We start from the raw sequence: 72,089 nt of genomic DNA, 5'->3' as shown, positions 1-72,089 counted from the left end.
TGATAGAACCAACTGGTATATTATACTAAAAATGGGGAAGAATTCTTTGATTACAACAATGGCAGCACTTCAAGGGGCTGCCTAGAGCTGTTCAAAAAAATCATAAACCGAACTGAGCCGCCCGAACCGAACTGAAATTAAAATAACCGAACAGTTATGTTTGGTTAGTGAACCGAACCATATTGCACAAACAGTTTTAGAACCGAACCATATGACAAGTAAACCGAACCGAAACTGAAAATGAAAAATACTAAAAACAAGTTTTAACTTTTTTTAAAAGAATTAGAAAAATAGTTTAACGATTCGGTTTGGAATAATATTGTCTTCTAATGGTTTGGTATGGTTCGGAATTTTGAATCGGTATACCAAACCAATAATTTTGGTTCGGTTCGGTACTGATTGAAATGGTTCGGTTCAGTTCGAGTGAATTTTTACTAAAGTTTGGTTCGGTTCGGTTTTGTCATTAAACTGTATCATGAAAAGCGCTAGGTCTGCCTACCTCCCAGTGCCATAACATAAGACCCTATTCCTCTCAAATTAATAGATGCTCCTTTCTCTAATCCTCCTATTTGTTTATAGGCAGCATGCCTTATTTATTTGGCCTAACTACCGCTCAACAAAACTACTACCTACATCCATTAACTGATTAATTACTAATCAACTACTTAACTAACAAGTAACAACTTCTTAACTAACAATAGGAGTCCTAACAATTAATTTGAAGGTACAATACTCTACCACTGTTTGACTGTGTTTCAGTGGGTGCTAGCAAGTTAGATTTGAGTAGTTGTTCTGCCAGATGAACATTTTTTTCTACAGTCACTAATTCGTCAAAAGTCTAGTACATTTTCCCATGTTAAATTTCTAGTCTTCTTATTTTATTATGACTATTTTTTCTCCATTTTCATAAGTCCTCGATAATTACGTATTACTTACTCAAATAGTGTTACATTTCTTGTAGATGGAAAAAGCTGTACGAATATTGGATGAAATGAATTTAGCTGGTATTAGCCCAAATGAGCACACGTACACAACTCTTATGCAAGGTTATGCTTCGCTGGGCGATACTGAAAAGGCTTTTCGGTATTTTACGACATTGAAGAATGATGGCCTGGAGATTGATGTATATACTTATGAGGCATTGTTGAAGGCATGCTGCAAGTCAGGCAGAATGCAGAGTGCCCTAGCTGTCACAAAACAAATGAGTGCAAAGAAGATTCCAAGAAACACCTTTGTCTACAACATTCTAATTGATGGGTATGATATGAATAATTTTATCTAACATTTGGATTTGGTTGCGTATTCTTCAAAAATGGCACTTTGTATTCAGTTTTACTTTTTTATCCATGTTTACGTACATGCATATTTTTAGTATTTTTTGCTTAGTGGCTTCTGAACCTAGTAATAACCTAGTTATAATTTTTAGTTGGGCTCGGAGAGGTGATGTTTGGGAAGCTGCGGACCTGATGCTACAGATGAGAAAGGAAGGCGTTCAACCGGATATTCATACCTACACTTCTTTTATAAATGCTTGTTGTAAAGCTGGGGATATGCGGGTAAGTTTGTTGATGGATATAATTTATTATTAAGGGTATAAGTGAATCATTTCATGCTTCTTCATCAGTCATTTGAGATATTATTAAGCTGAAAACATTTCTTGTTATGTATCTCCTTTCAATTCGTTCTGCATGTTCTCACAGAAGGTAATTTTGCTTAATGCTTATACAAACATTTTTGATAATACACATTCTGCTTTCTCAGTGTTGATCCTCCTTAGACCATGATGTTGATTTTCACTAGCAGGTTTTAAAATATTTGTCTAATTGTTCCAATTTTATTAATATCATTTATCAATCACTTTTTTGTGGTTGCCAGAATGCCACACAGATTATTGAAGAAATGGAAGCACGTGGTATAAAACCAAACCTCAAAACCTACACTACTCTTATACATGGTTGGGCACGTGCTGCTTTTCCAGAGAAAGCCTTGAAGTGTTTTGAAGAGATGAAAGTGGCTGGATTGAAACCAGACAGAGCAGTTTATCACTGTCTTATGACATCTTTGCTATCCAGAGCTACCGTTTCTCAATCGTATGTTTATAGTGGACTCTTGTCTATATGTAAAGAGATGATAGAATCTGAAATTACTGTTGACATGGGAACTGCAGTCCAATGGTCGAGATATTTGCGCAAAATTGAAAGAACTGGAGGAGAACTGACTGAAGCCCTACAAAAGACATTTCCTCCTGATTGGATCTCGCATAACATTCTTGCTGTCAACTATGAAATAGAAACTGATGATCCTGTAATTGATGATCACAGTGATGGTGATATTGTATTTTATTCCAGTGAAAGTGATAATGATGAGTGCACAGATGACGAAGATCATGGTAATGATTTTTAATTGTTATTGTAAATGGAAGTGACATAAAGCCGTGATTTTTGGGTATATTGAACTCTTACAAAAAGTGGGCATAAATGGTGATATCCTTTGGTCTTCACTACTAGTTTAAGAATCCATGAGTTCTCAAATGTTCTGAACGGCCATCAAATTCCTTATGTTGTAAAGTCCTTTGTAAATATTTTATTTGTAATTTTGAAAGTTTGTTGAAGAACTAGTAGCATTCGGAAATATGAATGAGCTATTTTGGAAAGAGGAGGAAAATGTAATCATGAGATTGTTTATTATCTTAATATATGAATGAGCTATTTTGGAAAGAGGAGGAAAATGTAATCATGAGATTGTTTATTATCTTAAGTATTATGGTATTCAGTATATTGTCATTATAGGGTAATGAATAGTTTAAGTATTCAGTTTATTGTCATTATAGGGCAATGAATAGTTTAAGTATTTTGATTAAGATCAAAAAAACTCATTCCAAAGTAAACAAATGAGATTTTGTCTTGCCACCCCCCAAATTATCCCTGACACCACCCAAAATAGTTGAAAAGACCAAAAGGTCCAACAAAAATCATTTATCACATTTTCCGAAATCTGCATGGGTAATCGGAAATTTCAAATCTTTGGGCGATACCGTAAATTTGAGCAGTGTACCAAAAATTTTGCGAAAACAAGTTTCTGGTATTTTTACAAAATTTCTGTTTTTTTTAACGGAAATTGTGAAATTTTCGGTGTTTTGTACTTGAGATTTTAAAATTTACGGTATTTTGTACCGGAAATTTCAAAATTTTCGATATCTTTATAAAATTTTAAAATAATTTTGAAATTTCTGATATTTTCTCTAGTACCGGAAATTTTGAAATTTTCGGTATTTCAATTTTTTTATTTTTAAAATGCTATATTTATTATATTTTTAATTTTTTTCAGTGAGGACTAGAGGCAGAGATGGTACTGTTGCGGGTCGGGCCTCGATAGAGCCGATGCTCGTACTCAGACTAATACTGACGAGGTTGGTACGTCATTCTTACGTGCTGGACGCGTTCCTCCGACCGGTTCTAACCAAAAACAGAGGGCTGAGCAGGCGGGTAGGGGGTTCCGTGCACCTGAGCGCCAAGGTGGTAGAGCTTCCACTACTGTGGACGGGCAAGTGCATCAGGATGAGGTTGCAGAGGTTGTGTTAGAGATTGTTGTTCAGGAGTCATTGGCTATTGCTGGGGAGGGGGTTGCTGATGAGGGTGTACCTAGAGTTGAGGAACAGGTATCTGTTGTTGTTGATGAGGAGGTGGCTAGAGTTGAGGAGCGAGTGACTGTGGTTGATGAGGGGGTTGCTGAGGAGTGGGTGGTGCATAGTACAAACACCACCACATGTGCATCTACAGAGCCATCAGTACACACTGATGAGGCTTTTTTAGGAGGACCTTCTGACGGGTCCGTTTTGACAGGATATGCTGACCATGTCGCTTTTAGGATATGGCAGGGCGAGGTATGTAACATTGCTTGATTTTTATTATGCAATTTGATTTATACTATTGTGTTATCATTGTATTTTTTTTTGTTACAGGAGCGCCCAGTGCTGAAGGTCACTTCTCACAGGCAGGGACGGAGCTATTCCAATTAAAGTGTGGGCTCATGCCCCCACTAACTTTTAACTCACCTGCAACCAAGATATAATAATGTATATATTATACATCATATAATACTATTACATAAATAATTTATTTAAAAATGGTTTCATATATCATGGAGGTGGGGGGCTCCGGCCATAGAGTTATAACAATTGTTATACGGTTATAGCTATCAAACATATAACAATGACCTTACCTTTAATATATACTTACTTAATTCATTATTTTAAAATTATTTTAAATGTTCAATTAAATTAACCAACATGCACTGTCATAACAATCCAATTGAATCACATGTAATTTAAAAATTTGAAGAAAATTCAATTGAATCAAATTGACATATATGTTATAGTGATAAATTTGAAGAAAATTCAATTGAATCAAATTGACATATCATGTTATAGTAATAGATATGCATGAAACATAAAAAAATTATCAATTATTTATAAATATGAAAAATTAAAAAAAAATTTAAATATAAATTTCTTTTAATTATTTTTAAATATGAAAACTTTAAAGAATAATTGTGATGTATACTTATATTTTTAAAAAATAAATTATCATATTATTTAAGAGTTTAATTAAGATACGTAAGCGTATAAAAAAGTTTTAAAAATTGCCATTCATTAAAAATATATCACCTTGTTATGTCATGCAAGTAATTTAGAAATTTTAGTCTAATTTAACGGAATACATGATCGTCATTAGTTGACAGTATAAAATTAATTTATATTGTCGATGCAATATTTCTTTTTTCATTATTTAAAGCTACAACTATATATATATATATATATATATATATATATATATATATATATATATATATATATATTGCCCCCACTATTCAATATTCCTGGCACCGTCCCTGCTCACGGGGGGAAGTTAAAGAACTTCCCCGAGAGACCGATGCATGAGGAGGTGGCGAGGATAGTTCGGGAGTTCCATTTGTTGGACTTTGTTGGATGCTCCCTGATGATACTGGACACTAGGGGTGGCAAACGGACATGCCCGCCCCGTTTAGGCCCGCCCCGCAAAATCCCGCGAAAAAACGGGATGGGGCGGGGCGAGCGTATTTGATTGTGCGGGCCTAAAACCTTGCCCCGCCCCGCAAAAAAGTGAGGGCGGGGAGGGTAAAGCCCGCGGGCATTGAACCTTTTAGGCCTAAAAATAATAAAATTATATGGAAAAGCTAATGCCCGCAAAAAAATGGGGCGGAACGGGGCGGACACATTAAAGGGAGCGGGCCTAAAACCTTATCCCGCCCTGCATAAAAGTGCGGGTAAAACGGGCTTTCCCCGCGCACCGAGCCTGTTTTGCCACCCCTACTGGACGCCCCTCTATTATCAGCTTTTGTAGAGAGATGGCACCCGGAGACATCATCCTTCCATGTTCCATTTCGGGAGATGACAGTGACTCTGGATGATGTGCATTCCCTGTTTCACCTTCCGATAGTTGGTACGTTTTTTACACCAGTTAATAGGGACCAAGCGACGGCGGTGCACATGGTGATGAATGCGTTAGAGGTTGATGAGTTGGTTGTGCTCAAGAAGTTTGGTGACACTCGGAGCTTTCACCTCAGGATGTCTTGGTTGAGGAAGGTTTATCAGCAGCTTGTCAATGCAAAGAGGCACCAGGCTGCCGCTAGGGCGTACATGCTACATCTAGTAGCATGTACTCTCTTTGCGGACAAGTCTGCATACTATATAGATGTCTGCTATCTTACTCTCTTTCAGCGACCTTGAGACCCTGTGTTGGGCTTGGGGAGGGGCTACTTTGACGATGCTATACACGGCACTTGATGTCGCATCTCGTCCTAACACCAAACAACTTGCTGGTTACCCGAGCTTGATTATTTTTATTTATGGGTGAATCTAGAGATACATCTCCGTAAACATCGTTAATTAAAAATTTAGTGGGTGTTACAAAGATGCACCTTTGGATGTGTTTTATACATTAACCGGCTTCAAAACCTTCCATATTTCTCCTTCATTTTCTGAGTTGTCACTCTAAAAGCTCCATTTGAGCTCTTTTGTAACAAGCCATTTCCAAATCCCTATTTGAGCAAGTTTCATCAAGTTCACTCACTCCATTCTACTCTATTTGTTGCAAAGTTACTCACTCCATTAATTGTTCTCATCCATAACTCTAGTTCGGTAAGTTTTTCATTTCATTTTGTGTGTGTTTTAAATGTTGTTTTAGGTAACATAGGGTTTTTAAGCTGCATTAGATAGTAGTACAATCAAAATGGGTAGTTAATATACACATGCATTTCCATTTGGTTGGATGTTAGGGAAGCAATGAGGTTTCTGCCATTGCTGAAAATTATGAGTTCATTCGAAGATGCATCTCCGGATATGTCTGAATTATCTTTGAAGATGTGTCTCCTTATTTGGGATTGACTGCATTTTGGTTGAACTTTTTATGTGACTTTTTAGTTTTATTACAGGTGCAATGGCTGGAAGAAACCCAAGCAAAATTAGGCTTGATCGTGTGTCTCAACACACGTTTGTACGATGTGACAGAGCCATGGGTAGGGATTATGAGGCCAAGAGTTCCTGATACATTGTTTAATGATTCATAAGGGCGAGGTTAACCACCATTTGGTTCTACTTCCCGTAGTCGCCTATCTCGGGTATCTACTTCACGGGGCCACACCTCCCAACTGATGAAGCCCAAGAGGAACCCACAACTAAAGCCCCTATAAATAGTTATCCAGTAGGCCCATTTTACACCTCTTTACTTTATCCCTATGTAGACCAAGATGCTATGCATGTTTGGGAAGGGGAAGTATATTTATTTACCTTTGCATTACATTTGGTTTAAACTAATTTAATCGTGACTAATGGTGATTTTTTTACAGGAGCCTCAATGTTTAAAATTCGTAAACCATGTAAGGAAAATAGTGGATTTGGAATAATCCAACGCAGAGTGATTCAAGAATGTTATTCGCTACAATGGTGTTTCTGATTTATGTGTTGTTACGTACACTACCATAAACTATAAACCATGGCATGCATGCATTTGTAGAGAGATGACATTCAATGACTTCACATGTCCAACTTCCTATTGGCAAGATGATCATCAGCCTGGATGATATCTCATGTCTCATGTATATTCTGAAGGTGATGATATGTTGGTTGAGTATGATTGATAGTGTGCATTGAGGCGATTCATGTTTTTGGTTAACATGTTCATGTTTGTCGACAAAAGTGCAACCTACGTCGATGTGGTATACCTTAAATACTTCACTGACTTGACGGTGATTCACGAGTACAACTGAAAGGCGCTTGTTTCGTCTACTTGTACTCGAAGCTAAAAGAGGGTTGTCATTGGAAGACAAATCAGATGACAGGAAGTTGCACATTGCTTACTGTAATTTACTAATACTAATGTTTTCATAACTATTTTGTTACACTTGTTATTAATATTTTATCTAAACCATTTTTAGGGATGAATCATCTCGCACTTTCCTCGCATCATTGAGTGGGAACTTGTGCCCAACTTCACTTAGGATTGGCCACATGTTGTGGCCTTTGCCCTGCTCAGAGGGAATTAAACGATCAAGCCATTCAGGGTGTATCTTGATTGTCATGTAACAAATGGCATTGCCTTATGTCCATACAATGGTCACTGCCGGAAGCTTCAGTTGGACCTCAGTTCGTTATACTCGTGATGGTTGACATGTGGGTCAGGTTTGATGTATCCGTACATGCCCGAACGAGTGATACGCCATTTTGGATATTTGTAGATTATTCTGAGACACCCTTCAAAGTCTGTTCCTCAAACCGTCTGTCGCAAAGATCTTGATGTGATACTTGAGGATTTCAAAAGTTATTTGGTACTAGAGGACTATCGCATGATGTCAACTCCTCTACATTGGGCTTATGCAAATGACTATATGACATGGTTCTATAGGGTGTCACACTCTATCGTGACACCAAACGCTCCGGAAAGACCGCATAGGTAGGGGTGATAAACAAGCATGCACATCCTACAAAAAACCCGTAAAAATGGGGCGAAATGAGCTTTGTTGAGGGTGCGTGCCTAAAACCTTGCCCCGACCCACAAAAATATGAGTGTGGATCAGGGTAAGGCCACATGCATGACACTTTTTAAGTCAAACAATTACAAATTTTTATGTTATTGCTTGCGCCGCAAAAGCCTGAAAAAATGGGGTGATACAAACATATTAGAGGGTGCAGGACTAAAAACTTTGTCTACCCCACAAAAAAGGCGGGAAAAACGGGTATGCTTGACAGTCCGAGTCCGTTTTACCACCCATACACATAGGTCATCTAATTAAGAGGAACTTGAGGCTAGGGTTGACCACACCTAAAACGTAAGCAGCGACTGTTGGCGTATTATGGATATTAGAAGATCAAGCATATAAACAAGACTTTTTGAGGAAGACAGTCCCCAGATTCCCCTCGTAGAAAGCATTATTGCCGAGGCACAAATTGCCTTTCAGTACATGTAGAGAAGCCGGGGGGTTAGTCATACTTAGTAGGTTATGTTTGATTGTATTGTTTTTTTTTTTAAAATTTTCAGAACAAATTACGTATGATCGATACATTTTTTACTTTGATTTTACTTTAATATAACTGGGCTTTAAAAAATTACAATGTTAGGACAATGTTGCTGCCTTGAAAACATTTATAAGATTTTTTGAAGATGCATCTTCGAAATATTCATTGTGTATAATTGACCTTTTAAATTATTTCAAAAAAAATTCAAAAATTTATATCGGAATATACCTCAAAATTATTACAAAGATGCACCTCCGACTCAAATTTCGACAAAAATAAAATGTGTGACTGAATTAGGAAACTTTATGTAATTTAAGTTGCATCGAAGATTTTCTCCAAATAAAGAACAAATATTTATGTTGCTAAAATATGTGAGACACTTTTATAAATTTTTAAATTTATTTTATCATTAATTTTTAAATTAAATTCTTACACCTATTTTTTATTTTTCCCCGCAGTAATATGACGCATCCAAAGAAAACACAATTCCAAGCCAGCCGTATTTATAACCCTCTAAACCCTAATTATCCATGTTGCAGCAGTTGCGACCATAAACCTCGCCTCTCATTTTCTCTCGTCGTTCAATCCCAATCCCAAAATGGTGAAGAGAAGCAAGAGTGAGTAAATCGATTTCATCTCTCCCATTCCAATTCCCCACTAATCTCTATCATCGTTATCGTTATTATCATTGTTTAATTGATTTGCAGAGAGTAAGAGTAAGAGGGTTCCATTGAAGAAGAAGTACAAAATCCTGAAGAAAGTGAAAGAGCATAACAAGAAGAAAACCAAAGAGGCTAAGAAGCTTCTTCTAAGTGGGAAGAAGAAGGTCGAGAAGGATCCTGGTATTCCCAATGATTGGCCTTTTAAGGAACAAGAGCTTAAAGCACTTGAAGCTCGTAGAGAAAAGGCTATTCAGGAATTGGAACAAAAGAAAGCCGATCGTAAAGAAAGGGTATTGTTTTTTCTTTTCAATTTGTATTGTTAGATTTTGAAAGGAAGAAAAAATAATTGGATGTTTTTGATATGTTTTGGGTTTTGAAAAGTAAGTAATAGTATTGGAAAGCGATGGGAAATCTTTAATTCCTTAATTGAAGTATAGCATGAGGATATAAATGTATGCTTTATTATGATTTATTCTGATTTACTATGGTTTGTGAAATATTTAAAATGAAAAATAATGGGAAATTTTATTTGATAATGAATTTGTGAGATAGGTATTTTTTCGGTTTTCTAGTTGAAGTATACTTTACGAGGACACATAGTTTATGAACTTTAGATTTCACTGTTTCGTTTGTTTTTCTTTCTAATGAAACCCTCTAATCTTGAGAACGGTGTCACACAATTCCCTCAGATACTAGTATGCTTCAAAGACGTTGGATGTTTATATTATGTGTTAAGCTTGATATAAGTGGCTTTACAAAATTTGAAATCCTTTCTAGTTTTGTAAGCATTGTATAATTTCTATTTTTCTAATGATATGAAACTTTACTTTGTTTAACCGTTGTTTCAGGCTCGTAAAAGGAAGTTGGGTTTGCCAGTGGATGATGATAACTCTAAATCAGTTGAAACAGCTTCTCTAGAAAATGTTCCAAAGGCTAAAGGTATTGTTATTTTAAAATTTGCTGCAAAATTTTTCAGGTCAAATATTTTTGCCTTAAATAGCTCTTATATTCATTGTGTTTTTATTTCTTTTATTTCAGTGGATAGTTCAGACAGGGCCTTTTACAAGGATTTGGTAAAGGTTATTGAGGCATCTGATGTCATACTTGAGGTTCTTGATGCCCGAGATCCCTTGGGTACTCGTTGTGTTGACATTGAAAAAATGGTGATGAAAGCAGGACCTGAGAAACGTCTCGTGTTGCTTTTGAATAAAATTGGTAACTTTCCTGATCACCCTTTACCCTCTTTCTCCTTTTAGGATATTTTTCCCATTGAGTACTCATTTGTGATTTTAAATCAGATCTTGTTCCTCGAGAATCTGTTGAGAAGTGGCTCAAGTACCTTAGAGAAGAGTTACCTACTGTCGCTTTTAAGTGCAGTACACAACAGCAGCGATCAAACCTAGGGTGGAAATCTTCTAAAAAAGTCAAACCAAGTAATACTTTGCAATTGAGTGATTGTCTTGGAGCTGAGACACTGCTCAAACTATTGAAGAATTATTCAAGAAGTTACGAGGTAACAAAAGATCATCTTCTGTTGTAGTGTTGATGTTTTTCAATCTGTTTTAAGTCATATCTTTGATTTACAATACCTTCCATTTGCTTGTTTCTTTATGTATGCACGGATTTGACATTTTTATGTTTGGGTATAACATATTTCATGATACTTTTCATTCTATACTGGCCTTGATTATGTAGCTAAATAACGTTGAAAGCTTTTAAGTCAGAAGAGTATGCTATATATGATGACATCCTTTATGTTCAAAGAAGATGCTACATTTGATTGACTATTTTATTTCCTCCCAATTCTTTGTAGCTTCACTTATAGTCTTATAATTTATGGTTCTTATCTATTTTGGCTTTGTCTTTCACAGATCAAGAAGTCAATCACTGTTGGTTTGGTTGGACTGCCGAATGTTGGTAAGAGTAGTCTTATTAACAGTTTAAAGAGATGCCACGTTGTCAATGTCGGTGCTACTCCTGGGTTAACAAGGTCGATGCAAGAGGTTCATTTGGACAAAAATGTTAAGCTGCTGGATTGCCCTGGTGTTGTTATGCTGAAGTCTCAAGGAAATAATGCTACTATTGCATTAAAAAATTGCAAGAGAATTGAAAAGTTAGAGGATCCAATTGGCCCAGGTACTTGAAGTCACTTCCTTCCCCCATTATTAAATCTACACATTTAAGTCTTCTGTATATCCCTCCATTTTTTCATACTGAAATTCTTTGATGCTAATAAAGAATTGAAATGTTATCACTTATCAACTAAGGCCCTCTTCTAACTACTCCCTTCATTTGTACCAGAACATGCCTCAAAAATTTTAAACCTCACCAGCTAGTTCTTGGTGATGAAAATGCTCTTTCATTTGATTCTTGTCTCCTTCTCTTGTTCTAAAATATTGAGTTAGGTGATATAGTTAACAATGCTACTGGTGGGTGTTGATGGATACACAATGACCAAGATTTTTCCCACTCAGTATGGTGCTGGCTACACCAATCAAATGATACCACAATATCTTGTTAAGAATCAAGTTCACATATAAATTATTTATCTCTAAATTGTTCTTAATGATTTGATTTTTGATTTTTCTTGTTTTATCACCTTTAACTATTAGACTATTTTCTATCTGGTCCGCTCTCCCTCTCCTTGTGCTTCAAATGGATGCCTAAACCACTAAGACACGACTTTATCTTCTTTTTTTTACAATGAGAGATCCTAGGGTTCTCTTTATTAATAATAATATATTCCTAATTCAATCTTTTTTATGTTCTAGTTGTTAAATTAAATGTCACAATGCCAATATAAGTTCTTTTTGAAGTTAATTGCTTGGCTGCATGTTTCTTTTTTCTGGATGTAAATCAAAGTTTAATTATTGAAATCATTTGTTATATGTTTTGAAGTCTCCTTAGAATTTTAATTTTGAAATCTTAACTTTTAGGCTATTATGAAGTCTAATCCTTTTTTCACTTTTCTTCGACAACGCAGTGAAAGAAATTCTCAAGCTCTGTCCCGCCAGGGTGCTGGTAGCTCTTTACAAGATTCCAACTTTTGAATCAGTTGATGACTTCCTACAGATTGTGGCTACTGTTAGGGGCAAGCTCAAGAAGGGTGGAATAGTTGACATTGAATCTGCTGCAAGAATAGTTCTTCATGATTGGAATGAAGGTATGCATATACATATTGGAATAAGCTATAGATAAACTGAATTGAAGTTTAAAATTAGGAAGAATTTGGTTGCCTTGCTAAAAATTTATAATTGCACTGTTTCAGGTAAAATACCATATTATACTATGCCCCCAGTTAGTGAAGCAGAACCTTCAGAGGCCAAGATAGTTTCAGAGTTTTCTAAAGATTTTAACATTGATGAAGTCTACAATGGTGAAACTTCTTTTATTGGGACCCTTAAATCGACCATTGACTTAGATCCTGTTGAAGTTCCTTCAAGTTGCCCTCTCAACTTTGATGAGACAATGTTAGAGGTATGCTTTTGATGTTTCTCTAAGGAACGATTATTTAAAATTTTGTTATTCGGTTTAAATACGTTATTTGGGAATTTCAAGACCATTTTCATAATAACATAGTTTTAGTCCGTTGAATTTATTAATTAAAACATCTTACCCTCTTACAATTTGTTTTTCTAGGATAATGAACAAGTTACTTTGCCAAAACAAGACGAAGCTCCTAAGAGCATAGCTGACAATGATGAGGATGAATCCATGGAATCTGATAAAGATGATGATGTGAGCAAGGACAAGGCTAAAACTGCATCTAGTAAACAAAATGAGAAGTTATACACAGCGGATGGTATCCTTAATCCGAAGTTGAGGCGGGCAGAGAAGAAGAAAAAGAAGAGGGCTAACAAAGCCGGTTCATCTGATCCAATGGATGGTGATTATGACTTCAAAGTTGATTACTTCAAAAAAGACACAATGGATGTTGAAGGGGGCAGTGGTGATGACGATAATGACGGTGATGATGAACAAGTTGACTCTGAGGTTCCCATGTCTGGTGTTCAGGTTGATGAATGATTGGGATAGACATGGTTCAAGGTTGCGTTTTTAACTTCGCTTTTGTTTTTCAATATCTTAAATTGTTGCATTAGTTGATACAATTGTTGTATATACAATTTTGGCAAGACAGAAACTAAGTTATGGATAGGTCAAGAATTGAGGCATCACAAAAACGATTTGTTTCTAGATTTTTTCTGGCTCTATTAGTTCTACTACAGTCTTATAAACTATTTAGATTACGCTAAGTTTTTCTGAAGTATGCTTGTTTATTTCTTAGATGTTTGATAATTCAGGGGAATGCCAAATATGCTTAAGGCTCAGCGCTGTTTATCAAGTTACTCTATTTAAATTATATATTTATTGAAACATATTGTGTTCAATGGAATTTTATAGTTCTATGACTTGCTGTCCAATTCAGTTTCGATTTCTATTGTGTGAAAATTTCAAAGTTTTTAATTTCAAAGTGGCGATTATGAAAATCAAGTATAGTTATGAACTATTTTAAATTTACTGTAATATTTAGCACTTATTTTACAAAAAAATTAATACATGATCTCTTTTAAAAAACCAAAACCTTTTGCTTAGAAGTTCGTTTACACATAATGTGCAATGTAAGAAGAGAGAATTTATTCATGTATTATGTGTAAATGGACTTCTAAACCCACTACATACATCTTCCTAGTGTGCATTTTTGCATGTGCACAAGAAAGACAAATGGTGTGAAGCGAAGTTGGAATTTATGTTCAACTCATATAAGCATATATTTTTAGGTTAGATGCCATTGCCGTTAATCAAACTCTGATATTCATTGTATATCTTAATTACTGGTGGTAATTATCACTTTGTGTGTACATAAAAAAAAAGTTTCAAGAAAACCTTTAATTAAAAATAAAATCAAGAAAATCATGCAGTAGAAAATAAGGAAAAATAATTCTCTTATTACTAAAAATAAAATCGTAAATCATAACAAAGTAAACTAAAATTTAAATCTCAAATAAGGAAGCACTTATACTTGATTTCAAGAGTTAATTGAATAGGCAAGATATCTAAATTTACAACATCATATCACAAGTCACAAATGTGGACGTGCCGGAGTGGTTATCGGGCATGACTAGAAATCATGTGGGCTTTGCCCGCGCAGGTTCGAATCCTGCCGTCCACGATTTTTCATTTTTTTTTTGCCATTTTTACCAAATCAATGCTCACACAATCACCACATGTTTATTACCTCACCACAAATCCACAATCTTAAACAACATCATTTCCACTTTCACTTCCTTAATTCCCATAAACAAAGACAACAAAACATGTTCCAAAACAACTCTAACAACCTATGCACCTTCCCTCTTCAATTCAATCCCAAATCCAACAACTTTCACCTATAACACCCTCATCAGAATCCACACTCTCCTCTCTTCCCCTCTCTCCATCCTCCAAATATTTCTCTCTCTCCGCCGTCTCTTCACTCCCAAGTCTTCAAATTCAGGTTCCTCAATAACTCATTCGTTATAAACTCGCTTATTTGTGTTTACTCTGTTAACGACCATGTAAATGCTGCCAACAAGGTGTTCTATCAAAGTTCTTATAGAGATGTTGTTTCTTACAATGCTATGATTGATGGGTTTGTTAAAAGTTTAAACTTGATTATGCACATGAATTGTTCGACGAAATTCCCCAAAGGGATAATGTTTCTTAGAGTACCATGATAGCGGGTTATAGCCATGCTAAATTCCAGATGCAGTAGTGTTTGTGATGAATTACCAAAAACCTAAAGATGGGTTGCATTTCCAGATGCAGTAGTGTTTGTGATGAATTACCAAAAACACATGGTTCTTGAATTGAAGTACCAGATGCAATAGGTGCTTGTGTTGAAGTACTAAATGCATTTGGTGCTTATTTTTATTTAGTTTTCTCTGGAAAAAAACACTAAAAATTAATATCAATAAATATATAACATTAATAAATGATGAATATTACGACCATGTATACCCTTTTCATTATCTGAAGCATCAAGGTCACTTATACCAAGATTGTCATAAGCATATTTAATATCCATATCATTATCTACAAAACTAGATGAACCTATATTATCAACACCATTCACAAATTTCTTACGAGTGTGCATGTGTTTCTTTGCAACACATTTTACCTACGGTTTTAAAATTGCCATCACCTTTTTTACCAATTATGTCAAATCCATCATTCAATCCAAGAGCCATCTCATCCAGGGGTAAAGCTACAGCCCAACGATCCCGGACATGCGCCCGAGCTCAACCCCTCCTTTTGTTGTATATTTCCCACCTAATAGTCAATTTTTAGAGAACACCAGGGGCAAAATTAGTAATGTTTAGACAAAATTAAGGGCAAAATTAGTATAAACAGGGTGTGAAATTTTTAGACAAAATCAAAGACAAAAGTTTTAGACAAAATAAAGGGCAAAATTAATAGAAATAGGGTGTAAAATTAGTAAAAACAAAGGTGTAATTTTTTTGCCCAGACTCCCTAAAATTTCTGGCCCTGCCACTGACTCATCCTCAATATCATCAAATGTTATACGAGTAGCTTCATAGTCACTATCATCCTTATCACCACTTCCATCTCTTTGTTCATCTTGTTTCATATTATTTCCACCACCAGCTTGTTCACCGTCTTCCGCATTAATTCAATCATCACATTGTTCATCTTCTTAAACATTATTTCCACCACCATCTTGTTCACCTTCAACATTATTTCCATCATAAAATTGTTCATCTTCTTCAACATTAATTTCACAATCACCTTGTTCATCTTCTTCAACTTTATTTCCACTATCATCTTGTTCACCTTCTTCCACATTATTTGCACTACACCTTGTTCATCTTCTTCAACATTTATTCCAACTACACCTTTAACAGAATGGTCAACATATATGTGTACTACACATTTCATTTCAATGACATATTTATAAACCTCATTAGAATCCTTATCAGTGACCATTCTCTTGTATTTGTCTTCATCATTTTATACAACCATAACCTAAATTTTGAATGATCAATGTAACACTCCAAATTCTACCAGAAATTATAATGCAGAAATCAGAGTATTTTAAAAAAACTATCAACAAGCATTTGGGATATCACATTTACTTCATATAAACAACACATAATCAGATACGCAACACTTCAATCTTAGAGGATCACAAACGACTTATATTAGCTCTAAGAACAAACCAAATTTTATTTAATATGTAGCGGAATCATAACATTCGACTTTATAAACAAATCATCTTTCTTCAATCAGAAACAACTTTAAAACATCATAGTACTTCTCATTATTCAACTTAGAACTCAACAACTTATATATTAACTACATGAAACAACAAAATAAACCCCCCAAGTGCTACGTATCAGAGCGACACACCAACTGGACTCGATGAAGCTACAAACTTCCACAACTATACTTAAGTACCTGCCCATTTTCCATGGTAGGGCAAACATCAACAGAAGGGGTGAGATATCAAACAGTATAAAAGAATGCATGATAACTTATAGCAAAGATAAGATCATACACTATTCACCACTTCTCATCTCAAAGCAACTTGCATCACAACAACAATGTTAACAATCAATCATAATAACATATTCAAATTCACAACTAAGTCATCCACAACTACAACATTTCCCTCATAATCACAACGAGAATCAACGTGACTATTATCGCGATAAATGTCAACAAAACATAGCAATGAATTCACAACCACGAATCCAACTTAAACAACAACATAATCAACTTAATCCAACTTAAACAACAACATAATCAACTTAAAATAACAATCATTCATCAACACAACAACTCGATATGCGACTCATTATGCAACTCAAACTATGCAAATGCATGTGGTACCAACATATTCAACTTCATAATACATCATCATCATATAATCATCCTCGTCATAACAACAACTATTCGTCATAAAGAGCATACATCATGTTATTTCAAACATAATCATTTCCAACTATACAACAATATTCACTTATGCTTATCCACACAATACAACCTATCAACTTTGACCATAGGGTCTACAACAACAACTACAATAAATTTAACATACTAACAAACAAACATAATTACATGTTATCCACAATTCATCAATACATAATGCACACAAACATGATTACATGTTATCAACAATTCATCACATAGCTCGCACAAACATAATTACATGTTATCGACAATTCATCAATACATAACGTACACAAACATGGTTACATATTATTAACAATTCAACATATAATGCACATAAACATAGTTACATGTCATCAACAATTCATCACAAAACACATAAGATTAATCATAAGTTATTCACACAACAACATCATAATTAATTCATATTAATACATGATTAGAGTCAATTTCATGAGAATCTAACATAAACCCTAACATTTTCAATTCCACAACTAAACTCATTATTTCACTATCAATGGTTTACTCACAACAAGCACAACAATCTAATGTACATAGATTATCAATTGCACACAACTTATCACATTTATATCATCATACTAGTCAGAGACCCGTGCTGTCGCCCGGGTGCATTATTTGTGGTGTAGTATTTTTTGAACTATATGAAAAATGTGAAGTAAAGAAGTTTGACCAAATTCCATATATAAAATGGAAATTAACTTTTTTTACTAATAAGATATTGATAGTATGAAAATTAGGTTCTAAATTAAAATAATGATCCACAATAAAAGATTTAAGATAGATCAACACGATAAGTTCATTCATATCTTAGATCATTTGATAAGGTTTAGTTGTTGGTGATATATAATTGTTATTATAAAATCACTAATAAATAAAAATATTAAAAAATAAATATGTAACAAATCAACAACATGATAAATCAAATATGTTTAATAACATTAACTATTTACAAATATTTTGTTAATTAAATAAAAAAGATATTGCAGTGCTAATGACCCGTGATTGAATTGGTGATGAAATTATCTTTAGCCGTATATTTACTCGATACAATAAAATATATGTATTAGTTTATTAAAATAAAATAGATATTGTGTCGATAATAACCTGTAAAATAAAAGATTAGTTGTTTGCAATGCTATTGAGTATTATTTAATTTGATAAGTTTTTTTTTAATTTTATTAAAATTAAAAAATCATTTTTTTGTGATATTAAACAAATAGAATTGATAAAAATTAAATAAATAATAAATATATATATATTTTTGATTAATGCTAAATTAAACAAAAATACAGGAGCATTTATTTCAATTTATTGTTAGGTTGTTAGTTCATAATAGATAATAAAATATATAAAAAATAAAAATTTCAAAATAATTTTGACAAAAGACAAGATATATTTTATTAATTGTTTTTTTATGCTAAAATATTTAATTATGACATTGAATGAGGAGCTGTATGTTTTAACTTTGGTGGTTTATGAGACATTAAATTTGTACTAAACCAAGATGATAAAATCGTGTGATAAAAAACCGAGATGATAAAATCATGTGATAAAAAACCGAGATGTAAAGTTTCTATTAAAAAAGACAATTTACACATAGTAAAAACTTTTAAAAAAAATTATTTTATTAAGATATTATTTTTTATCCATTAGGGAATTTATAGCATGAAAACAAATTCTTTCAGAAGTGCACCATTTATTCTTCATACAGCTGATTTTGAAGTTAAAAGAGAAACAACCAACCTTTGAAAAATTCTTCCGAGTGACTTTAGCTCACCTAAAGTTGCAGAAATCGTGCCTCGTAAACATAAATATCACCCAAAGTAGATTAGCAGAGCCATTATAAACCTGTAAATATCATGTCTACTATAAAGATAAATAATAATAACATGATGAAGTGCCTTTTTTTCCCTTAATGCTCAACCACTAAGATGACATGGTCACTAAAATTGAATATGACTTTAATACATGTAAGGGAGCTAAATGCTAGAGATAAATTTGCTAGTATCTACCAAACCACCAACCAATGAAACAAAAAGTAATAGTAATACCTCGGTGGCCTAATAACAAAATTGATGAATTGCTCAATCATCTTGCTTCGACATGTATACTATTATTATTATTATTATTATTATTCCCAGTTCATTCAGAGGTTTTCAATAAAAGAAACAGAACTTTAGTTCATCCTCAATTTATTCCCAGTTCATTCAGAGGTTTTCAAAATGAAACCTAAAATGCAAAATTTTGCTGCGTCTCAGTTAATGGCATCTACAGTCTTCCTCTGTGCTGCATCTGCGATACTGACTTCTATGAAATTCCTTGCACCACATCTAAACGCAAATGATATCTGTATCAAAGACAGAAGCCTCATTTTTGTCCAATGAACTTGTGCTTTTATGGGTTTGAGTTTTTCAATGGGTTTTGAAGATAACCCAAGATATAAGCAAAAATTAAAGGGAAAGTGAATTTTTACTTTGCAGCTGCTAGGGTTTTTGGTATTCCTCACATGTGTTGTTTGGTAAATATAGTATAATGTGTGGGCTTCAGAAACAACCCAACAACCCTTAGTAAAAAATATTAAATAAATTAAATGAATCAATCAAGTTGGACCAATGGGAATGTAACACTTGGTAAAAAAGGTGAAAAGTTTGTGTTGTATTTAGTTCATTACGAAAATGCCATTTTTCCTTTGTAAATGTAATTTGTGCAAGGGACAAATCGGTCAGATTGGTCAATCTCTTATTATATGTTTGTATAGTAGATTCCATCAAATCATCAAATACCCAAAATTTCACATAGAAGAACATGGATATCAAGTATAAAATCTATCCACCATAACATACTATCATACAACCCTTTATCATGAAAGAACCCCACTCTTACCTTGGTAAATATGGACTCTTTCACCATAGCTCTAAGCTTTTCTCCAAAAGAAATCATTTCTAACATCATTTGGAGACACACCTAAAACGTAGTTCGGGAATCAACTTATCAGACGAACTTAAAACCCTCAAAATCAAAATCGCTCCGGTCATAACTTACCTCTATGGGTCAGGAACATTGTGTCCAAGTACCGCAACGATCCAACGGTTGGATTAAGAGATACGACCGTTTTTCCAAGGTGACTATATGCTGAAACATGTTGCGAAAATTGAGGCTTCTTCCATAATTTTTCTTCTTCCCTCAAGTGTTCCTCGCTTCTTTCTTTTCTCTCTTCTTTTTCCCTCAAAATGAGTTATGAGACTCCAACTCTAAAACCTTAACTTTCTACTCTTACTATCTCTCTTATGTCAATTGGGCTTAACCCACCAATCCATCCATTTAGTTATATCTCTCTAATAACTCAATTAAGTCAAACAACACAAATACTCACATAATTAAATACTTAAATAGTTATTATATCACAAAATAACAAAATAAATAAGTAATTATTAAAAACATCAAATAATATAATTATTAATATAATTAATAAAAATATTAATAAAAATCGGGATGTTACAATCAAGACCACTAATCTCTTTCAATATGCCAATAGCTTCAAAGAAGCTCCATTTATCAGGATCGATATCAGTGTTAGTTACCAATTTGTGTAAATATCTTAGGTAATTTTTGGTAACTTTCAAGTCTTTTTGTGGTTAATAGTAGTCTTTTATTATCATTTGGTACATATATATTCTTATATTTATATTATTGTTGAATAGTTCTTATCTTTGCAATTTCTGTTGGATTTTGTAGTTTTTATAGATAATTAGAAGCTTGGACCATGGAAAAAGGATTTTGATGATGTTCCAAGACCAAAGCCAAAGATTGCTGAAAAGAGGAAGCGCGCTAAGCGAGGTTGAGCCCGCTAAGCGCGATTTTGAAGAAAAGAAGGAAGTTCTGGCAGAGAGTTCCGCGCTAAGCGAGGTCTGGAGCCCGCTTAGCGCGGTTGGGCGGTTTAAGCAATTTTTGATGGCGCGCTTAGCGGGCTATACCGTGCTAAGCGCGGTCTGCGAAACTTTGTTTACTAGTTTATGGGGCAGATCACTTTTAGGGAGATGTAGAGATATTTTAGAGAGAAACAAGAGCATAATACACTGTAGCAAACATAGAGTTGAAGATTGGAAGCCTTGATCGTCGATTAATCGCCTTTGATGCTTGTTGATCTTCATCCTTTCCTTCTTGTGCAAGCTACCATTCTCATGGATAGCTAAACCCCTTTTGTATCAAGATAAGATGTAATCTTCCTAGCCTTTTGTATGTTTTTCTTGTGGATATATGTGTATGAACAAGTGATGATCAATATAGATGGTTTAGTTTGTTTATTAAAGCTTTTTCTTTGGTAAAAATGTTTGAGACATCAATGTTTGTATCTAGACCTAACTCATCATCTTTCAAACAATAAGTTGCAGACATGGATTTAGAGTTTGATGTTTACTAAGTATCGGTTTTAAAACGTTATTTGTATTGTTTAAACGGTGGAGAAATCGTCGGTTGAACAATACGGTAAATCTAGCTATATCGTTGCGGACACGGACGATATAGGTGTCGATACGTAATTATATTGATCGTTAGCAAGTTCATAAGCATATATTTATAAGGAAACATACAAACTTAGGTCGATGAAATCGAATCTTGATGCATTTTCTTTAACTTAGAACCTTCATTAATTTACTCTTTGCTACTAAAGTGATTGAATGACCTTTTGCAAACCTAAAACTAAAGTAACATTAACTCAAGACAAAATAGGCTATAGAACGGCGGTGATATCGCAATAATCCCTGTGGATACGATATAAACGAAAAGTACACCACAATACTCTTTGATGAATCATGTCTAAAAGCTTTCCTAGAACTTAAAGCAAATTTGACCACCACACCCATAATTGTCGCTCCTAATTGGTCGCTTGAGTTTGAACTCATGTGCGATGCGAGTGACTATGCGGTGTGCGGTCTTAGGCCAAAGGAAGAACAAACAATTCCATGCTATACATTATGCGAGCAAAGTTTTAAATGAGGCACAGGTTAACTATGCCACTACCGAAAAAGAATTGCTCGCAATTGTATTTGCATTGGAAAAGTTTCGCTCTTACCTCATTTGTTCTAAAGTGGTGTGTTACACTGATCATGCCGCAATCAAATATCTTCTCACCAAGCCTGATTCAAAACAGAGGCTTATTCGGTGGATTCTTTTGCTTCAAGAATTTGATCTTGAAGTGAAAGACAAGAAAGGTACAAAAAATTTGATTGCGGACCATTTGTTTCGGTTAGTGAATACCGAGGTGACAAACAATGAAAAAGAAGTGAGGGAAGAATTCCCCGATGAAAAACTGTACATGGTACAAGAAGTTAGACCCTGGTTCGCAGATATGGCTAATCACAAAGCATCTGGCTGGATACCGGAGGATCTAACTTGGAATCAAAGAAAAAAGTTTTTAAACGATGCTAATTTTTATGTTTGGGATGATCCTCACTTGTTTAAGTTGAGTAGTGACAATCTTTTGAGAAGATGTGTCGCGGATGAGGAGACAAAAAGCATTTTGTGGCATTGCCACAATTCGCCGTATGGTGGTCATTTTAATGGTTTGCGTACGGCCACAAAAGTCCTTCAATCGGGATTTTGGTGGTCTACTTTGTTCAAAGATGCTTACCGCCATGTTGCCTCATGCGACAGTTGTCAACGAACTGGTGGAATAGGGAAAAGAGAGGAAATGTCCCTCCAAAGTATTGTAGAAGTAGAAGTATTTGATTGTTGGGGCATTGATTTTGTTGGACCTTTCCCTTCCTCTATGTCAAATGAATACATCTTGGTAGCTGTGGATTACGTGTCTAAGTGGGTGGAAGCGATTGCTTCACCCAAAGCGGATGGTAAGACCGTGATAAAATTTTTGAAGAAAAATATATTTTCGCGGTTTGGCACGCCAAGAGTATTAATTAGTGATGGTGGATCTCATTTTTGTAATGCCCAGCTAGAGAAAGTGTTGGAGCAATATGGAGTAAAGCACAAGGTGGCTACTCCATATCATCCACAAACTAATGGGCAAGTTGAGAGGACCAATAGAGAAATTAAGAGAATTCTTTAGAAAACTGTGTCTAGCTCTAGAAAGGATTGGTCAATGAAGCTTGATGAAACCTTGTGGGCATATCGGACCGCTTTCAAAGCACCGATCGGTCTTACACCATTCCAAATGGTGTACGGTAAAAGCTGTCACCTTCCCGTAGAAATAGAACATAAGGCATATTGGGCCTTGAAGCTTTTGAATTTTGACCACAAGTTGTGTGGAGAGAGAAGAAAAATCCAACTAAATGAGTTGGAAGAGATGAGATTGCATGCCTATAAGTCTAATTCAATTTACAAGGAAAAGACCAAATTCTATCATGATAGTAAGATTCAAATTAAGGACTTTAAGGTAGGGCAATTAGTTTTACTCTTCAATTCCCGGTTAAGACTTTTTCCGGGAAAGTTGAAGTCTAAATGGTCCGGACCGTTTTTGGTCAAAGAGGTTAGAAGCCATGGGGCTATTGTGATAGAGGACCTAAAATCAAAGCAAGAATGGGTAGTTAATGGTCAGAGGTTGAAGGTTTATCGAGGAAGCGATTTTAATCGTGAAACTTGTGTTTTATCGTTTGGTGATCCTTGATTGCCTTTGACCGTCGAGCTGACCGACGTTAAACAAAGCGCTAATTGGGAGACACCCCAATTTGTAAATATTCATCTTGTTTTATGTGTTTTTTACCGTTTATGTTTTGTGCGTTCTGGTCGAGCCAAAATCAGTCTACCGGTAAAGTTGCATTTGCTGGTAGAAGAAAAAATTTTCTGTGTTCTGTCACAGGCGCTAAGCGCGCTCCTAGCCCGCTTAGCGCGCTTTGAAAATTTTTGACCCCTTAGTTCCAGTGGATTGCGCGCTTAGCGTGCCTCAGAGCCCGCTTAGCGCGGGTCAGTTTTCAGATTTTTTTTTTTCGTGGGCCTCTTTTGTGTTAGACCCGGCCCAGAACGAGAGTGAGGAGATTTAGTTAGGGTTAGGAGTGCCTTTGCCTCATTTTGACCACTTTCTTCTCAAATCATTCTCCTCTTTTCCTTTGCTTGTTGTTTGCTATTGTTTTTGGTTTCAATCAAGGTTATCTCCTTAAATTTCTCAAGGTAAGCATCTTCTTCTCCATTTTTACTTTAACTTCCTATTGTATAGTTTTTAACTTTTTGATTTTAGAAAGATTTGATGTGGTTAGGGTTGTTGTTTTGAAAACTTAGTGATTTAATCTGGTTTCCAGTGCTTTGTGCTTGTTTAGAATTGAATTTGGGTGCTGGAAATGTGTGGAAACAACCCTGGTTCGCAGGGGATTTTTTCTGCAAATCGCAGAGCCCGCTTAGCGCGGTAGGCGCGCTTAGCGCGGTCTGAGGATTTCAGAAAAAATCCCCCTTCTGCCTGTTTTTGTTTGATGCAGGGGGAGTGATCTTTTGCTTTGATTCTTGCTGTGGCTGTTTAATTTTTGTTATGTATTGTGTTAACATGTTGGTTTTGTGGTGCCGTGTTCCTAATTATTTCAGATGGGACCGAAATTCCTGGGCTCTAAGAAAAGAAAGACCGGAACCGAAGGTGGCAGTTCTTCTCAAGCACCTAGGGCTATTCCGTTTAATCAAGACCGTTTTAAGAGTCATGTCCAGGAGGAGAGGTATAAGAAACTAGAGGTTAGGACATGGTGGCCAGAGTGAATTGTTAGAATCAATCCTGAGGGAACCTATGGGTGGTGTCATCACACCATTGAGGAGTATGGTTGGCTTAGACTTTGTGAGCCTGCACCTAAGTTTCATTTGGAGATTGTAAGAGAGTTTTATGCTAATGCCGTGCCAAATGAGGAATTTCCGGTGGAAGGTGTACCCTATGAGTTCAAGACTTGGGTAAGGGGTAAGGAAATTGATTTTTCTCGTCAGGCTATCCGTGAATTTCTTGGTACCCCTTTGCCTTTTGAGGATGGTGAGCTGTGTGGTTATCATGTGCAATTGGCACGGGGAAATTTTGATTGGGAGCATCTGAGGGAGGTTTTGTGTATGAGTGGGCATTCGTATGATCTTAATCCTTCACAGCAGCCCCAGAAGTTCTCTAGGAAAGTGTTGACTACTAATGCTCAGATTCTCATGTCAGTGGTCCTTCATAATTTGAGGCCTAGGAGTCACACTTCTTCTTTACCTGCTGAGTCTGCTGCTTTGGTTGCTCGTATGATTGAGCATGAGCCGATTGATATTACTCGCATTATTGCGAATGAGCTGAAGAGGGTTGCTTTGAGTGGAACTCGCCATGGTGATCGTGCTCCCTGCAAGTTGATATTCCCGGGTTTGATCATGAATCTGTGCAGGAAAGCTAGAGTGCGAATTCCTTCTGAGGGTCTTGTGTCCATTGACACTTTTATTGATGATACTTTTATTGAGCGTTATTGTTTATCCAGGTTGACTGCTGTTCCTGTTGCTGCTGCTCGCCCTCCTCGCCGCCGTAATGATCCTGATAGAGAGGAGAACTTGGCATTTCATATGGCACATCAGAGAGCATTCATGTTTATGCATGACGCTATGTCTCAGCTGAGGTTGCAGATGATGGAGCCCCATGTAGCTCATCCTTGGAGTTCTCGCCAAGACTTGGTAGATTATGCTAATTGGCCTGAGGTCAGTCCATTTCCTGAGGAGGAGGGAGATGGTGGCGAGGATGAGAATGTGGAAGATGATGAGGATGAGTAGTTCTTTTTGGTTGATGCTTAGTATGTTTAGTTAGTATGTTTAGTGCTAGTTTTTTTTATTTTATTTTGACTTAAGCTTTGTAGTTTTTTGTTCCGTCCTTTTATAGGATGAGGTATTTTGAACCTTAGGCATTGCTATGCCTTTTTGGATATTTTGACACCTGTTGGTGTTTGTTTTTAATTTATTAAGTTTTTAGTTTAATTGCTTTTATTTCTATATACATATGCAATTGTGTTTTTAAATTTTTGTTGTTGTTCTTGTGAAAGTGCTTCCTTTGATGAAGCAAGCTTTTACAACCAATTGGGGCGGTGATGATATAGTGTGAAATTAGTACGTGCAAGGTACATTTCTACCGTTCCTTTAATATACCATGAATGAGATGCTTGTAATTGTACAAATGAGATGTCATATTTTCTTTAACAAATATAGTTCAATAATGAATCATTTTAGTTCTAAAACTAGTGTGAGGAGCCGTTCCATGGTACATATATATATATATATATATATATATATATATATATATATATATATATATATATATATATATATATATATATATATATATATATATATATATATATATATATATATATATATATATATATATATATATATATATATATATATATATATATATATATATATATATATATATATATATATATATATATTATTTGGTGGTTACCAACAATGTGCGTTTAACTCGTGTTTATTATGTTTAACCTTGCGTTTTTATTTTAATTGTGTAAAGCATGAAAGTGATCAAAGCATTTTGTTTCGTATTACGAGTATAACTTCTCTACCATATATAACCTACCCGGTGAGTGTGTGAGCAATTGATAACCACTTTGAGCCGTTTTTGCCAAGATCCAATCGGTATCAATCTATAATTGCCGATTTTTGATTTGAATCTTGATGACTTTCTTTTAACCTTGAAGAGTACCATGAAATGTGGTTAGGAATGATTCCTTTTCGCCTTAGAATAGAGAGCATTCATGATTATGTGGTGGTAATATTCAAGTTGGGGAGAATAAAAATTTTTGGTTGTATTGGTGATGAGAAGAAAATAAGTGATTGCTCGAGAGAGAAAAAGAAAAAAGAAAAAAAAAGGGAAAAAGAAAAAGAAAAAGAAAAAGAAAAGAGCTTTGTATATAGCTAGTTTCCTTTAAATTAAAAAGATGAACTCTTGAGCAATAAAATTGTGTGATCGGTTGATAAGGATGTGTGGATATAATCTTGATTTGAATGCTCTCTTAGGAATTGACCCTTTCGTTTCAATGGCCTTGAGAAATGACACTTCCTTGTTAACCAAGCCAAGATACAACCCTAAAGTCTTTGTGATTCTTGCTTTTACGCTTTTTATATAAATGTTGTGTAGATGAATGCATAATTAATTCTGGATGTTGGCGACATTGTTGTGTGAGTGTTAGGTCCTCAATTTTGTCTCTTACTAGAGAAGTGTGTAGGTTGTGATTCAATTTTGAACTTATTTTGTTTTAGGAACTGTTTACATCAATTGTGTATTTAGTATTAGTATCTCAAGCATGGTATTATTTGAGCAAGGGTGAGATGTTGCTTGTGTGCTTATGGAATTTGAACCACCCATTTGTTCTTGTCTTAGCTTGTGCTCTCATGGTTTTGCTTGTTGTTGTTTTTGTGTTTGTTTTTGTTTGAGGACAAACAAAGGTTTAAGTTGGGGAGAGTTGTTAGTTACCAATTTGTGTAAATATCTTAGGTAATTTTTGGTAACTTTCAAGTCTTTTTGTGGTTAATAGTAGTCTTTTATTATCATTTGGTACATATATATTCTTATATTTATATTATTGTTGAATAGTTCTTATCTTTGCAATTTCTGTTGGATTTTGTAGTTTTTATAGATAATTGGAAGCTTGGACCATGGAAAAAGGATTTTGATGATGTTCCAAGACCAAAGCCAAAGATTGCTGAAAAGAGGAAGCGCGCTAAGCGAGGTTGAGCCCGCTAAGCGCGGTTTTGAAGAAAAGAAGGAAGTTCTGGCAGAGAGTTCCGCGCTAAGCGAGGTCTGGAGCCCGCTTAGCGCGGTTGGGCGGTTTAAGCAATTTTTGATGGCGCGCTTAGCGGGCTATACCGCGCTAAGCGCGGTCTGCGAAACTTTGTTTACTAGTTTATGGGGCAGATCATTTTTAGGGAGATGTAGAGATATTTTAGAGAGAAACAAGAGCATAATACACTGTAGCAAACATAGAGTTGAAGATTGGAAGCCTTGATCGTCGATTAATCGCCTTTGATGCTTGTTGATCTTCATCCTTTCCTTCTTGTGCAAGCTACCATTCTCATGGATAGCTAAACCCCTTTTGTATCAAGATAAGATGTAATCTTCCTAGCCTTTTGTATGTTTTTCTTGTGGATATATGTGTATGAACAAGTGATGATCAATATAGATGGTTTAGTTTGTTTATTAAAGCTTTTTCTTTGGTAAAAATGTTTGAGACATCAATGTTTGTATCTAGACCTAACTCATCATCTTTCAAACAATAAGTTGCAGACATGGATTTAGAGTTTGATGTTTACTAAGTATCGGTTTTAAAACGTTATTTGTATTGTTTAAACGGTGGAGAAATCGTCGGTTGAACAATACGGTAAATCTAGCTATATCGTTGCGGACACGGATGATATAGGTGTCGATACGTAATTATATTGATCGTTAGCAAGTTCATAAGCATATATTTATAAGGAAACATACAAACTTAGGTCAATGAAATCGAATCTTAATGCATTTTCTTTAACTTAGAACCTTCATTAATTTACTCTTTGCTACTAAAGTGATTGAATGACCTTTTGCAAACCTAAAACTAAAGTAACATTAACTCAAGACAAAATAGGCTATAGAACGGCGGTGATATCGCAATAATCCCTGTGGATACGATATAAACGAAAAGTACACCACAATACTCTTTCAACAAAATGGCGCCGTTGCCGGGGATTGTTGTTTAGATATTGCAAGCATTGCAATAGTTTGTTTTGTATTGAGTCTTATAATTAATATCTTGTTTCTAAATTTATTTTCCTTGTGTTTGTTAATTTGCTTGGTTAGTTTTTCAGATTACAGTTTATGCGAGGACGTATACCTGCAGATCAACTCCTTTTTGATCCTGAGATTGAGAGGACTGCTCGTAGAGAGAATAGCAAAACTCGTAGGAGGAGAAAACTAGCTAGGGAAAGAAGACAACAACAAGAAGCATCTTCTCTTTCAACTCCGGTTGAAAATTTGGTTGAGGAAGAAATGGCTGCGGATCCTCCAGATCGAGGGCCATGTGTTAACAACCCTCGTCTCAATGCGCAATTTGCTCGTGATCAGGCCAATGGAAGAAACTCTGAAATGAAGACGGGGTTACTTCAATTATTATACCAAAATCCGTTCACAGGGGCAGATCACGAGGATCCATTTACTCATCTAACAAAGTTCTACGAGATCGCCAGAACAATTGGTGCTCCGGAAGACCAAGAAGAACAGGTGTTCAGGAGACTCTTTCCTCATTCCTTAATTGGAAAAGCTAAGGAATGGTACCTTGATCAACCAAATAATGTCATGACAAATTGGAACGAGTTAGAAGAGAAGTTCTTGGATCGGTTCTTTCCTCACAATAGGTTCATGGAAGCGAAAACTTCTATTGCGGTGTTCTCTCAAGGTTCGAATGAATCTCTCAATGAAGCATGGGAGAGGTTCAAGTCCATGGTTAGAAAATGCAAAGGTCATGGGTTTGATGAATTGTCTCAAATCCATATCTTTAGGAATGGACTCCAACCTCAACCAAAAACTCTTTTAGATGCTACCGCGGGTGGTTCGTTGATGTCAAAAACAGCTGCTGAAGCAATTGCTATCATTGATAGGATGGCTTTGAATGATCATCAAGGGCAACACAACCGTAGTGCATCGCAAAGAAAACCAGGAGTTCTTGAATTGAATACTAGTGATGCAATACTTGCTCAAAACAAGTTATTGACACAACAAGTAGAATTGCTCACTCAACAAATGTCAAAACTCCCTCAACAAATCAAAGAGATAAATGGGAGCCCTTCTAAAAATCAACATGTGATGTGTTGTGAATTGTGTAGGGGTGACCATCAAACAGGTTTTTGTCCTCCACCGGGTGAAGAGGTGAATTATGTGTCTAATCCTAATCAAGGATATGGTGGGAGACAACAACAACCTTACAACAACAACCAAGGTTACCAACAAAGAGGTAATCAAGGTTATCAACAAGGATGGAGGCCGGAAGCGGGCCCATCGAATCGTCAAAATCCTTATCAAGGTGGTTACAATCAACAACCTCAACAAACAAAGCTTTCAATCGATGACACTCTTAGCCAATTCATGCAATTGCAAATTGCAAGCCAAAAGAGTACGGATGCCGCAATAAAGAACCTTGAAACTCAAGACAAAATAGGCTATAGAACGGCGGTGATATCGCAATAATCCCTGTGGATACGATATAAACGAAAAGTACACCACAATACTCTTTCAACAATCAGCTACTGCATGTTTATCTCCCCTTCATAATAGAATACAAGTCCCTAACAAATCTACCCTCATAATAAAAATTCAAACTAAAATTATCCCTGCAAATTTCACATATGATATTCAAGAACAAACACCAAATACAGGGATCCAAATTTAACTTACAACAATGACAAATATTGAATGTGGATAATGGATGAAACACATGTTCCTTTCGTCTTCCTCAATTGTCTATCTCAGTCGAATGATGCCTTCTTCTACCTTAGTCATATTGTCCCTTCATCTACCTTTGTCGCCTCCCTTTGAGTTTTAGATTTTTTCAACCCTAATTACAGAGACTATATGTGAAAAATCATTTGGGTTTTTTGGGGGAATTTTAAAGCAAAGCCATTCCACAATCTAATTCACCAATTGTAACTTTGAAAAACAAAGACTCATCAACATCGTTAGCCACATTTCCTTTTTATGTATTTTAATGTTGATGTCAGGGACAAAAAATCAAACGAATTTCAACATTTAAGGACTATTTCAAAAAAAAAAAAAGGGACAAAAACCAAAATCTAGCTAACTTATAGGGACAAATATACTATTTAAGCCTATTTTAATTTATAGTAATTTCTAATTGCTAACTGTGTATTGATCGATTCACATGCATAAATGGTCCAACTAATTGACCAGATGAGATACAAGTAAGTCATAAAAAAGTTCAAATAAAAATTTGCAAAAGCATATGTAACATGGTTGAAATCACAATAAACATGTTGCACCTCACACCTAGTAACTATTAACAACCTAGAGATTTGAGATACCAAATTTTGTCTTATCTCATTTAGAAACTACGGTATTATAAGTTATAACCATAATCTAAGACGGAGTCTCAAACAAGGGTTAGTTAGGAGCTCCTCCACCACGCGTTGATTTGTTACCATTGTTCGTAAGTGTATTGACCGATAATAATTGAACATTTTGACACATCGATTTTAATCATACAAATTAAGTTTAATTGAAAAGAATTTTGAAAAATGGTTTATGTCTAATTAGAGACATCCGTGTTCCTAAGTACAAGTTTCTTTAATTTTTGTTAAGTCGTGGACTTCACTACCACAAACTCTGTATTCAAATATGACATAAACACAAAGAAAGAGAAAGGAATTCAATGATATTCATCGATTCAATTTGAAATGATAAGAACCTTATGTCTTAAATACAAAAATGCTTTAACAAACTTAGAGTAAATATATCTAACTGTAAAACTACCAAATAACAAACTAAATAGTTAAAAAACTAACTTACAATTTTAAGGCCCCATATAAAATTGAAGTGTATGTTAATAAAGCCAAGTTTGGAAACAAGACCAAAAAAGAGACTCATATGTATTGCCTTTATGAAGTCGCCAGCAGCCTGGTTTGCTGAGTTGATAGGTTGAAGGTGGAAAACATGTCTTTGTACTTTGTCTAAAATCAAATGACAATCTATTTATATATGTTTGGTTCATTCGGGAAAACTATTGTTGCTATGTGGATTGCACTTTGGTTGTCACAAAAAATTAGAATTGCTTGTGAGATGGAAAAATCTCGGAGAAGATAGATTATCCATTGTGCTTCAAAAAGTAGTATTTGAAAGAACCTTTTATCCTGCCTCAAATGAAGAGTGAGAGACAACTTGTTGTTTCTTGCTTTTCCAACTGATGATGGATGAGCCAGGGTAAAAAAAAAAATCCCGTGGTAGATTGTCTTGTTAATGCACATGATCCCTAAGTAGAATTTGTAAACCCAGTTAATGTAAGTCCTATATTTGAAAAGAAGTCTAGTTGCAGGTGAATTCTTGAGGTCTATGACAATGCAAAATGCTGCTTGAAAGTGGGTTGTTGTAGCCTTGGATAAAAATTGACTCAATCTGCACACAAAAGAAAAAAATATCATGTCTAGAATGTGTTAAATAAAATAACTTACATATCATATGTTTAAACTGAGTTGGATCAGTGAGAAATGTGGTTCGATCAGTATCCCTTGTAGTAAATGTAAGTTTGACTGCTAATAATTATGTATCCTGCAAGAGATCCGAATAATATTTTCTTTGGCATAAAAGAAATTTCTTGGGAAGACCTTTCTATTTCCAATCCAAGGAAATATTTTAGGCCTCCTGGATCATTTGTGCCAAACTTAATGTCCAAGACATATTTGAAGCAATTGATCTCAAAGAAGCTAGTTCCTGCAGGAATATGGTCCTCCATATATACTAGATTAAGGGTATGTTTGGTGGAGAGAAGAAGTTGAGTAGAGAGAAAAAGATGAGAAAGAGTAAGAGATGAGAGAAAGAGATAAGAAATAGAATAGATTTAGTGTATTGTTTGGTATAAGAGAATAAAGAGAGAAATAGAAGAGAAAGAGATGACACTTCTTTTTAAAAAGACGAAAATATCCTTCAGTTAAAATTAAATTATAACTTATAGATAATTAAATTAATAATATATTTTAATTTATTTATGAATAAGTTTATTTTAGTTAATTTATTATTTATATCCCATCAAAAAATAAATATTATTTATTAATAAAAAAATTTCAACCCAAAATCCATTTTTTAAATCAACGTGTTGCTTATTATTTTATAATTAAACAAAGAAGTAACTTATATTTTGGAAAAAACAGTGGCAAAAGGGACTTTACATTCATCTTTGCTATTTCTTCTCATTTTAGAAGAGAAAGTAAAAAGGTATGGGTCCCACAATATATTCTTCTCTCTTCTCACTTTCTCAGCTTGCCAAACAACATGAATTCTCAACTTCTCTTCTCTTTCTCTCTTTCCTATCTCTCTCTTCTTAATTTCTCTCGAACCAAACAAAGTGTAAGAGAAGTTGTTTTTCTTGGTAAATAAGGAATTTTTAGATTTTGATTGGGTGAAACCTAAGCCAAGGATAATATGTAAGCTTATGATTCCATTGTCTGCTGACATGCTTGAGGAAATAAACAATTTTCTTAAGTTTGCAAATAAGATTTTTTGGGTGGTAATAAGACTACCTAACACTCTATTTTCAAAACCTTCCGTAGGTGTAATTACAGAAGATTTCATAAATTGAATTAATTTTTATTTTTCAAAGATTCACTATGTTTTTATTGCTCCCGTAGATGCATTTCCGAAAAAAGTCAAATTTTTGAAAAAAAAGATACTTTCAGAAGTACGTCTACGATTGATAAGAAATTTTCAAGACCAAATGATTGACAAATAGGTCATATCAAATGTGAAATGAGTTATAAACAAGTTAAAAAATCTAATCAATTTATACCATTAAGGACTAAATAGTTTATTTAAAAATTAATGTCAACTAAGTATCAAACAACTTAAAAAATCTAATCAATATCTACAGTTAAGGACCAAATAATTTATATAAAAAAATTAATGCTATGTAATTTATCAAATAAGTTAAAAAATCTAATCAATTTATGCCATTAAAGAACACATAATTTATATAAAGAATTAATGTTAAATAGTTTATCAAATAAGTTAAAAAATCTAATCAATTTAAGCCATTAAAGAACACATAATTTATATCAAAATTTATGGTTTATATCAAACTTAATTTTTTAAATCAAAGTTACAAATAAGAATTTACATACTTGTTAACAAATCAATGGAAACTTTACATTAAAGTGTTTTCGAATAGATTTTAATTATTCAAATCAAATTAAGTTAAACAACAAAATCAGGCTAAATTACCAACAATGGTAGTGGCCCAACTGTTAATAATCGTGATTGAGATTGGATTATAAATATTGTAAATGTTATTTGAGTGAATTTAATATTTTGAAGGAAATTTATATTTATGAGTACAAAACTTTTTTACGAATCAAATAATAAACATTAATCTCCTTTAAATTATTTATATTTATATTTATGGGTGTAAAACTTTTTTCGAATCAAATAATGATATGATTGGATACATAAAAAATATAAATTACTTTTAAAATTATTTGTATTTTTATTAAAACGAGGATATTCCATAAAAATACCCATAGATATAAGATTATATTTTGATAGAATATTTGAGATATTTTTAGGGGATCGCGTTTTGCTCTCTCTTGGTCGTTATACATAACACACTTCATTGCTCTTTCTTCTTCATCACACAACAACGCAGCAACCACCTTTCTCTCACAGGTTCGATTCTCTCTTCAATTTTTCCTCTCCCTTTCTCGCTTTTTCTATCTATCTTCTTCCCAAACTAATCGCTGTTTCTTACTTTCCTTCGCAGTTTTTTCAACTTTGATTTGTTTCAGATCTATACTATATTTGATTTTCCGAACTGTTTCTTCGTTTATTAAACTTCTCTTATCTCCGATTCGATATCTGTAGCCACGGATTGAATTTGAGTTCAAATCGGTTTTTCAGTTGACTTACTATTTATATATATTCCCGATGTAACTTTTCTCTTTCTTTTCTTGGATTAATCGGTCCTTTTTTTTCTTCCTATATGTTATGTAATCTTAATTTGTTTAGCTTTATAATTTGGTTATATATTGAAGCATATGCTTTTTTTTTTTTTATATTTGATACATTTACTTGTGATATTTCATGTTTAACTAACTTCAATGTTTTGATGTTTCAGTACTAACAGATTCCTTTTCTGAGGACTATAAAGACTAGTCAAAATGGTAAGTTTGTGAATATTAACACTATGTTTTTTTGTTTGTTTGTTTTATTTATTTATTTTTACTTTGATTGAATATTCATAATCTGATTTGAGATTTGTATTCTTATTTACAGGTGAAGTTCACATCGGATGAGTTACGTCGTATTATGGACTACAAGCACAACATTAGAAACATGAGTGTCATTGCTCATGTTGACCACGGTATGGGTTAACTGATGATTTTTTATATTTCTATGCAATGTACTTTCCTGATTGTTGTGATGTTGCTCTCTTATATATCTTTCTGCTAAGGAGTTTTTGATTATTTTTGCAGGAAAATCGACTCTAACAGACTCTCTAGTTGCTGCTGCGGGGATTATTGCCCAGGAAGTAGCAGGTGATGTCCGTATGACGGACACCCGTGCTGACGAAGCCGAGCGTGGTATCACAATCAAGTCTACTGGTATCTCACTCTACTATGAAATGACTCCTGAGTCTCTCAAGAGTTATAAGGGGGAGCGTAATGGGAATGAGTATCTCATAAATCTCATTGATTCCCCTGGGCACGTTGACTTTTCATCGGAGGTTACTGCTGCGCTCCGTATTACTGATGGAGCACTTGTGGTTGTTGACTGTGTGGAAGGTGTATGTGTCCAAACTGAAACTGTGCTACGACAAGCCCTTGGAGAAAGGATCAGGCCTGTTCTTACGGTTAATAAGATGGACAGATGCTTCCTTGAGCTTCAGGTTGAAGGAGAGGAGGCGTACCAGACCTTTCAAAGAGTGATTGAAAATGCTAATGTGATTATGGCTACATATGAAGATCCACTTCTCGGTGATGTTCAGGTGTATCCAGAGAAAGGAACCGTTGCTTTTTCTGCTGGTTTGCATGGTTGGGCTTTTACTTTGACAAACTTTGCAAAAATGTATGCCTCCAAATTTGGTGTTGATGAGTCCAAGATGATGGAGAGGCTCTGGGGAGAGAATTTCTTCGATCCAGCCACAAAAAAATGGACCACCAAGAATACTGGTTCAGCTAGTTGCAAGCGTGGGTTTGTTCAGTTCTGTTATGAGCCTATTAAGCAGATCATTAACACTTGTATGAATGATCAGAAGGATAAGTTGTGGCCTATGCTTACAAAGCTAGGGGTCACCATGAAGTCTGATGAGAAGGACCTGATGGGTAAACCATTGATGAAACGTGTCATGCAGACCTGGTTGCCAGCAAGTACTGCACTCCTAGAAATGATGATCTTTCATCTTCCCTCACCATCAACGGCTCAGAGGTACCGTGTGGAGAATTTGTATGAGGGTCCCCTTGATGATCAATATGCAAATGCTATCCGAAACTGTGATCCCGAAGGTCCTCTGATGCTTTATGTCTCAAAGATGATTCCAGCATCTGATAAAGGAAGGTTTTTTGCTTTTGGGCGTGTATTTGCCGGTAAGGTGTCAACAGGTTTGAAGGTCAGAATTATGGGGCCAAATTATGTCCCTGGGGAGAAGAAAGATCTATATGTGAAAAGTGTTCAAAGAACTGTCATTTGGATGGGAAAGAGACAGGAGACTGTTGAGGATGTGCCCTGTGGTAACACTGTTGCTTTGGTTGGTTTGGATCAATTTATCACAAAGAATGCTACATTGACTAATGAGAAGGAAGTTGATGCCCATCCTATCCGAGCTATGAAGTTTTCTGTCTCTCCTGTTGTGCGTGTTGCTGTTCAGTGCAAGGTTGCTTCAGATCTTCCTAAGCTAGTTGAGGGTCTCAAACGTTTGGCTAAGTCAGATCCTATGGTTGTTTGTAGTATTGAAGAGTCCGGAGAACACATTATTGCTGGTGCAGGAGAGCTTCATCTGGAGATCTGTTTGAAGGACTTGCAGGATGATTTCATGGGTGGAGCTGAGATTATCAAATCCGACCCTGTTGTGTCCTTCAGGGAGACTGTTCTAGATAGATCAATCCGCACAGTGATGAGTAAATCACCCAACAAGCACAACCGGTTGTACATGGAAGCTAGACCTTTGGAGGATGGGCTTGCAGAAGCCATTGATGAAGGCACAATAGGACCAAGGGATGACCCTAAGGTTCGATCTAAAATCTTGTCTGAAGAGTATGGTTGGGACAAGGACCTTGCCAAGAAAATCTGGTGTTTCGGACCTGAGACAACTGGACCCAACATGGTGGTTGATATGTGTAAGGGAGTTCAGTATCTTAATGAAATCAAGGATTCTGTGGTTGCTGGATTCCAGTGGGCTTCAAAAGAAGGTGTTTTGGCCGAAGAAAACATGAGAGGAATCTGCTTTGAAGTATGTGATGTTGTCCTCCACACTGATGCTATCCACAGAGGAGGTGGTCAGATTATTCCTACTGCTAGGAGAGTCTTCTATGCCTCACAGCTGACCGCCAAACCCAGGCTTCTGGAGCCTGTTTACATGGTGGAAATCCAAGCTCCTGAGCAAGCTCTTGGAGGTATCTATAGTGTTCTTAATCAGAAACGTGGACATGTTTTTGAAGAAATGCAGAGGCCCGGTACCCCACTTTACAACATCAAAGCATACCTCCCTGTTGTCGAGTCCTTCGGATTCTCCAGCCAATTGAGGGCTGCAACATCTGGGCAGGCTTTCCCCCAGTGTGTCTTTGATCATTGGGATACAATGTCCTCAGATCCCTTGGAGGCTGGTTCACAAGCTGCACAGCTTGTTACTGACGTTCGTAAGAGGAAGGGTCTCAAAGAGCAGATGACTCCACTCTCCGAGTTTGAAGACAAGCTTTAAGTTATTTTTACTATTTTATATCTATGAACTAGGCTGTTATGAAAACTTTGTTGACCTAGTTTTAAAAGTTCTGTACCTTGAATTTTGTTTTTTCGATTTTTCAGTAAAGTGTTGTATTTTAATTATTTATCTTCACACCGATGTAATTTGTAGGATTTACATTGATGTAATGATAGAATTACTATGTTTTGAATTTAAGTGCATTTTAAGAAACAGATTTGTTTGCTTCTCGTTAGTGCTCTGCTTATTTTATCATCTCTGGTATGCATAACTGGGCTTGTTTGGCAGGGGAATCTCAAGATCATAAACATTATGCTGTGTGATTCTGATGTAATTTATATGAATTTCTTGCACCTATACATGTCAACTGATGGCATGTATTTATAATTTAATTTGTGCAGCGTGTCTATGTATCAATCTCAAACCAAATTATCTTAAATTCATCTTGAGTTGTACTGTTGTTTTAATTCTATTCAATCTATTTAAAGTCATGTATTTGATTTACCATGTCTTCAGTTCAGATGAAAAGAAGTAATTTCTTTCACCTCAATTAACTGCTGATTTATTTTGTAATTTCTATTATTGTTTATTTGGTTATCATTGTCAATCAGTCTAGTACTTATGAAAACTATGGGTAAGTGAGGTTAGGCCATTGGTAAGTTGTAAAGTTGGTGATGAAAACGCTCTTTCATTTGATTTCCGTCTCTAATTCTAATGTTACAAATTGAGATAGGTATAGGTCTGATATTAAAATATTCGAGCTTTATATATTTCATTTCAGACTGGTCTCTAAGATTTTGGTGTGCTGTGTAAACTTAAAAATAGTGTTTTATTAACACTTTAATGTTTTTTGGATCTAAACCAAGGGAATTGAAAAGATTAGTCATTTGAGCAAAGTAGGACTTCAACAGGCAGCCAAAAAAAATCTCTCAAATTTGAACATAATGGATTTCTTTGACTTCCGTTTACATGGAACAGTCCACAGATCCACACAACTTTTCATTTGAGGGAAATTCCCACAAACACAATGGAACAATGCATATTTGCAGAGTTGTTTGACACTAGTTCTATAAGTTCATTTCTTTTTGTATCAAATTCTTTATTCCTTTGGCAAGTTGATTGTAATCAATCAATATTTTATAATTGAATATAGACATGATTGATTGGATCAACATACTTTCCTTGTTGTGATGTATACGTACTTACACATTCCACAGTTCCAAACAATGCATAAAAGAAAAATAAATTTCCAAGTATTGCAATTTTAAGGACTGCTAATGGCAGCTTCTTTATTTTTTTTTTGGACAATCTTCTATTCAATACCATATAATCACCCTTGAATCTTTATCTAAATATAAAAGCCAAAACAATAAGATATTCGCACAATATTGTTTAGAAGCCACAAATAACCCTTCTGATTTTCAATGACAAAATATCTTTGGAATTCATACCATTTGAGCTTTATAAATTTACATAATCTCTCAAATTATTGGAAATGCTATCAGAAAAATGAATTATTTCTTCAGTGAAATGACACAAGACACTATATTCGAACCAAAACAAGTAATCTAACAGACAAAAATAACCTTATGATTCACCAAACAAAACAAGTAATTCTCAAACACAACAGAGACAAAGGAGAAAACTTTGACCTCTCTTCTAGAGCATTAAATTTTCATCCTTCACCGACTTCAGAAGGTGTCTTGGCCACAATAGACAACGCATGAAGTCCAGACTCTAACTCATCTTGAAGCAAGTTATAAATAAGCCTATGCCTCTTAACCAAACTCTTCCCTTGAAACTCTTCAGAAACAACTTTAACATTGAAATGTGTTTCACCATTGCTCCCTCTAACACCAGCATGTCCAGCATGTTGATAAGACACGTCTTCAACTTCCAACTCAATAGGATGAAGTTCCTTTTCAAGTTTTTCCTTTATCCTCTTCCCTCTCCCTTCCAATTCAACATTCTCATCATCACCCTTAGAACTAAAACCAACACCTAAACTTGAGGTTACAGAAGGACCACTTGAATTCTCAACAAAGCTATCATCTTTGAAATCAGAAGTTCCAACTGAGTTAAGTTCAGAAGTACCTTTTTCAGCTTCCACATAGAGCATAAGTGCTTTTTTCTGCATTAATTTGAGCATATTCAAAAACCCATTATTTCTAGAAGGGGTTAAACTCTGTTGCAACCCAAGAAGCACTGCAAAATCGGGCGTGACCCGGATAATTTCGTTAACGGGTCGACCTGAAAAGCCTTGAACTAGTAAAGCGGCGAGACCTTTGGTGAGAACAGAATCCGAATCAGCTTCATAGACGACATTTTTGTCACTGTCCATGTAGGCTCGGACCCAAACCTGAGAAACACAACCTTCCACTTTGTTTTCTTTAGTTTTGAACTGAGGTTCGAGGGGTTTGAGGGTCTTTCCGTAGAAAAGAAGCTGTTCATATTTGGCTTTGGGTTCTTGTACGGATTGGAAGAGGTTTACAATTTCTTGAAGCTTTGGAGGGAGTTCTTCAATGGGTTGAAGAGAAGTGGATGGCGGTGATGATGATGATGACAGTGGTGGTGATGATTTTGTTGGGAGTCTTTGGAAGGTGATGGGCTTGAAAGAGAAGAGGGTATTTGTGGGTTTAATGAAGAAAGTAGAGTTGGTTTTGTTGACGAGGGAAAGTGGGAATTTGGTTGTGAATAATCTTAATGAACATGAAAAAAGGGAATTGGTTGACATCATTGTTGCTGGTATGCCCATTGTATTCGAAGCAGCTGGTTGCGAGATAGAGAAAGATAAGGGCATTGTTCTAGGCTTTTTCCTTGGATTTAATGGATGGACTACCCAAACAAAATCTAAACATACCAAAGGCCTAACTCCTAGGCTCTTTTTTTATCAATAAATCCCAATTGACGAGATGATGTTACCTGCAATAAACACATAGGAAAACAAATCTCAGTCGCTAATCTCTTCTAATCACCTTTATGTTCATGAACAGTTATACCAGCTTTCAAACACAGTTGAGCAAGTAAGAAATTTCTACAAGAGAAACTAAAAATTGATTAATTTTGAATAAAAAGAGAAGAGGGAGGTTAGGGTTTTAAGCGAAAATTGGGGCTTTTTAGGTTTAAAGCATAAACTGAGCAAAACATAAGAATAGAAGACACAACGACGGCAGTAATATGGCGGCGTGGCGGTTCTGTTCAATTGTGAATCGAAACGAAATTGGAAGAGAACAAATGAACTTATAACAAAGAAATAAGAGTATGAAAAGAAGAATAACGGCAACAAAAAGGCGAAAAATGACGAGAGGTGGTTAAAAATGAGCTTACCGGCGCCGGATGAGGAGGACGATGATGAAGTTGGTCCTCTGGATTTGGTGTCGATTTTGAACGGTGATTAAACAGTGAGAATAGGTTAGTTTTCGCGGGTGAGGATAAGAAAGGAGAAAACCCAGGTATATACTTCGGAAGCGGATTCTCTAGCGTTGGCGAGAGAAAGGTATAGTGCAGTTCAAAAATTGTGGTTGAGACATATTGGATTAATCTCACGCTTAGCAATGATCCACGTGTCCATTTTTCTTATTCTTTTGTTGTTTTCCTGAAAAATTGCAAGAGTAGCTGAGACATATAACGGTGTTTTTTTGAATTTTTTTATTTATTTAACCAAGTATTTCAAAAAATTACATAAATAACCAATATTTTAGAATATTTACAAAAATATCATTTTTTGCTATAATTTGCAAATTGTCGCCACCTCCATCAGCGACTATACTTAAAAAGTCATCAGTCGTCACCACCATTGACGACAACATATATATTTTTTTTGATAAACAATGATATTAATAACAGAGAATGAAACATTCTCACAGCAATACAAAATCTAACAGAACTACAATTCAGAAAGAAAAAAAAACCAACAACCTACAAGCTTCAGGCTACAACTAATCTCTTACATGAATTGTAAAGGACAATGATTCCACTCATAGAAATTACAAAGAACCTTGTGTTTGTTGACGACAACGTATATAAAAAGGACCAAGTCGCCACCCCTAGCTAGTGGCGACAACATTGTTTTACTTTTATTTATTTTTAATTACTCCATTTATTTTATGTTGTATAAATTATTCTAATTAATTAGTAAACTACATTACTTAAAGGGTTAAATAAGTTTTTCGTCCCTCTAAATATTTCAAATTTCGTTTTAAGTCCCTCTAAAATTTTCCTTCAAGAATTCATCCCTTCAAAATTTCCCGTCTCAATAATTAATCTCTAACGTCAAATGCCACTAACGATTGCTTATGTGGCAGCCTACGTGTAGTTAATTTTTTATTATTTATTTTCAGAGTTGGATTACATTAGCTTAGGTGGCATATTGTGGTCCTTATACATTAATGATAAGAATTTCATAAACATTTCAGAATCCCTAATAGAAAGGTGTGGTCCCTTGTCCCCTCCCTCCTTCAACGTGCGATACTGTAGAGCCTATGTGGTCCCTCCATTGATGAAGGTTACGAAGCTTGTTGCGGTCCCAAGAACGATAAGGTAAGGCCCACTCCGTTTTGTTTATTTTCTTCAGTAATGATAGTGAAAACGAAAGCAATTGTATTTCGTACCTGAAAAACTAGGGTTTATGAGTTTTCTTAAAAACGAAACCTACTTTTTTTTTTCTTGAAACGTGTAGGAAATGGGATTATTTAAGGTTGTTTTCTATACGAAAGGCTCTTTTGTAAAGGATGTAGGGTTAACATATGAAGCAGGGACGTTTATGCTATCAGTGGTCAAGACCCGGATTATTGGTCCTACTTTGAAGCCCGTGACTAGGACAAAGGGTTTAAGATCATTTTCCAGACATGGATTCTTCATTTAAAATCGAAGATGTTAAGATATGGAGGAAGGCTGAAAAGGAATGTCTTGAAAATGATCTTAAACCCTTTGATAATGATGTTGATGTAACAAAGTTAGTTGTGTGTGCTGAGGAGAATAGGTGTGATGTCGAGATATATGCAGAGGCAAGATTACCTGATGGTGAGAAGACTTACATGGAAAGGTTAATAGAGAAAGAAAGATGCCATGTTGTTGCTGAGGAAAATGAAAAAGGTTAATAGTGAATCATCCGAGGACTCTTTGAATGGTATACACTTTGAAGACACTGAGGAAGAAAGAATGCACGATTTTGATGAACTCATTGGTGAAGGTCCAAGTCATGTGGAGAAAGGTGGTAGTGCTGGGACAGGTATAGGGAATGGTGCTACCGATGATGGTGTTGGTGTTGGTACAACTCAAGTGAATGATGTTGCTGGTGATTGTACAAGTTAAGGTCATATGAAGGATTTGACTACTGCTGAAATGGACAGAGAACATGTAATTGATGATGATTATATGACTGATGAAATTGATAGTGGGGCAGATGATGATAGTGCTGATGAGAGGCCACCAATGATCACATTTACTGAAGGTGAAAACTTAGAAAAGAGTTCTCATTCAAGGTGGGAATGGAATTTGCATCTTTGAAGCAATTCAAGAAGGTTGTACTTGAACACAATGTGTTGAATGGTAGGGAGGTGAGGTTTGCTAAAAATGACTTGACAAGGTGTAGGGTTATTTGTAAGGACAAAAAACAATGTGACTACATAATTTTATGCAGTAGAGTACTGAGAACAACAACATTTAGGATCAAAACTCTATATCAAAAGCACAAGTGTGGTAAGAAGTTCTTCAACAAGAACGCTAATGCTGATTGGGTATCTAGAGTTGTTGTTGACAAATTAAAGAATAACTAAGGTATGAAATTGACTGAAGTTGTGGCCGATGTAAGACTTAGGTGTGCTACTAAAATTACTTGGTGTAGAGCTTTTAAGGCAAGGCAGTTAGCTAGAAAGGTTGTTGAAGGAGACTCATCCAAGCAATACAGTATGCTTTAGTCTTATGGAGTTGAATTGAGGAGGGCATCAAGAGGAAACACATTTAAGATGAACATTTCTGGCTCACCACCAAGATTTGAAAGATGCTACATGTGTTTTGATGGTACTAAGAAGGCATTGAAGTTTGGTTGCAGACCATTAATAGGGTTAGATGGTTGTCACCTCAAAAATAAATATGGTGGAATCTTGTTGATTGCTGTTAGTAGGGATGCAAATGACCAATACCTTCCTCTTGCCTTTGGGGTTGTGGAGAATGAAACTAGAGACTCTTAGAGTTGGTTTGTTAATTTACTTCTTGAGGACATTGGTCATGAAAACAGATGGTGCTTTATGTCTGACCAACAAAAGGTATGATTAAATCCTCAATAGTTTTCATCCAGGTTTAATGTTTTTTATTTCTGAATGTATTTTACATTTCTCATGACTGTATTTCTGAATGTATTTTCATGGTTACAGGTTAGGCCAAAGGGAACAACTAGAAAAGGAGTCCAAACTAAGAAATCTAAGAGGACTGCACCAGTTGCTACATGCACTGAAGTACAGACTGCAAACACCAAGGTAATCACTGAGCAATAACCTAATGTTGCTGCAAACATTAATGCAAATGCATCTGCTGCTGTAAACATTGAGGAACCTCAAGTAACAAATACACAGACTTCTGTTAGCTCTGCTGAGGCCATGAGGATGTATTGTGGTATAGATCCTGATGAACTTGAAAAATTGTTAAATGATGATGACATCCTGGATATTCAACCCTTGAGTGTTGACACCAGTCCTGTGAAATCAAATAGGTCTGGTCCCAAAACTTTTGTAGGTAGATGTCCTAAGGCACCAAAACCTGCTGTCAAAACCTTCAAAGCTCCAAGACCCAAGTCACCAAATCCTACTGCCAAAAATATGACCGCTGAAGCCATCAACCCGACTGTGTCTGATCCTGTAAGTTTGATATGTCAAGTTTGTACATTGCTAAGTTTTTGTTATACCAAGTTTTATTTTCATTGCTAATTGTGTTCTGTAATGATAGGTGAAAATAATGATATCACCAAGAAAAAAGTTCAAGATTGTTACATCTCCTACAAGAAAAAGTGACTGGCTTAATACTTTAAGGACAAAGAATATAGTGGGACCTGGAAGGGATCCAAAGGAGCCACTTGTAATTCTTGAAGATGAAGAAGAAAGTGTTGGCAGCGCTATATGGAATAACAAGTGGGATGACATCCAAAAGAACATGACTCAATGAAGACCTATAACTACTTTGTTTTGGAACTTTTTATAATGTTAGCTGTTTTGGTTGAAACTTATGTGTTATGAACCAAGTTTTAGTTATGTTATCTGTTTTGGTTGAATCTATTTTGCAAGAAATATAATGGAACTCCACTTTTTGTACTTTGAAACTAATGTTATGGAGCTCCAAATTTTGTACTTTGCAACTTATGTAATGTTATCCTTATCCTATTGCCAATTACAGTCATGTTACATGTAACTTTTGTTCATCACTCAATTAAATTAGCCTTAACATTTTTCCAATTACAGTCATGATACCAGTAGCTATTGCTAACACCTAAATGAAACAAACAAGCACAGTGGACATAGTTCAACAACCTCGCTTCATTAAAAATCAAGTTCCATGAACAACATTACAACACTAACACCTTAACAAATGACATTACAAAATCCAATACAACACAATTACTTCAACAACTATATTTCATAACAAAATACACACTGATCATAAAGGACACAACAAGACAAAACATCTTCAATCTTCCATGAAATTTATCAGTTTTCAACTTCGTCTTCAAACTCTTGCTCTTCTTCCTTGATTCTTCATACAATGACTTCATGTATCCCAAAGATACCATGGCTTCTGAATCCGTGTTCGTCGTATGTGCAACTTCAGTTTCAGAATTTTCTACAAAATCTTCATCCTAGATGAAGAGATTACACGTATCCACACTCCTCCAATTAGGGTATCTCCAAAATAACCTACCTTCGTTTGGTCCATTCTTGCAATGATACGACACCATACGAACCTGACACCCACAATACTTCCCAACTCGAAATTTCACCGAAGCAGTTGACATGATATTGGAGAGCAGAATATGAAGAAGAGAGGAGATGAAGAAGAAGATGTCACGATTTCATTAGAGACCCAAGAAGTTGTCACGATTTCATCTTAGAGAGGAGAGGAAGATGAATTGCTTTCACGATTAGGGCAACAGAAGAAATTGGGAGTCCTTTTAAATTGGACCTAACTGTGCCACGCTGTTATTCAAGCAAGTTATAGAATAAAAAAAATTATTCCACGTGTCTTGCCACATAAGCAACCGTTAGTGGTATTTGACGTTAGGGACTAATTCTTGAGACGAAATTTTTTGAAGGGATGAATTCTTGAAGGAAAATTTTGGAGGGACTTAAAACGAAATTTGAAATATTTATAGGGACGAAAAACTTCATTAACCCTTACTTAAATAAAGAGTCATAATAAAAAATAACTACCATTTTATATTAATAAGAAAACTACAATTACATTAATCATAATAGGGTCTACAATTACATATTTGGCGGACCTAGTGCGGATGACCCTGGTACGATCTGCACGGGGGAGGTGTAATAACTCGTCTAAATGGCTCACGAGTTGGTAGTGCTCCCTTAGTCGTACCCCTATTCCTACGACACTCCTCTTTCGATTCTTGTTGTGCTTGGGTTGATGACCCTTTAATGTACTCTGGGTCTACAAAATCTGTCAACCGACCTTGACCTCTAGAATTCCTGCTGTAGGAAAGGAATCAATGTCGCCTTCCACGTCATCCCACCAACGTTCCTTTTCTCCGGTCTCAGACGAGGTCCTTGTTCTAAGCCTCTGGATCCTTCTGATGACCTCGCCGGTGTACTTCCCCTCTAAAAAAGATATTAGAGTCCTCTTGAGTTGGTCAAAGGAATGGATGTTCCAAAGTTTAACCGAATTTGACAAAAGAGAAAACAACATGCCCATCCCTTCTGAGATAAACCGGTTTAGGATCCGGACGCTTCGTTGATGTTCGCTGATATGGCGGTGGCCTTATGTGAGCCATGAACTAGAATGTGCAGAGAAAATGAGAAAATTGGTGAAATAATAAAGTGAATGTTAGTGGAGGAATTAACTTGTATTTATAGGAGAATTTTTTTTCAAAACAATGTTGTTGCCACTAGGTGTGTGTGGCGACTGGCCCCCATATTTCGTTGATGTCGCCAATGGGAGTGGCGACTTGCCCTTAAATTAGGTGTGTTCGTCAATGGGGGCGGCGACAATGTGCAAAATATAACAATAAATGATCATTTCTGTAAATATTTTGAAATGTTGGTTATTTATGTAATTTTTTTGAAATACTTGGTTAATTAAAAAGAAAATGCTGTTTTTTTGGACTAAAACAAAAGATCATTTATTGTTTTTTTTTTTTTTTGAAATATAACAGTATTGTTTGCACCAACTTTGTTACTTCTCAGCTTAAACATTCATTATGCATAGCCAATCTTACCACCATCTTGGGGTGAATTTCTTCTCAAATGTCTTTTTCATTTTCCATGAATGGATAACTCAGTCCTTATATAAAGCTTTTAAATAACACTTTTCCAAAATTTGGCACACATGGGAATTAAACTCATGTCCTTTCCATTGCACATGAAAGCCAACTACTACCACTGCAACAATCAGGTTTTGTTGTTTAACTTTTGAACTGAAAGTTCTTATACATTAAATTCTTATACATTAAACGTTTATACAAAATTGAAAGAAAAACTGTTATACATATATATTAACATATGTATAATGTTAATATGTATAATGTTAATAAAAAACGTTAATATGTATAATATTTTATAAATTGTATAATTTTTAAAACCGTTTATACATATTAACAGTATATTAAAAATTATATATATATATATATATATATATATATATATATATATATATATATTTAAAACATTAATATATATAATTGTATATAAACAAGTATATTTATATATAATTGTATATAAAACGTTAATATATTTTTATAAAACGTTAATATACATAATAACAGTATATTTGTACAATATTTACGTTAATATCATAATAAATATGATTTAAATAAAACTGTACAATATTTAAGTTGAATTTTTTTTCTAATTGAACTTTTAAAGTTTTTGATTATTATAAATTGACAATTCTTTTAAAATTCTTTTATAAATTGAATTTTTAACTGTACATATTTAGTTTTTTAATTAACGTTTTAATTAGTTTTTGAATTAACTCTTTTAAATGTAATAAACATTTATATTATATATATATTACATACAAAAAAAACGTTAAAAACGGTTAAAATATATATTACACTAATAAAATAAAAAATATATATTACATATAGAAAAGTGTATATATTATTTTCATATAAATTAAAATAAAAAGGTTAATTTATATAAAATAAAATAAAAGTTAACATATATATATTACATATAAAAAAACGTTAAAAACGTTAACATACATATTAATGAAATATGTTAAACAAACATTAACATTTATTTTGTTTGAGCACAAATAAAACATATAAAATGATTGTTTCAGTGGTTTGGTGAGTATATGATATACATGTGATCCTGGGTTAAATTCCCATTAGGACCATTTTTTGTAGAATTATAAAAACAAGTCCAGTCAGTCAAACAAGTCAGCCAAATACCCCATGTCTATGTATTATCCCTATTTTATATGACAACATTTGGTAATGTCTGCGAAAATTTTGTGGAATTGTTAGAATGGCAGCACAATATCTTTTATTTCTGGTGTATTGCTATTGCATAAGGGTTGGAAAGGGAGGGTGAGGAGCAAGTGGCTTAGATTTCAAGCGGGGTAAATGTTGAGAGTGAACCACTTGGTTCATGCGTGTGCCAACAAGGGTTGGATTTTGTAGGCTAATATATCAAAGCATAATGTCATGCGGGGTAAATGTTGAGAGTGAACCACTTGGTTCATGCGTGTGCCAACAAGGGTTGGATTTTGTAGGCTAATATATCAAAGCATAATGTCATGTTTTGATTTCTTGTTGGAAGAGTATTTCAACCTTAAAACATGCACTAGACACCTTAGAACAATTGAAATGAGTAAAGACTTTGCATAATACCATTGAAATGCAATTATTTTATTTTTCCGTACAAAACATACAAAATAACGAAAATTCTTTGTCCACCTCCCAACCTTCTAGGTCACCTCTGGTGAAAAACCCAAAATACCCCTTACTTCGGAAATGCATCTCCGAAATGCAAGAAAAAGGTGTTTTCGGAGATGCATCTCCGAAAGCGTTTTTTTTTTCTTTCAAAATTTGTCTTATTTCAGAAATGCATTTCCGAAAACACCATTTCGGAAATGAACTTCCGAAATACTGCGCGTTTTGCAGATTTAGCAAAACAGCCCCCCTCCCCCATTCACTTTACCCTAAATCTACTTCAAACTTTCTCTCTTCAAAAATTTCTGCAAAAGCAAGTGTGTATCAAACATTTAGACATTCCAAAAGCTTCCCAAACTCAACCTAAATCATCCCAATCTCTTCAATTGGTAAGTTTTTCAATTTTTTCAATTTTTAGATCCGTTATTAAAATCTCTATTAGGGTGTTTAGAAATTGCAAAAACTGTATTAGATTAGGTTGGTACTGCTATTTAGGTTGTTTAGATTGAATAAAACTTGTTTTGAACTTTGTTTTTGGGGTCTGCCATGGAAGTTGCAGAAAACTTCCTCGCAGGGGTGTTTCGGAAGTTCATTTCCGAAAATACCTCCATTCCCAGTTTCGGAAATGAACTTCCGAATTGTATCAGAAGTCCAATTTTTTTTAGTTCTTTATGTTGTCTCGCATATTAATCGATTTCAATTGTTTTCAGGAACATGTCAGGCAACCAAGCACGCATCAGACAGGGTAGAGAGACCCAGACTGCGTCGGCTAGACACGAGCGGGCGGCGGCGCTGCTGGCGTTGACACAGGGACGGGGGCAGGGCCGGGGACGACGTGTGCGAGTTCCCGTGGAGATGGACGAGGGTACCTCTACATCTGGATCGAGGAGTCGTCTGGCTCGGGTATCTTCTTCCCGTCAGCGAGAGGAGGAGGAGGAGGCAGTGCCATACCACGAGGCGGAGGAGGTACCGGATGTTGACCCTCCACTCGGGGAGGAGGATGAGCAGGATGGGGGCTTCCCGGGAGGGCCCAGTGACACTTCCGTGCTGCTTACCTACCGCGAGCACGTCGCTCGGCGTATCTAGGAGGGAGAGGTATTTTTTATAATTTGCCTGACTACATTATTTAACCGTTTATAATTTAGACGTTTATTCAATATTTTCTTAACGGTCTATTTAACATACTTTTTTATTTGTTTTTTTTTTGTAACAGGAGAGAGAGCTGTTGAAAATGGTGAACCACGCCCGGAAGGTTTTCAGTCTGTTTAAACCGACTGCCGAGTGGTTTAACGACGCTGTGAGAGGTTCAGGGCTTAGTGGGCTCTGCATGACGGGGTATTCCACCATCTAGGGGTGGCAAACGGGCATGCCCGCGCCCGTTTAGTCCGCCCCGCAAAAGCCCGCAAATAAACGGGGCGGGGCGGGGCGGGCATAGTTGAAGATGCGGGCCTAAAACCTAGCCCCGCCCCGCAAAAAAGTGAGGGCGGGGCGGGCAAAGCCCGCGGGCATTGCACCTTTTAAGCCTAAAAACATAAAAATTTATGAAAATGCACATGCCCGCAAAAGCCCGCGTTGAAAACGGGGCGGGGCGGGGCGGTCACATTAGAGGGTGAGGGCCTAAAACCTTGGCCCGCCCCGCACTAAAGTGCGGGTAAAACGGGCATGCCCAACGGGCCGGGCCCGTTTTGCCACCCCTACCACCATCAGCCACGGCATGCAGGGGGCCTTTGTGGAGCGGTGGCACAAGGAGACGTCTTCTTTCCACTTGCCGGTTGAGGAGATGGCGATCATCTTGCATGATGTGCAGTGTCTTCTCCACCTGCCGATCAGGGGGGCGCTGTTGACCCACTCCCGGATCCATAGGATCGAAGCCAGTGAGTGGATGGCGCTCTATTTGGATATGGATCCCGAAGCTGCTGACTACGAGTGCATCACGACATCTGGGCCTCATATCCGGTTCACCACACTGAGCCGCTATTTCGAGCACCACCTAGACGCGGCGGCCAATGCCGAGGATGCGGGTGACGACCTATTTACACATTATCACCGTGGCTGCGCTCTCCGGTGCTGGTACATGCATGTGGTAGGCGCTGCGATCTTTGTGGACAAGAGTGCGAGGTACGTCGACGTGACCTACCTCCGCTACTTCATGGACTTGACCACCGTTCACCAGTGGAACTGGGGGGCAGCTACTCTGGCATACCTATACTAGAAGCTGAATGAGGCCTCCAACTGGAGGACGAGACAGTTGACCGGATCCTGCACACTACTCACGGTACGTTTCATTTTAATTGTTTCGTATTTATTTATGTTTCGTATTTGTGTTTCGTATTTACTTATGTTTCGTATTTATTTATGTTTCGTATTTACTTACGGTACGTTACATTATCGTGTTTGTGTTTCAGAGCTGGATCATCTCTTACTTCTCCCGGATCCACGACTTTCACATTGATCCTGAGTACGTTGACGCCATGCCTAGGGCCGCCAGATACGTTCTCCAGAGGAGGAACAATGCGGTGGAACCATACCGTGGGTACCTGGACCGCACGATGCACGATGACGTCCCCTAGAGGCCACTCAGCGACTACACTCAGGTTGTCCCCTTTGACGGCATATCTTTATATTCTGGCTGGTTGGCATGCGGGACCAGCATCATGGTCCGGTATCTCCCCGAGCGGTGCATGCGGCAGTTTGGATTTGTGCAGATGATACCCAGGTCACCTTTTGAGGCTGCTCCCGACACAATGACCAGAGTGCAGCTCACTGTCATATTTGAGGATTGGGAGCATCATGTGGTACCGGAGGAGTATCGCCGCATTCGGGTCACCCAGGACTGGCACAGTGTGGAGGAGTACGTCACATGGTTCTACCGGGTGTCACATCCTCTGCTGACACCCGACGCTCCCGGCGCTCCTAGGCCAGCACACGAGGAGATCCTGGAGAACCAGCAACCGAGGATGACCACGCCATTGATCTCCTGCCGATCTGCCAGCGGATAGAGATGCTAGGGCGGGACGCGTTGGATCGAGGTGTCGCTCATCAGGGCGGTCCAGAGGCAGTCGCCGTGATGGAGATGATCGTCACTGATGCGTGCCGTGCGGCGGCATACAGGCGGTAGAGGAGGTCCCAGGGAGAGAGGGTTAGGCATACCCAGTAGTGGTCGAGTTTTTTTTTTTGTTTTCGGATTATATATTTCGCACACTATTATTATTTGGATTTGGATCGGATCGGCTTGTATATATTACTATTTTTATCATATTAGTATATTAGTATTTTCTGTTTGTATATCGCTTATTTTATTTGCCGTCTTCCTTTAATTAAAAATACGAGGCTGTTTCCAAAAACATAAAAAAAACACAGTTTCTGCATAATTCGGAAGTTCATTTCCGAAACCCCCCAAAATCTGAAAAAATGTGTTTTCGGAAGTGCATCTCCGAAAACACCCCCCATTTGGTGTTTTCGGAGATGCACTTCCGAAGTCTGAAAAATAAAAAAAAAATACTTCGGAAATGCATTTCCGAAGCAGGGGTAAAGTAGGGTTTTCGCTGGGTGACCCCATAGGGAGGTGGGTAAAGAAATTTTCCAAAATTATTGCACATTACATGAAACTATATTCACTTGCAGCTTGGAAGAGGAGAACCACACAAGCATTTGTTATGAACGAACGAAGACACTGGGAAAGTCGAGAAATAACCAACCTTTGGAATCTCACCGCACAGCCTATTGTAACTCACATTCAACCACTGCAAATTCTTCACACCGTCGGGGAGTTTCCCATAAACCCGATTGTGACTCACACCTAAAAGTCTTAAGCTCTCAGGCAACTCTAGCTTTCCCATGTCAAACGAAAACATGTTCCATGAAAGGTTTATCGTTTCTGTATGTTTAGTTAAACCAAAAAACATCGACGCATCACCTTCAAGTCTATTATGAGACAAATCAACATCCAATGAGTTCAATCTTGCCAATGAGATGGGGAGTTTCCCAGAAAGCTTGTTGTGAGAGAGAAATAAAGTGGATATGTTTTTGATGTAGCCGTATGAAGGAGGGATATTGGACCTGTTAGTTTGTTGTTTTCAAGGATGATTGCTTCAAGATTAGGCAATTGGTAGAGGTTTGGAGGAAGTGTCCCAGAGAGATGATTATCTGAAAGATCCAAGTGAGTGAGGCTTTTCATTTTGGCAATGAAGTTTGGTATTGGACCTGATATGGTAGTTGCCCTGATTGTGAGGGATCTGAGGTTTGTGAGTTTGATTATGGACTGAGGGATTGTGCCAGTGAGGTTTGGTAATTGATATATAAATAGACTGTCCAAGTATGGTAAGTTACCAATAGAGGGAGGAAATAAAGAAGCGAGGTCATCGTCGATTTCGATAGTTAGATAGTAAACGCGGTTAGAGGGTATGCAATTAACACCGTGCCAATTAGAGTTGCAACAATCAGTGTGTGGTTTCCATGAAGAGAGAAGAGTTGGGTTGTTGAGTTCTTTTTTGATTTGGAGAAGGGCTTTTTTGTCATGTGGGTGGCATCCCTCTGAGAGAGATGATGCAACATGAGAGAGCAATATCAACATAAGAAACAAATTAGTTGCCATTGTCTTAACTGTTATTATTTTGCTGTGTTTTGAGGTTAGGATGTGGAAATTGATGAGAAATGTGTTGGTTTATATAATAGCTTGGATTCACACTTAAGATTACAAGATATATACTGATTTATATGCAAGATGTCATGCTAAAGAGTAATCAAAACAAGTGGGCTTATAGGTTCTTCTATATGATATTGGATGGTATAGTCTCGTTGTTTTCAATTTTTTTCTCCATATACCATATACTACAGTTTAGATTAACTTTAATTTTGAGAGCTAGCTTCTTAATTATAGTATTAAACATTAGTTTCTGGTTTACAGATTATAGGTGTATACTTATCCAAAAACAAATACTAAAAAATTGAAGTGGCATTTGGTTTCAGTCTTGTAACCTCATTTCTATACATGGGCAAGGAATGAATATTATCATGTTTACTAATTAATACTTTTCATGTTAATAGTTTTGGTTGGATTGAATAAAGGAATGGGTCTAAAAGAAGACCACTACCATAGGCCATAGCAGCATGTTTATGATTTTGGTAGTGTCAAAAGTCAAAATAAAGATGATAAATCAGCTAGCTACATATACAGTTTTCTCAAAATATATTGTATTGCATGGGAAAAGTTCAAACATCAAATCTTGTGTTAACAATCAAGTCCCTGATATGCCCCTAGTACGAGATCCCTTTATATTTTGTTTTCTCAAAAAGATATATGTCACTTTTGTACATTGCAAAGAGTTTTATTAAATAAGTGTTACTAATATCTTTATACTATTATATTTTAACAATAGTTGTAGAAATAATAATTCTAATATATTTTAACAATAGTTGTAGAAATAATAATTCTAATATATTTTAAAGCTTGTCATTTTCAAAGGGAGGATTTTAAAAGGAAAGAGAGGGGAGAGCTTTGAAATATAGGAAGGATCGGGTGAAAACAATATAAAGATTTTGTTTGGGAGAATTTTGGATTATTTGTTTTTCTTTATAATACCAAAAATTCCCCAATTTAGGGGAACTCAAAATTTATATTGAAAGAGGGTTTTGGAGGACTTATATGAAAATTTCATACATCTTTTATGTTGTTATAGTATTTTGAAAATTAAAAATACATTAATAATAAACACTATTTTATGATTCTAAACAAAATTATTTTTTTAAAAAAATGTCAAATATTTTTTTATATTTTTTTAAAATTTTATTTTCGGAAGCGTTCTCTTCGCCTCCCCTCCAAACTCGCAAACAAAGCCTAAATAGAGATAGATCAAAACCTAATGCTTACTTAAAGTAAAATAATTACACATATTTCTATTTACAATTTAATATTACTACGCTCTCTCTTAAGCTCGTGAATATATATCAATCAATCGAAACTTGTGAGTAAGTTAGTTGAATCATTTTGTTGGTAAATCCTTTATTAACACATCTTTCAGTTGGCATTTAAAAGGTATGTCGACGGTAGTTATTATTCCACTATTCAATTTTTCTTTGATGAAATGTCAATCAATCTCCTTGATTGTTTGCGAGTTGTCTCTTCTTTGCAAGGAATGCGTCGTTCTCTTACTTCGTTTGATATAACAACCTCAGTATTGTAAGTGAGTTTAAATGGCATCTCCATGGTTGTTGAATGAGGCTTAGTCGGGTATACTTAGAGAATTTGCAGGAGTTCCTCAACTCAGTTCCCTCTGGATCTCTTAAGTCTTCTCTTCAATCCTTTCGACAATACCATGTTGACAACTTCAGCTTGTCCATTGGTCTGAGAGTATGCTTATGACGTGAAATGATGTTTGATCTCGAGATCCTTAAAGAGTTTCTTCATGTTCTTGTCAGTGAATTGAGTCTCATTGTCGGTAATAATAGAATGGGGAATGCCATACCTTAAATAACTTCTGAATTTTAGCCGTCGTGATCTTTGCTAGGACTTCTTCCTTAATCCATTTGGTAGAATAATCAATAGCTACAATCAGAAACTTAAGCCGCGTGTGAGCCACTAGAAAAGCCTCTCATGTACAAACTCTCTTATATGATCGAATACGAAGACATTCTTATTTTTACGAGGTTGGCCCCGGGATCAGTTTGAAAACTCGATACATACTTCTATTAATGATATCCACGAGGGGGCGCGTAGTATCGTCAATCATGACCACCACCAGGCCCTATATAACAATGTTGGGTTTGTGTTAGACTTAAACTTGCAGCAACAGTAATTGAATCAACAAAAACCACAATGTGGCAAGTTTAATTATCGTACTCACGAGGATTGTAATAACCTCGTACAAGGACAAGGTGGGGACACTTATGAATATAGTGCAATCAATGAGAAACATAACGAGAGGTGCACTAAACACGATTCATTAATTGTTTGCGTAATTGTAAACTAGGGAATTTCTAATTGCGGTTAAGAAATATAATAAAAATAAGGCTTAATTGCAGTTTTGGTCCCTCTATTTTTATTTTTTTTGAGTTTTGATCCCCTTATTTTAAAATCCAATTTTTTGATCCCTCTATTTCAATTTTTTTGAAATTTTAGTCCCCATTCCAATTTTAGGTCCAATTTCAATGACATGTCAATCAAGTTAATGATGTGTCATTGCCACGTGTACATAAATGGATTACATGTCATTTTTATTAGTAACTTAAAAGTAATTTTTATTTTATTAATAATATAAATAATTATAATATTTAAAAATTGATAAAAATTATATTATTAATTTGTATTGATTTATTTTGTTTTTTGGAATAATAATTTTTATAATTATATTGATTTTTCCAAAATGATTGAAATATAAATACGTTGTTTAAAGGGGTCGAACCCCTGACTTATGGGTAACAAGCAAAATGAAACACCTCAACTATGTAAGCCAAATTATATTGTTGTTAGTCACCGTCAAGAAAATAATATAACTACTGAAAAAGTTTATTTTGATTTTAATGATTTTTTTACAAATCAATTCTTAAAATAGAAAAAGAGAAGACCTGTTCAATATTATTTTTTACAATAACAGTGTTGAAGTGAGAAATTAAAACTACTTGTTTGATAAATTTACCTTAAATTTTTTTAGCCGTGAGAAATTAAAAATACTTATTTTGATAAACATTAATTATTTATCACAATAAAAATGATAAAATGATTTTCATAGTTTAAAATTTGAGTTTAAAGGTAGTGCACTGACAGTGTAAACAAACTTTACACGTACATCCAATCAAAATTCTTACACTTGCCATGTCATATTAATTTTTTAAAATTAAAATTGTGTTTTAATTGATACATGGTTATGATTGGTTGACAATGTAAACATATTTTACGCATATCCCTTTTATTCTTAAAATTTTAAAAATTGATGTTAAACATTAATTATTTATCACAATAAAATTGATTTTAAAATTTTGATAAACATTAATTATTCATTCCATTAATTTTTTCTTTTCTCAAAACTAGTATTCAGTAATTGATTTGTAAAGAAATACAAACTAAAATCAAATAATTGTTACTGAATAAGTTCTAGGTGACCGAATCAGTTAAACAGTTTGGTTTGTATGGTATTAGTGTTCCATTTAAGCCTTCAAATAGTCTCATGTCATGGGTTCTATTCCTTGTGGATACTATTTTTATTCAGCATATTTCTATCATTACAAATAAAAAAATAATATAAATTTAATTATAAAAAATAGTTATTCTAAAAAAATTAAATAAATCATTATAAATTTATAATAATATTTTTTTTATATTTATTTTAAATAATATAATAATTTATTTTTAATAAAATAAAAATTATTAATTATTAATAAAAATAATAAAAAAATGACATGTAATCAATTTATGTACATGTGGCAATGACACATCATTAAATTGATTGACATGTCATTGAAATTGAATCTAATATTGGAAGGGGGACTAAAATTCCGAAAAAAAAGAAAGAGAGGGATCAAAAAATTGATTTTAAAATGAGGGGACTAAAACACAAAAAAATTAAAAATAGAGGGACCAAAACTGCAATTAAGCCTAAAAATAATTAACTTTGTACTTTGAATTATCAACCCCTAAATATGAGAATTTCTATGATTGTCCTTATAACATATCTGAACTTTTACAAAATACATTATAACCTTGCAACTCTCTAAATATTGGGAATTTCCAAATGCAAGGCAATTCACTTCGTGAAAGCAACCCCCTAGATATTAAGAGCCTCCAATTGCAATGACGTAGGTTTAATGGAACATAAAATAAGAATATAATTTTACAAAATACGAAAATTACACCTTGCAACCCCCTGTATGCTGGGAGTTTCCAATCCCAAGGCTACCCACTTTGTCATAAAACTATCAGGGTAATCTTTAAGGGCGTGCAAGGCAAACTACTCACATAATCCAAAATGTCAAAAAAAAAATGTAGCTTTATGCATTCTTTCATGATCTATTCCTCCATAATAGTATAACCTTAATAATTACATAATTATCACTACTAATTACAAATCTTTTAATTTGAATTCTAATTATATACAGTTAGTAATTTACTAAGTTATACAAAATATAATAGAAAACTAATAATAACAGAATTCCTTATTGACACCCCCCTCATATTGATGCGTCTGGTCAAGCAGTATCAATTTGCTAATGAGAAATCAATGTGGAGGAAGAGGAAATGATTTGGTGAATATACCAGCAAGCTAAAGTTATGAGGTGGCATGCAGAAGAGATATATTGTGATTCACAAAGGCTTCCTAGATAGAATGACAATATACCTCAACATGCTTAGTTCGTTAGAGTGGCAACGATTTGAATATCACTAGTCATGTTAGCATTGGGAGGTGTTGTTGTTTGCTGAGAGAAACCAAGCTCAAATAGAAGATCACAAAGCCAAATAGCATTGGGAGGTGTTCTATGAATAAAATGTAGGAACAAATATACTAGATAAAGTGGTAGTAAAAGAAGTATGCCAATAACCATACCTATTTGGAGGGTGAGGCTCTTGTGGATTTCCACAGCGGCTCAAACACAACTTTAAGTGGTGGATCAGCGTTGAGAAGTGGCAGAGAGTGCCTAACATATACATGTCCTTGTTTAAAATGCTCTATAGATCGAGAAACCTCTTAGAAGTTGGGAAGAATAGAAACATCATAAGAATCAGGGGAAATACACGAAGAAAAATTGATGATCAATGAAAATCACATTGTGAGAAATACAAATGCGATGTACAGTGGCATCATAACACAAGAATCCTTTTTTATTACGACTATATCCCATTAATGCATATTGGAAAGATTGTTCCCCAAGCTTATGAAAGTGAACAAAAAATAAACGACCAAGAATGTGAAGATCATGATGATTGGTGAGTGTTAAAAAGACGAAAGAAAGGTATATCAAAATCAAGAACCTGCGGAGGAATACAATTGATTAGGAAAACAACATTGGACAAAGCTTCAACCCAAATTTTGATGGAAAAAATTCCCGAGCAATAATGTTCTCGTGACATCAAGCATATGCCGACTTTTGCGTTCAACAATTCCATTTTGTTGAGGTGTTTAAGAACAAGAGCATTGATAAATAATTCCTTTTTGTTCCAAGTATTTTCTGAAACTCATGAGAGTTATACTCACCTCCCGAGTATATAATTAAAAAGGAAATGTAAACTTAATTAAATTTATATATAAGATACTTACGAATTTCCAGCGGGCCAAATATAATGTCTATCGTTGATGATCTGAATCTCACTCGGATCATCCTCCCCCTGAAGATCGTCCCCATACTACTGAATATCATCTCCATCCGGCGCAGTATCGTCCCCATCCGGCTCCACATGTGTCGGCTGAGGGGTGTGAGATCCCCTACTCTGTGAAAGGATGGGGATACATGTGTCGCTTGTGGGGTGTTGGATCCCCCACTCTGCTAGAAGGCTGGGGGAACCTGTGATGGGGTAAACTGTGTGGGATGTGGAATGCGGGATCCTCTAGTCTGCTGGAAGGATGGGGAAACCTGTGATGGGGTAAACTGTGTGGGATGTGGAGTGCGGAATCCTCCAGTCTGCTGGAAGCTTGGGGGAATCTGTGTGGGATATGGAGTGCGGGATCCTCCAGTCTGCTGGAAGCCAGGGGGAACCTGAGTGGTAGGTGGAAAGCTAGATCCTGCACCATTCTGGTATGAATAACTAGGTCCTCCAGTCTGCTGGCATGGATAGCTAGCGGGTGGGATAATAAATGATTGTGCCCCCGAATAGCTAAGATTCTCATGAGAGGAGAGTAATGGCATAAGAGGCTGAGTACTGGCAAGGGAAATGTGATCTAACTGACTATGTGGGGGAGGACACAATGCTGACTGAGGTGACTCGCATACTACTATCCTTCGGCGTCGGGTCTTATGACCCTTACCCTTCTCAAATCGGTTTGACATTTTACCTATTTATAAAGAATACATAATTAATCAGATATATACATCAACACAAATTATGAATATTCAAATCACATTCTCATATATATTAATTAACAGATTCAATAGATGTTTCATTAAGTAAAATTACAACACATTCTCATCAAAATACATTCATTATTCTGAATTTGCTTGCTCTTCATCCATATCATTATCATCATCTGATGTGATATTATCCTCGGATACAACTCCTTCGTGCTCTCCGTCCACATTATCTTCAACCAACAATATAGACGCATCAACTTCATACCCCTCAACTGTTGTATCAGACAAACTTGGAATTTGTTCAACTGTAATGACATCATTAATTGGTCCAACTTCATCAACTTGGTAAGCAAGATCTTCCACTAGATCGTCATTTTCAATATGGCCCAATGGTTTTGTTTTTATTACAACATACCACCCTCGTTTACGTGGGACAAATGAAGGATAAGGAACATAATAAACTTGCCTAACATATGACATTATGAAAGGGTCATACTCTTTGTACCTTCGGTCCATTTGAATCTCAACAGTACCATACAATGGTATTTATACCATATTCGACTGGTCATAGTGTCATCAGAGGGTGTATTTTTTGACCGATTACCTACCGTGCAAATAGTAATCGTACACTATAGAAATGAACTGTTTTATATTTGAATGTGTCGTGGTTGAGTGACGGCTTTGCATAATTTTAAACAGTGCCGCGAAACATCTTTAAGAAAAGCCGATTTAGTCCGCGAAACAACCGGGTAATTTTTTCAAAGGCAATTTTTCAACACTGGAAAACAACAATAGATCTTTGTTTACAATACTTGTTAGTTGTTCCTTACTATGTTCATTTGTTCACTTTGCTCTTGAGGTTTATGATTATGAGTGTGGTGTTTGCCAATCATCAAGCAAATCTACCATTTTTGTCCAAGTCTTGTCAAAATCCAAAGCATGCCATGTCTATTGTTCCCATTTTAAACTATAACATTGCACATTGGACTCTCCTTGCTAGATTGCAGCCAGTTAATTGTGTTTATAAGTAACTTATGTATGTATTATTCATTACCCAACAAATCTAGTATGCTTGCCATACATTGATGTTTTTTGATATAATTGTCAAGGCTGCTATTAAAATTATTTAACTATTTTGATTTTGGAGTATTTTAACTAAATGCCAGAATTGTGAAGGAAGTAATGAGTGCAAACCATGCTGCGTTCTTTGAAAATACTTGGTAGAACAAGCGAGCCAAACCATAAACAGAATTAAGCATACAAATTCCCAAACCAGAAAGGAACTTAAACAAGAAGATTTAAACACAAACAAATGTCATGCTAATAACATGTTGGACAAAGCCTGAATGATTACTGCATGTTACATGAAACTATATTCACTTGCAGCTTGGAAGAGGAGAACCACACAAGCACTTGTTATGAACGAACGAAGACACATCAAATGTCGAGAAATATCCAACCTTTGGAATTTCACCGCACAGCCTATTGAAACTCACATTCAACGACTGCAAATTCTTCACACCGTCGGGTAGTTTCCCATAAACCCGATTGTGACTCATATCTAAAAGTCTTAAGCTCTTAGGCAACTCTAGCTTTCCCATGTCATACGAAAACATGTTCCACGAAAGGTCTATTGTTTCTGTTTGTTTAGCTAAACCAAATAACATCGATGCATCACCTTCAAATTGGTTATGAGACAAATCGACGACCAATGAGTTCAACCTTGCCAATGAGTTTGGGAGTTTCCCAGAAAGCTTGTTGTGAGATAAAAATAAACTGGATATGTTTTTTATGTAACCGTATGAAGGAGGGATTGGACCTGTTAATCTGTTGTTTTGAAGGATGATTGCTTCAAGATTACGCAACTGGGATAGGTTCGGAGGGAGTGTTCCCGAGAGGTGATTATCTGAAAGATCCAAGTAAGTGAGGCTTTTCAATTCGGCAATGAAGTTTGGTATAGGGCCTGATATGCTAGTTGCACTGATTGTGAGGGATCTGAGGTTGGTGAGTTTGGTTATGGACCGAGGGATTGTGCCAGTAAGATTTGGTAATTGATATATAAGTAGACTGTCCAAGTATGGTAAGTTACCAATAGAGGGAGGAAATGAAGAAGCGAGGTCGTTGTCAATTTCTATAATTAGAAAGTAAACGCGGTTAGAGGGTATGCAATTAACACCATACCAATTAGAGTGGCAACAATCAGTGTTTGGTTTCCATGAAGAGAGAAGAGTTGGGTTGTTGAGTTCTTTCTTGATTTGGAGAAGGGCTTTTTTGTCATGTGGGTGGCATCCTTCAGAGAGAGAAGATACTACATGATGAGATAGCAATATCAAGAGAAGAAAGAACTTAGTTGCCATTGTTTTAATTGGTTTCTTTTGGTGTGTTTTTGAGTTTTGGATGAGAATATTGATGACAAGTGTGTAGATTTATGTAGTATATAGGTTTCACATTTAAGTTGAGAAGATATGACACAATTGTATATATGCAAGTTGCCATGCTGCATCACCAGTCAAAACAAACGAGCTTATTGCTTCATGTTTATGATTCTGGTAGTGTCAAAAGTCAAAATAAAGATGATAAATCAGCTAGCTACATATACAGTTTATTAGCCCAGAAATATATTGTATTGCATGGGAAAAATTCAAACAACAATTCTTGTGTTAACAATCAGGTATTTGATATGCCCCTGGTATGAGATTCCTTTATACTTTGTTCTCAAAAAGATCTATTCTATATGTCATTTTTGTACATTGTAAAGAGTTTTATTAAACAACTGTTACTAATAACTTTGTACTATTATATTTTAACAATAATTATAGAAAAAATATTTCTAATATATTTTGAACTTATGTTTGAGTTTAATTAATGGCTCGGTAAAATAATTATACATGTTACTATTTATAGTATAATATTTAGAACACTCACCCTAGTTACATGCTCCCTCGTATGATCGAATACGAAGACGTTCTTCTTTTTACAAGTTTGGCCTTGTGGTTGGTTCATAAACTCCCAATCTCGATATATGCTGCTGATATATGCTACTATCAACATTACTCATGAGGGACACACAACATTGTCCGTCAGGCGAACACCACGTCCGATATAACTATGTTGGACTAAAAATTACTGTAGCAATAGATGTATCAACAAAAACCACGATATAACAAGTTTAATTCTCATACTCACAAAAATTGTGTTAACCTCGTACAAGAACAAGGTGAGTGCACTTGTAATATAATGCATTGAGTGAGGAACAAAACGGGAGACGCGCAAAGCGCGTTTGATTGGTTGTTTGGATAATAGTGTAAATTAGAGAATTGTTAATTAGCATTGACAAATATAATAAAAATGATTATAAGTTCGCCTTTCGAATTATCTATCCGTAGATGTGAGAACTCCTATGATTGTCTCTATAATAAATCTGATTTAATTACGGCATTTTACAAAACATGAAATTACAACCTTGCAACCCCCAATATTGGGAGTTTTCATTCACAAAGCAACCGCAAATACTAGGAGTCTCCAATCGCTACGATAAAGGTTTTGTAACACGTAAAATTAGACAAATGGTCGAGATTACGTTGAGTCAATCACTACAATCTCATATTTCTACCAATTAGAAAAACAAATTACGTTGAGTCTGGTTGCGCTCTAGATAAATTTTCCAATTCCGTAGACGGGAGAAAACATTAAACCTAAATAAAATAAAATAATTATAATCAAAAAGTAATTTCAGAAGCAGTCATAAAAGGTTATACTGAATTACATGTTTAGGGTAGAATCATCTAAAGGAAACCTAATTTAAAGGGACTAGCCACTCATCTCCTAAAGGGATTCATGAATTTTACAATTTAAAAGTAAATATAAAGACTTACAATGAGGAATAGGGATGGCAATGGGCAGGGTATGGGTAGGGTACTATAGTACCCATCCCCATACCCGCGGTTAGAAAAAATCCCCGTACCCGAGCCTATACCCGTTTGGGTAACAACTTTAGCACCCGTACCCGTGCCCTCTGGGTATGTATGTACCCATACCCGTACCCATTACCCGCATTTCTAATAAAAAATAAGTATATCAACTATAAAATATCATATCATTTTAAGTTTTTAGTATCATTTAAATATTTTCAAAAAACTTATTGTTAAATTATGAAATAAACAAACATTTATGTTACATAAGTAATGGTTTAGCATCGATGTATTTTTGAAAATTGATAGATATTTATTTTAATATAATAATATAAATCAAAATGTATAAATGTATATGTTGTGCGGGTATGGGGCGGGCTGGGTACTAAGTTGCCCATACCCGCACCCATACCCGCTTATTTAAGTGGATAATTACCCGAGCCCGTGCCCGTACCCATTTATGCGGATTTTTACCCTACCCATTATGGATATTTTTGTGGGTACCCGCTGGGGATGGGCCAAATTGCCATCCCTAATGAGGAAGAAGAAACTCTTAATGATAGTATCCGTTTTTCACCTTTCCTTATCTTAGAAAAACACCTTAGACTCTCTAAAATCAGACCCCTAATAACTAAATTCATTTTACTACTTAGACCATTTACAATGGGGGTGTTGAAAAAATTATTCAATAGTTGAATGTCTACAATGGTTTGTTGAATGAGGTGTTTAATGTGATGTGAATTAATTGGTGTTGAAAAGATTCAACATGTTGAATGAGAAAAAAGTGGGGCCACATGCAACACTTTACACAATTTTATTGGTTGTTGTGATTATTTAGATTTTATTTTCTTTTAATCATTTAAAATTAATTATTTCATAGTAAATAAATTTTTTATTTATTTTTATTTTTATCAAAATTCATTATTTTTTTCCCTCTATAAATAGAGACTTGGTTCATTTGATTTGGACTCATAAAAAAAATTCACTTTTAATTGATAATAGATATTAATATATAATCATAAAAACAAAACTTTAAAAGAAAATAAGAATATGATGTGGGGTAGGGTGTTGAATTTTATTAAACAAAACCATTGTAGTGAAAAAAAATTGAATAGGTGCTGAATTATTAGGTGGAAGAGAGAGAAGATGATGTGGAAGATAAAAAGTGAAAAAGTAGGGTGTTGAATAATGTAACCATTGTACATAGTCTTATAAGTAAAATTATGATTTTGCCATATCGCGCTGCGCCAAATCCTAGTCGCGTCGCGATTGATCTATTAAAATGCTTCAACGCTTCACCAGAAAGTTGGGACCGTGACACTATCATTATGGGCGTGCCACTTTGACCTTCTAGGTTTGATAACACCATTCTGCCTTGTAGGTGCACCACAATTTTGATTATGTAATTGAGTTTTCATTTCAGGCATAATGTTTGGATCGTGTCAATGAGTTTTTTGAACGCCACTATTATTTGATGATGTTTAATCGGATATCTTTGCTTATGGGGAGTGCCTTGACTTTCATGCTTCTTGTACTTTTTTATTTTCTTTCGTTCTTCGTGTTCCATCTCTCCCATTGTTCTTCATCATATATTTCATAGTAAAACAGTATGAAATTTGTTTGATTAGAATGATTTTAATATAGTTTGGTCTTTTCCTCGAATCTTTGGATTTTTTATTAAAATCTACAAAAGAAAAGTGCATCAATAGTAAAGAATTCTTAAAAATAAAAAAATTTAAGTACTAAAAACATAGTGTGACGGACTGTTACGACCTATTCCAATTTCCCTTATATGGAGGAAGGGTTAACCCATGATGCCCTAGGGCTTGCCAACTTGGATAAGACAATCACCCTCATGTTCTGCGTTACGAGGATATTTCGTAAGATGTGAAAGAGATCACAATTTCGAATCAAACATTTAATGTGGATGTTCACAAGTCATCTACTTTCACTCAACATGTCTCTCGCCCCATTTTCAAGATAGTGACATGTTTGGGAATTCAAGACGGCGAAGAAGAACGGTCTATAGGCCCATTACCATATGCCAATTCTAGCTTCCATCACAATTCTAGCTTTATACATGGTAGCTAGAACTTGGGGAAGCTGTTCCGAGTCAGTCAATTCACGGCCCATTACCATATGCCAAATCCAAAATACCTTCGCAGGAGAACAATGAACATGTAGAGCTTCGTCAAAGACCGCACACCGAATCTCGCTCATTATCACTGGATCCAATCCGACGGTCTCCTACATTCCACGCTCAACCAATCAGAAGCACTTTTAACCGCCCATCGTATATAAGCTCATATACACGCCATAACAGGTACAATTTTCTTTCATTCTTGCAAGTTACACCTCTTTGACCTCTCTGACTTCGGCGTTGGAGTGTATCCTAGTAGACACCCCCGCTCTGTCGTACCAAAGACATGCACCACTGCATCGATAGAGCTTGATAACTACACGTCATCAATCTTTTGTTCCACACCGGGATAGGTTCCAAAAATTTGAACATTAAAATGAATTTGAGTCATAACTGGTCTAATTTTAACTTGAAAACATAAAAAGGATCCAACTGAGTTTACAATAATTGATCATACACTGTTAATCTAAACTGATGACAAGCCATCATAACAAATGCCAAACCAGAAATGAATTTTAAACTATAGGCTGATTTATGCATAAACAAATGTCAAGCTGAAAACATATTGGATTAAGCCAGAAACATATTGGCATTTGTTGTTGAGTGCAACAGTTCCTGAATGAAAACATGTTATACATAGGGCTTTGGCTTGTAATTACTTTGGTTGCAAGCTTCTAGTTACTTGCACTTGTTTATGATTTTTTGGTTTTCTTTTTATGTTTAAATCTGTTCTACCATATTTCTGGTTTGACAAACCTAATCACAAGCGTAACTACATAAACTGTGATAACAATTGAATTACACTCTTAACAGAATATGCTCAAAGGCAAGTTAACATGGTTGCCATATCCTTATTTCATTGTTCCATTGATTATTAATAAAACGCATCGAGTTTATTTCCCTAAAAGATGCATCGAGTTTATTTCCCTAAAAGATGCATCGAATTACTCCGTGTTACATGAAGTTATTATATTCACTTGCATCTTGGAAGAGGAGAACCACACAAACACTTGTTATGAGAGAAAGAACTCTTACCCAAGGCCTGCAATATGCCACCCCTTGGAATCTCACCACATAGTCTATTGTAACTCACATCCAACCACTCCAAATTCTTCACCCCCTCAGGAAGTTTTCCATAAACGCGATTATGACTCATATCCAAATGCTTTAAGTTCTTAGGAAACTCTAGTCCTCCCATATCAAACCTTAGCTTGTTCCACGAAAGGTCTATCGTTTCTGTCTTTTTCGTGAAACCAAAAAACATCGAGGCATCACCTTCAAACCTGTTATAAGACAAGTCAACAACCAAAGAGTTCAACCTTGCCAATGAAGAAGGGATTGGACCTGTTAACTCGTTGTTTTGAAGGTACATTGCTTCAAAATTAGGCAAGTGGAAGAGGTTAGAAGGAAGTGTCCCGGAAAGGCGATTCTCTGAGAGATCCAAGAAAGTGAGGCTTTTCAGTTTGCCAATGATGTTTGGTATTGGACCTGATACACCAGTTTTTTTGATTGTAAGGGATTTGAGATGGGTGAGTTTGGTTATGGAGTGAGGGATTGAGCCAGTAAGGTGTTGTAGGTTGTATATAAGAATGTTCTCCAAGTAAGGTAGGTTACCTATAGAAGGTGGAAAAGGAGAAGCAAGGTCATCGTTGCTTTCGAAAAGTAGAGAGTAGACACGGTTGCTAGAAGGTGCGCAAATAACACCATACCAACTAGAGTCACAACAATTTGTGTTTGGTTTCCATGAAGAGAGAAGAGTTGGGTTGTTGAGTTCTTTCTTAATTTGGAGAAGGGCTTTTTGGTCTTGTGGGTGGCATCCTTCTGAGAGAGATGATGCAAAATGAGAGAGCAATATTAATAGGAGAAACAACTTAGTTGCCATTGTCTTAGTTGGTTTGTGTGTGTATTTTGCTTATGAGTTTTGGATGAGAAGTATGTAGGTTTATATATATATATATATATATATATATATATATATATATATATATATATATATATATATATATATATATATATATATATATATATATATATATATATATATATATATATATATATATATATATATATATATATATATATATATATATATATATATATACAAGTTGTCATGCTATAACAGTATTCAAAACAATTGAGCTTGTTGCTCCATGTATATGATTATTTGTTAGTTGTATTTGAGATGCTCATGGTTTTATTTTCATTTCTTGTAGGAGAAAACATTGGAGACATTGATGTGTCCTCAACAGCATGTTTTAGTCAAAATAAAGGTGATAAATCAGCTAGCTACATATAAGGTTTTAGAAGCCCGGAAAAGCATATTCTATGAGCTACAAGCTAAGAGCAATTCCTACCTCATGCAAATCAGATGTTTGCTACTAAATTGTAACAACTTCCCCGTTGATTCACGATTTTATCCTACCATTTTTATATAACTAGTTTTTACACCCATACAACGCACATTGAAAAATTTATTAGAATAATATAATATATTTTAAATATATATCATATTGGTCGGGGCTTTAAGAGTCTCACATCTAATATATGGCTTAAACATGTGTTTATAAGTGGGACAATCATCACTCTACCAGCCGATTTTGTATGGATGAGTTAGGTCCAACCACATTTCTTAGCATGGTATCAGAGTCTGATTTAAGATCCGGTGCGTGAGGGGGCCTAAACATGTGCTTATAAGTGAGTGTAATCCTCACTCTACCAACCGATTTTGTAGGGATAAGTTAGGTCCAACCACATTTCTTAACATGGTTTAAGATCCGATTGGGCACCTATTATGATTTCTGCCATTGGACCACCCACCACTTATTTCCACGCTCCAGTTGTCTTGTCCTGGACGTAAGAGGGTGTGTTAAGTGGGACCAATCCTCAATCTACCAGCCAGTTTGATAGGGATGAGTTAGGCTCAAGGAAAAGAACTATGTTTACATCCAGATTCTACCTACCACTACCAGATGTATCAGTGTTTCACCTTGATGTCCATAGCAGCAGCTGGTCGGGGCGAGGTGTTAGCACCAGAAAATTCTACTAAGGAAATAAAATATTCTGGGAAGTAGTTCAAAAGTGTTATGCAAAATCCTAATAATAATTTTTTTTAAATAAAAAAAATCATATTTTTTTAAATTGAGGGAGTATAGAGACGATTAACCAACTTCATATCTTTATTAACCAATATTTTAAATTTTATTAACCAACTTCGTAGCTACTAAAAATTTAGGCACTTTATTAAACAACTTCATAACTTTATTAACCAATTTTTTACATTTTATTAACCAACTTTGTTTTACTACTAAAAATTATTTTTAAAAGTGTTTATTAACCAAATTCATCACTTTATTAACTAATTTTTTACATTTCATTAAACAACTTCATTTTTTTTTAAAATTATTGTTCATATATTGTTCACGATCACTCTTCACATAATATTCATAAAATAAATATTTTTAATTTTTAAAAAACATTGTTCAAGAATAGCACACCAGTTTCTAAATATCTCAGTTTTGGTCGACATTGATTTAGAAGAGATACATTCGTACTCGTAGAACCGCTGACTTGTTTTGACTTTTGACTACTACTTTTCTAGACATCTCATTATGGTGAATTCTTATCTACCCAACTCAAAAAGTTGGGTAAGATTACCTCCTTTGTAAAATTCTTTGAAAACAACAAACATTTGTACTATTTTAATAAATAATTAAATGTCTTAAATGAGATGAAATCATGTGATTGGTTGGAGGTACACTACCCAACTTTTTGTGATGGGTAGAGAAGTTGTCCCCTCTCATTATATATAGCATTCGCAACTTGCAAGCCAAAACCAATAGCCGTCAAACCACTACCATCTCAAGCTAGCTCTATATAAACCAACAAACCCCTCATCCATTTCTCTCATCCCAATCTACAAATAACAAACAAAAACCCATACCAATCAATGTCCACCATTATAACTAACTTGTTTCTTCTTTTCACATTCACATTCCTCTCTCAAACTACACCCTCTCTCTCCAAAAGATGCCATCCAGAAGATGAAAGAATCCTCCTCCAAATCAAAAAGGAATTCAACAATCCATCTCTTCTCTCCTCATGGAAACCAAACACCGACTGTTGCAACTTCAACTGGTACGGCGTTGGTTGTTCTGCCTTAATCAACGAACGTGTCGGTTATCTCAGTATCTCAAATGACACAAACCTTTCTTCTCAATTTCCTCCATCCATCGCTAACTTACCTTTCTTAGAGGCACTATTTATCTTCGATTTACCAAATCTCACTGGACCAATTCCACAGTCTATAACCAAACTCACCAAACTCAAATACCTCACAATAAGCTCAACCGGCGTAACAGGTCCAATACCGAATTTCACAGACCAGTTTACAAACCTAGTAAACTTGGATCTTTCGCATAATAACCTCTTTGGAACACTCCCAACTTCACTATACAAATTACCTAGTCTTTCTGGTGTTCTCTTTAACAACAACAATTTAACAGGTACAATCCCTACAACGTATGGTTACTTCAATAACAGCAACGTGGCTTCTTTGGATCTCTCTTACAACAAACTCTCGGGGAAACTTCCTATTTCACTGGCCATGTTGGATATTTACGTTCTTGAATTGGCTTATAATAAGTTTGAAGGTGATGCTTCTATGCTTTTTGGTTCCAACAAAAAGACATTGGTAGTAGACATTTCGGGGAACCGTTTTGCTTTTGATTTTGGAAGAGTTGAGTTGTCTCAAACCATAACAACGTTGGATGTGAGTCACAATAAGATCTATGGTAACTTTCCTATGGCAATGGAAAATGTAACGTTTTTGAATGTGAGCTATAATAGGCTATGTGGTGAGATTCCAAAGGTTGGATATTTCAAAACTTTTGATGTTTCTTCATTTGTTCATAACAAGTGTTTATGTGGATCTCCTCTTCCCAGCTGCAAGTAATCATTGTAAGGACTAAGCTGTTGATTTATGATCAGTGCATATTTATGCACATTCTCCTATATTTTTACTTAGGCATTTCTTTACTTTACCTTGTTTATTTTTCTATTTTAATGTGTTTTTATAAATCAGTTTATTTTTGCACTTATTTGATTTTCGCAATCTATTTTCAGCATTAGCAGTCTGCACTAAATTGATCATAACTGGAGCTTCGGGAATCGGATCGACGCGTTCTAATAATCGCCGGAAAGCTAAGAGAAAGAGCTACAACTTTCGTGTTGGAGTCAAAGTCAGATTCGGAGCGCATATTTTCCAGAATTTCGTTTGAAGCTGCAGCATTAGTTTTATTTAGTTTTGGATCATTAGTTTATGGGCTTGGGTTATGTTTTTGACCCAGTTTGAGTTAGTAGAGAAGAAAACCTTATTTTGTTTTATAAGGGTTGGCAGCCGCTAGAATAGGGGAGACCTTTTTTGCCACAAATTTCACTTTTGGTTTCATGATTAGAATGAAGAACTAATTCCCGAAGGCAAATCCTGCTGCTTATGGGTTCCATTGCTTTGAGGTTATTCTAATACTAATTTAAATTCGATTTCTGTTCAATTCTTTTCTATGAAATCATTTGCTTAATTTGATTACAATTGTTTGCTTAATTCGATTGTTGTTCATAGGATAGAATTGATTAAATTCGATTGTATGCATGTTCCTAAATTTAATTGCGTGTTATCGTTTGCTTAATTCGTTAACTCGTCATATTCTTAACCGTTTGCTTAATTCGGTAAATAGGAACATAAATCGTATGATTTTGATAAGCGCTTGTCTGATTAATCTCATAATCGAATAGGATCGAAGCCGTTTAGGGGTTGGTGTTATTATAACCGATGATAAGTCGGAACCCGAATCAGTAGGATTAGTCGTTTAGCTTATTTTGATAATCACTTATTTTACTTTGTTTTATAAATTGATTCTAAAACAAACCCCCATTATCGTTTTTAGTGTTAGTTAATAAAATCAAGAATCCTTGTGAGAACGATATTCGAGTTGTCGTTACCGCTAAACTACATTTTCAAAATACTCGTTTTTGATCTGTGCGCGACAGCGGATCAAATTGGCGCCGTTGCCGGGGATTCTTGTTGTTATTAACTGATATTAGAGTCATAGGTTTAGTGTTTTTGCTTGTTTTTTTTTGTGTTTGTTGATTTTCAGGGT

At 35.4% G+C, this 72,089-nt stretch overlaps 8 protein-coding genes and 1 non-coding gene across 10 annotated transcripts in view; 5 read left to right on the top strand and 4 right to left on the bottom strand.

Annotated features, from left to right (window-relative positions):
• The window catches only part of LOC131595869 (pentatricopeptide repeat-containing protein At5g04810, chloroplastic-like), a 12,314-nt gene extending 9,597 nt beyond the window's left edge, over positions 1-2,717 (top strand). Inside the window, exons 8-10 of the mRNA XM_058868373.1 lie at positions 962-1,257; positions 1,427-1,556; positions 1,876-2,717. Of these exons, the coding sequence (XP_058724356.1) occupies positions 962-1,257; positions 1,427-1,556; positions 1,876-2,403 (954 nt within the window). The 3' untranslated portion in view covers positions 2,404-2,717. The remainder of the gene's footprint in view (positions 1-961; positions 1,258-1,426; positions 1,557-1,875) is intronic.
• A 6,292-nt stretch (positions 2,718-9,009) lies between these two features.
• Positions 9,010-13,460, top strand: LOC131595867 (guanine nucleotide-binding protein-like NSN1). Of its 2 annotated transcripts, XM_058868372.1 has the most exons (9): positions 9,010-9,168; positions 9,259-9,503; positions 10,062-10,152; positions 10,252-10,428; positions 10,512-10,726; positions 11,085-11,349; positions 12,197-12,376; positions 12,482-12,690; positions 12,853-13,460. In XM_058868372.1, the coding sequence occupies exons 1-9, from the start codon at positions 9,150-9,152 to the stop codon at positions 13,237-13,239; spliced, it is 1,788 nt and encodes a 595-aa protein (XP_058724355.1). In that variant the 5' UTR covers positions 9,010-9,149; the 3' UTR covers positions 13,240-13,460. The 2 variants fall into 2 exon arrangements, with proteins under 2 accessions (XP_058724355.1, XP_058724354.1); XM_058868371.1 differs by having other exon boundaries at positions 10,062-10,428.
• An 841-nt stretch (positions 13,461-14,301) lies between these two features.
• On the top strand, positions 14,302-14,383 carry TRNAS-AGA (transfer RNA serine (anticodon AGA)). The gene has a single exon. It is a non-coding gene; the product is annotated as a tRNA-Ser (tRNA).
• Positions 14,384-34,431: 20,048 nt separating this feature from the next.
• Positions 34,432-38,003, top strand: LOC131595865 (elongation factor 2-like). The gene is made up of 4 exons (XM_058868369.1): positions 34,432-34,543; positions 34,992-35,037; positions 35,150-35,237; positions 35,350-38,003. The coding sequence occupies exons 2-4, from the start codon at positions 35,035-35,037 to the stop codon at positions 37,788-37,790; spliced, it is 2,532 nt and encodes an 843-aa protein (XP_058724352.1). The 5' UTR covers positions 34,432-34,543; positions 34,992-35,034; the 3' UTR covers positions 37,791-38,003.
• A 1,175-nt stretch (positions 38,004-39,178) lies between these two features.
• LOC131595866 (sufE-like protein 1, chloroplastic/mitochondrial) lies at positions 39,179-41,275 on the bottom strand. Its single transcript, XM_058868370.1, has 2 exons — positions 41,118-41,275; positions 39,179-40,712 (listed from the first exon to the last, which is right to left on the bottom strand). The coding sequence occupies exon 2, from the start codon at positions 40,588-40,590 to the stop codon at positions 39,466-39,468; it is 1,125 nt and encodes a 374-aa protein (XP_058724353.1). The 5' UTR covers positions 40,591-40,712; positions 41,118-41,275; the 3' UTR covers positions 39,179-39,465.
• An 11,227-nt stretch (positions 41,276-52,502) lies between these two features.
• On the bottom strand, positions 52,503-53,649 carry LOC131600246 (polygalacturonase inhibitor 1-like). Its single transcript, XM_058872435.1, has 2 exons — positions 52,942-53,649; positions 52,503-52,867 (listed from the first exon to the last, which is right to left on the bottom strand). Exons 1-2 carry the CDS (start codon positions 53,480-53,482, stop codon positions 52,503-52,505), a joined length of 906 nt encoding a protein of 301 aa, XP_058728418.1. The 5' UTR covers positions 53,483-53,649.
• A 7,559-nt stretch (positions 53,650-61,208) lies between these two features.
• LOC131600244 (polygalacturonase inhibitor-like) lies at positions 61,209-62,240 on the bottom strand. The gene has a single exon (XM_058872434.1). It carries the CDS (start codon positions 62,238-62,240, stop codon positions 61,260-61,262), a length of 981 nt encoding a protein of 326 aa, XP_058728417.1. The 3' UTR covers positions 61,209-61,259.
• A 4,600-nt stretch (positions 62,241-66,840) lies between these two features.
• On the bottom strand, positions 66,841-67,829 carry LOC131600243 (polygalacturonase inhibitor-like). The gene has a single exon (XM_058872433.1). It carries the CDS (start codon positions 67,814-67,816, stop codon positions 66,908-66,910), a length of 909 nt encoding a protein of 302 aa, XP_058728416.1. The 5' UTR covers positions 67,817-67,829; the 3' UTR covers positions 66,841-66,907.
• Positions 67,830-69,787: 1,958 nt separating this feature from the next.
• On the top strand, positions 69,788-71,483 carry LOC131600242 (polygalacturonase inhibitor-like). The gene is made up of 2 exons (XM_058872432.1): positions 69,788-70,890; positions 71,056-71,483. The coding sequence occupies exon 1, from the start codon at positions 69,881-69,883 to the stop codon at positions 70,883-70,885; it is 1,005 nt and encodes a 334-aa protein (XP_058728415.1). The 5' UTR covers positions 69,788-69,880; the 3' UTR covers positions 70,886-70,890; positions 71,056-71,483.
• Positions 71,484-72,089: the final 606 nt, after the last annotated feature.

This window comes from Vicia villosa, linkage group LG4 (genome assembly GCF_029867415.1).
Source record: "Vicia villosa cultivar HV-30 ecotype Madison, WI linkage group LG4, Vvil1.0, whole genome shotgun sequence".
NCBI lineage: Eukaryota > Viridiplantae > Streptophyta > Magnoliopsida > Fabales > Fabaceae > Vicia > Vicia villosa.
This window is presented reverse-complemented; position numbering and strand designations above follow the sequence as displayed.

Bases quoted from the DNA above. Each gene is read 5' to 3' on its own strand.
- LOC131595865 (XM_058868369.1), top strand. The intron at 35,238-35,349 runs GTATGGGTTAAC...TTATTTTTGCAG, and splicing joins CATTGCTCATGTTGACCACG to GAAAATCGACTCTAACAGAC.
- LOC131600246 (XM_058872435.1), bottom strand. From the start codon at position 53,482: ATGGCAACTAATTTGTTTCTTATGTTGATATTGCTCTCTCATGTTGCA. The intron at 52,868-52,941 runs TATCCCTCCTTC...TTTCTGGGAAAC, and splicing joins CAACAAACTAACAGGTCCAA to TCCCCATCTCATTGGCAAGA.
- LOC131595867 (XM_058868371.1), top strand. The intron at 9,504-10,061 runs GTATTGTTTTTT...CCGTTGTTTCAG, and splicing joins AAGCCGATCGTAAAGAAAGG to GCTCGTAAAAGGAAGTTGGG. The intron at 11,350-12,196 runs GTACTTGAAGTC...TCGACAACGCAG, and splicing joins AGAGGATCCAATTGGCCCAG to TGAAAGAAATTCTCAAGCTC.
- LOC131600242 (XM_058872432.1), top strand. From the start codon at position 69,881: ATGTCCACCATTATAACTAACTTGTTTCTTCTTTTCACATTCACATTC.
- LOC131600243 (XM_058872433.1), bottom strand. From the start codon at position 67,816: ATGGCAACTAAGTTGTTTCTCCTATTAATATTGCTCTCTCATTTTGCA.
- LOC131600244 (XM_058872434.1), bottom strand. From the start codon at position 62,240: ATGGCAACTAAGTTCTTTCTTCTCTTGATATTGCTATCTCATCATGTA.
- LOC131595866 (XM_058868370.1), bottom strand. From the start codon at position 40,590: ATGCCCTTATCTTTCTCTATCTCGCAACCAGCTGCTTCGAATACAATG.